Source organism: Crocuta crocuta, unplaced genomic scaffold, assembly GCF_008692635.1.
Source record: "Crocuta crocuta isolate KB4526 unplaced genomic scaffold, BGI_CrCroc_1.0 scaffold303, whole genome shotgun sequence".
Lineage (NCBI taxonomy): Eukaryota > Metazoa > Chordata > Mammalia > Carnivora > Hyaenidae > Crocuta > Crocuta crocuta.
The window spans coordinates 1052555-1117326 of NW_027528276.1; the positions used below are offsets into that span (position 1 = coordinate 1052555).

Consider the following 64772-nt stretch of genomic DNA (forward strand, 5'->3'; position numbering starts at 1 on the left):
TACAGATGTGCTGTTTCGAAGGGGCACACGCACCCCAATGTTTAAAGCAGTGCTATCGGCAATAGCCAAAGCATGGAAAGAGCCCAAATGTTCATTGACAGATAAATGGATAAAAAAGATGTGAGATATATATATGTATACACACACACACACACACACAATGGCGTATTACTGGACAATCAAAAAGGATGAAATCTTGCCATTTGCAACAATGTGGATGGAACTAGAAGGTATTATGCTAAGTGAAATAAGTCAGTCAGAGAAAGACAAATACCATATGACTTCACTCATATGTGGAATTTAAGATATAAAACAGATTGACATAAAGGAAGGGAAGCAAAAATAACATAAAAATAGGGAGGGGGACAAAACATAAGAGACTCTTAAATATAGAAAACAAACAGGGTTGTTGGAGGACTTGTGGGTGGGGGGATGGGCTAAATGGGCAAGGGGCATTCAGGAAGACACTTGTTGGGATAAGCACTTGGTGTTATATGTAGGGGATGAATCACTGGATTCTACTCCTGAAATCATTATTGCACTATATGCTAACTAACTTGGATGTAAAGTTTAAAAACATAAATAATAAAAAAGTCACCCCCCTCAAAAAAAAAAAAGACATTTTAAAAAAATGAGCAGAGAGTTGTGCCTGGCTGGCTCAGTCAGTAGAACATGTGACCCTTGATCTCCAGGTTGTGAGTTCCACCCCCACCTTGGGTAGAGAGATTACTTTAAAAATAAATTTTAATTTTAATTTTTTAAAAAGTGAGCAGAGAATCTCAACTGAAATTCTTCCAAAGAAGGCATACAGATGACCATCAACAGGTACATTAAAAGATACTCAAGATCACTACTCATCAGGAAAATGCCAAGCAAACCACAATCAGATAGCACGTCTCCCCTGTTAAAATGATTATTATCAAAAAGACAAAAAAGATTTCTTTTATGAAATAACAAGTGTTTGTGAAGATGTGGAGGAAAAAAGGGAAGCTTTGTGCACTGTTGTTGTAGCCACTTCCTCAAAAAATTAAAAATAGAACTACCATATGATCCAGTCATTCCACTTCTGAGTATTTATCTGAAGAAGATGAAAACACTAACTTGAAAAGATACGTGCACCCCCAGCAATGGGATATCATTTGGCCATAAAAAAGAATAAAATGTTGCCATCTGCAACAACATGGGTGGACCTTCAGGACATAATGCTAAGAAAAAAAAGTCAGACAGAGAAAAATAAACAAGATATGACCTCATTTTTATGGGAGGTCTAAATCTAAAAACGAAGTTCATAGATTTCATAGGTTCAGGAAACAGATGGGTATTTGCCCAACGTGGGGGAGGAAGAGTGGAGGGTGTTTGAAATGGGTGAAGGGAGTTAAAAGGCACAAACTTCCAGTTATAAAATAAATAAGTCTTGGGAATGTAATGTGCATCACAGTGAGTATAGTTGATAATACTGTATTGCATATAAGAAAGTTGTTGAGAGGATAGATCTATATTTGTAATATTTATTTTGGGGGGGGATTGTAAGCAGGGAAGCAGGGGAGGGGCAGAGAGAGGGGGACAGATCTGAAGCAGGCTCTGTGCTGACAGGCTGACAGTAGAGAGCCAATGTGGGACTCAAACTCACGAGATCATGACCTGAGCCGAAGTCAAATTCTCGACCGACTGAGCCACCCAGGTGCCCCAAGAGAGTAGCTCTTAAAAGTTCTCACCACAGAGGCAGCTGGGTGACTCAGTTAGTTAAGCATGGGTTTGAGCCCCATGTCGGGCTCTGTGCTGACAGCTAGCTCAGAGCCTGGAGCCTGTTTCAGATTCTGTACCTCCCCCTCTCTCTGACCCTCCACTGCTCACTCTGTGTGTGTCTCTCTCTCAGAAATAAATAAAACATTTAAAAAGTTAAAAAAAAAGAGAGAGAATCATAAGAGAGATACATCTACAGTACTTTACTGTAAAAAAATGTGCATATAGGTAGACCCACACAGTTCAAACTCATATTGTTCAAAGCTCAACAGCATACAAATATTGAATCATAACACTGTATACCTGAAACTAATATGTTATATGTCAATTATACCACAAATTTTTTAAAGTTTTTTTTTCTTTTTTTGAGAGAGACAAGGACAGCGACAGTGCAAGCTGGGGAGGAGCAGAGAGAGAGGGAGAGAGAGAATCCCAAGCAGACTTCACACTGTCAGCAGAGAGCCCTACACAGGGCTCAAAACCATGAAACCATGAGGTCATGACCTGAGCCAAAACCAAGAGCTGGACTCTTAACCAACTGAGCCACCCAGACACCCCTATACCACAAATTTTTTAAATATTTATTTTGAGAGGGAGAGAGAGAGAACATGAGTGGGGGCAGGAAGCGGGGGTTGGGGGAGGCAGAAAGAGAGGGAGGGAGAGAATCCCAAGCAGGTTTCTTGCTGTCAGCACAGAGGCTGACACGGGGCTCAATCCCATAAACCATGAGATTGTGACCTGAGCCAAAATCAAGAGTTGGACACTTAACCGACTGAGCCACCAAGGCACCACAACTATACCTCAATTTTAAAAAGCTTATTACTGGGTGAGGGGTGCAGTTTAAAGATGACAGGTGTGGGAGAGAGCTAAGGAGAAAAGCTTCAATTTTAGAAAAATAAATCCTTTGAAGGAAACATGACAATGTTCTAGAAAAGAGGTTTCATGATGATGACCCTCTACCAACTATCAATAAGTCTTTTCTTAATCCTAACCCAGATCCTTCCAACTGCATTAAATTCCATTTATAGAATCATAGAAGAAACTTTAGAAGTCAGTTCATCTTATCTCCTCATGTCAATAAAATGAACCCTAGAGAAGGTGTTANATTGAATCATATATTTTATATGTTATTTAATTTAATAATAAATTTATGTTATTTAACATAAAATATATTATATGTTAATAGGTGTTAAAATATTTCAGATTAGAAACTTTGATATGCATGTGTATTAACTAGTTTTAGGGTAAACCTTGGAAGCTATTAACAATGGAGTACCCTAATAAGAAATACACTTTAGGAGTGGTTAGTATCTGTGAAATTCTAATCAATAGTCTGCATTCCAATAGCAGTTATAAGAGGTCAACTATCTTTATCTCCAATCACCACTAGAAAGCTGTTAAATATGGTTAGATGTTAGATACAGTTTTTCATCAGTGAAATGTGTGGCATCAAGATATGTGATTTGGGCAATAGTATCATATTGTACAAGCATTCTCAACCTTCCCTAACCAAGATATAAGGATCTAGTGCCCCCAACAACTAGGTTCTTTTAGAGTGATGTTATGGCCTAGGACTTACTCAATTATTTTCTTCCCATTTGGTGGGGGATTCTGTTACCTGATTCTGACTAGCAGGTTTAGATAAACTCTGCTCCTAGAATATTGTCTTATTTACTTAAAGTAAACCTTTCATGCCAAGTGTTTGGCAGTGTGTCTATAAAGGTCAGGAGCTATGACTTCATTGAGCTAACAAGTTGTATGACTGGTTTTGCTTGCTTGTTAATAAATATTTGAGCAAGTAGCAGATTTCAGTCCAAGACTTGCTTTCATTATATCACACCAGTTGGTGGTAAGATTTGAGAAAGGAACATGTAGTCCATCTCTTACTGTGGGAGGCTACTGATTTCTGCCCCTCTACCTTTGCAATAACAACAACCAAAATATAAACCCACTCAATAATTAATAGTTTATTAATATAATGTAATTAATAAATGAGCAAATTGGCTTGGGTCAGTATGGAACGGAAGATGATTTGCCCAAGATCCCATAACATATTGATTCTTGCCACCATTAAATACCAAACAATTTGAACCCACATTACCAAAGAGAAGCCAACCAATGTTAAGTGAAGGTAGAAATGTGTTTCAGGAAGTTCATCTTGCTACATACAGTCTAGAGAATGAACTGAAAAGATAAATACTGGAGACAGGAACATCAATGACAAGATTATCGCTAAGGCCAAGGTGAGGCAGGAGTCAGAAGGAACAAATCTGGGTATGAGCATCAGAGAGATCCTCGTTCCAATGCTGGCTCTACCACTTATTAGCTGTGTAACTGCAAGAAAGTTACTTCCCTTTTCTCAGATTCAGTTTTCCCCAAATGAAGTCATGATTAAATGAAATGGTATATGTTCAGATCCCTAACTAACTGACTGGTATGCATTAGACACTTAAAATAAATGCTAATTCCTTTCACACCATTAAACAACAAAATGGAATCATGTAATGGATATAGAAAGACTAGTCTCAACCTAAGACCATATTTTGTGGGCAATAATATAAATTAAATTTGTGGCTCAGATTGCCACTACCCACTCCGTATACATACTCTCTGCCCTAAGTTTCCAAATATTTGCCCCATATAACTTGGAGAATCCTTTTTATGACTACCATCACTTTTAGGATTTAATATAGTTGTACATATATTTCTCACGTGTGGATATTATGGACATAGAAGTCTTGACAACATGGAGGAGTCAACCTGAGTTGGCGCCTTGGCAAGTAGTAAATGTCTCCACAGTCAGACAGTTGGCAAGTAGATGGATTGGCCAGGCAGAAATACTTCTGGAAAAAAAGAAAACAAGAGATACTCTAGGAGACCAGAGGCACCAAGAATTCTAAACAATGTGTCTTCTCCAGGGAAGAAGTCACATCTCTCCTAAAATTCTGGTCCCAGAGCTTAGAAAATTGCTATGCATTTGGTGATCTCAAAATACTGTTGTTGAGAAGGAGAACTGTTAGTTTGAACACATATGTTTATCTCTTCTCTTTCTTGGAGCTTCACAAAAATGACAGCAAGTGAATAAAACCAGAATAAACCCACAAGGATAAAGAGAGTGGGAGAGGAGGCATCAGAGGATAAAAAGATGGAAAGCCAAGTGGAAAAATTAGCAGGGCTGAGAAAGATACATACCAAGTGTCTGCAGAGGTGGTGCTAATGAGAAGCAAGGCACTTCCTGCCACAGAACGCCAGCTAAGCTCAGTACTAGAGGACCCAGAAACCTAGGAAGAAAGACCCAGGGAGAACAATGGGTTGAAGACAAGAGAACTGGATGAAAGTTTCTATGATCCACCAGCCCTTCAAGTCCATCTATAGTCTTGCACCTGTGAGATGACAGACCCTCCCTTGCAGGGGTCTAGAGGGTTAGTCTGCAGAGCAGTTGAACCAGAGAGGAGCCTTACTAGAAGAAAGGAAACTCATTATAGTATATACTGAAAAAGAGAAAACCTACTTCTCTGTCTACTCTGTCCCGATCCCCTAGTCTCCTTATTTGGCAGCTAGGCTCATCCCTCCCTAGGTATGAAAGTAGGGAAATTTTCTCTGGAGAGACTGAAAAGCCTCAGAGACCTAAGTTGTAGCTTCTACAAATGACAAATTCCCTACGTGGATACAGAATTCAAATCGACCTTTTAATACCTGATTCTTCAATGTGAATGGACAAAAAGGATCAGCAAACATTTGATGAAAGCCTCCAAAATAAATGAAGGAGACTAAAACAAAAATAAGGAACTAATACTTGTCTCCCTTCATTTCTGAGATTTCCCTTCTTTTCCTCCTACCTGTTGGCCACTTCTTCTCAATCTCCTTTGCTAAGTCTTGCTCATTTCCTTGACCTTTAAATGCGAGAGTGCCGGGGCACCTGGGTGGCTCAGTTGGTTAATCATCCCACTTCAGTGTAGTCATGATCTCACAGTTTGTGGGTTCGAGCCCCACATCAGGCTCTGTGCTGACAGTTAGCTCAGAGCCTGGAGGGTGTTTCAGATTCTGTATCTCCCATTCGCTCTGACCCTCTCCTGCTCATGCTGTCTCTTTCTCTCTCAGAAATAAATAAAACATTAAAAAAATGAAAATAAAATAAATAAATGTGAGAGTGCCTGGTCTCAGGATCTCTTTTCTTCTACATCTACACTCACTCCGTTAGTGATATTATCCAGCCTCATGGCTTTAAATAATGTCTATTTTCTGTTGATTCCCAAATGTATATCTCTAGACCGATCTCTACCCTGACTCCAGACAGTGTATCTATATCTACTCAACTTCTCCACTTGGTGACCTAATAGGCTCCTCAAAACTAATGTTTTCAAAATGTCTTCCTGGTGTTCCCCCTCAAGAATGTGCACCTGCCAAAGTCTTCCTCGTCTTAATTAATGTCAATTTATTAATAAATAAATATTAATAGGGATGCTTGGGTGGCTCAGTTGGTTAAGCGTCCAACTTCAGCTTAGGTCTTGATCACAGTTCAGGGTTGGAGCCTGGCATTGGGCTTTATGCTGACAGCTTGGAGTCTGGAGGGGGAGGGGCACAGAGAGAAAGGGAGACACAGAATCCAAAGCAGACTCCAGGCTCTGAGCTGTCAGCACAGAGCAAATTTTAATTATATAACACAGTGTTATTAATGATAATCATCATGTTTTACATTAGTTCATTAGACCTTAGTCATCTTATGGCTGAAAGTTTACAACCTCTCCAAATTTCCCTCATCCTCCAGTCCCTCTAGTTTGAAATGTCATCTTTTTCATGAACTAATTTCCAATAGATAGATAGATAAGGGGAGGGGGGTCTTGGATGCTTTATTCAGTAGTAAAAATATAAAGCAAAATTTTAACAAAAAATGTAATATAACTGTATTGGGAAAATGGAAGAAGAGATGGGGATATAGCTAATAGTATTAAAGTAACATCTTCCGCAATAGTCATTAGACAGGTTTAGTGATTAATTGAACACTGTTCTAAGCACATTACCTCAAAATATGGTGGTAAATATCCAAAGAAACACCCAAAAGAGCTGAAAATGATTGCCTTTGGGGTGCAAGACGCTTGAGATGTAGAGGTATGGAACATTTAAACAATGAGCATACACTACTTTAATAATATTTCCACTCTGATTTGATTTTTTTAAGCATTTATTCATTTTTGAAAGAGACAAAGCGTGAGCAGGGGAGGGGCAGAGAAAGAGGGAGACACAGAATCAGAAGCAGGCTCCAGGCTCTGAGCTGTCACCACAGAGCTGGACGTGGGGCTTGAACCCACGAATTGCAGAGATCACTACCTGAGCCGAAGTTGGACACCCAATCAACTGAGCCACCCAGGTGTCCCTGTTCCAAATTTTCTATAATTATCTTTCATTTTATTACTCTTTATTTTAGTGTTATGCAAATACTGTATGAATACATTACCTTTATTTTAAACATTCTATGAAAATAAGAGTATATATAGAATAAAATGTATAGTTCTCTTTACCTCTTAATTCCCTCATTAAATGTAATCACTATTAACATTTTATGTGTACATATAATCCCTGACCTGTGGAGTTATTTCCAGAGAGTGTATTGTAAGTCCTGGAGGGTAAATGGGTAATGGCTGAAATGTCAGCAATGTTCTGGTCTCTGGGCTGTTGAATGCGATAGCATTATGAGATACAGAGCCCCATGATCCCCTAAAGGAAAGTTTAGATACAACATCTGCTGTAACTCTCTGACATTCCTTGAAACCACATGCATTCCCTTCATGCCTTCACGTAGCCACCAGATGTATGTCTGGCTAATGTCTAAAGATCTTTTGTGTTCTCTCCTTCCTTTGATATTCTTTGATACTTCAGTCTAATAAAATATGAAATAAAGGCTATCCACAGGCTGCTGCTGCTGTTTGCTCTCTTGCAGAGGCAACTCTGCACATCCACTCAGTCAAATGTCTGAAAACTTTTTCTTCAATGCACAACTACACTGACCTTTTTCTATGCATTTATAGTTGTGGACTAATAGTTGTGTGTGTGTGTGTGTGTGTGTGTGTTAACAGGAGTGTGGGATTTTACTGAATGCTTTTTCAGCATCTATTGGGAGGGAAAATCATATGACTTTTCTCCTTTATTCTGGTCCATAGGGAATGAAATCAATATACACCTCTTAGTGTTGAATCAGAACCTCATGGAGTCCCCTAATCCATCAACATCATCACTTTTCACTAATTATCCCACTCTCCTCCTGTTCTTTTCACTCTAGATTCCATGGTACATCATTGCAATCACAATATTGTAAATACTCATAATTCTCTTGTCACATTCTCTTCATTACACTCGCTGACAGAACTCTAAATCCTCCTAAACCAAACCAACTGAGTAGTCCATGTCTGTACCTGAGCACCGGGACATGACTGCAGAAACTGGAATGTTTTCCAACTGAAATTTCTGACTACAAACCTTAAATGAGACTCAATACAGTCCAGCAATGTTGCTATACTCCCCTGATCGAGTTCTGCTTTCCACTGTCCAATGTGACCTTTTCTTCTCCCTTCAAACTTCCAACATACCTGGTCCCCCTTCAATTTCATGTGACTTTCATTTATAATTCATTGAGATTCATCTTCCTCCCACCTAATCTATCAGCTCTTCTTTTTTTTATAATGTTTATTTATTTATTCATTTTGAGAGAGTGTGTGTGTTAACATCTATGAATGCGGATGGGGAAGAGAGAATCCCTAGCAGGCTTTGCACAGTCAGTGTGGAGCCTGATGTGGGGCTCAAACTCACAAACTGCAAGACCATGAACTGAGCCAAAATCAAGAGTCGGAGGCTTACCCAGCTGAGCCACCCAGGCACTCCTCTACCAACTGTTCTGATCTGCATTACAACCCATATTCTTTGCTTTTTCACTTGGGCCTACATTCTTATATCACATCCTTCTGCTTTCCCAAGGATCAAATTCCTTCTCTCTGCTCTATCATCAATTTCTTCTTCTCTACTGAATCATTTCCATCACCAAATTCACATGCCTTAGGACCTCTCATCTTAAAATGCACCTAAATACAAGCGAAATTCTCCTTGACAGCATATCTCACTTTAGCTACCATTCCACTTACTCCTGCTTATAACAAAACTTATGGAAAGGTTGTCTATATTTGTTTTCTCTGCTTCTTAACCTTTAATAATAATCCAACCAACCTTTTAACCTCTGCACTCCACTGAAATTACTCTTGTCAAAGCTATCATTGACCTCTAGCTTGTCAAATTCACTTCTCTTTTGTTCTCATCGTAATTGACCTCTATGGAGCTTTCACCATGGTTAATCACTTCCTTCCTGAAACACCTTTTCTTAGCTTGGATAATATACCACTCTCCTCATTTTCTTCTACTTCATTGGCTGATGCTGCTCAGTCTCCTTTGCTTCTTTTTGTTAGGCCAACCTCTAAATCTTGGAGTGACTCAGGATGCCATTCTCTGCCTTCTTGTCTTCTCACTCCTTTGGTGATCTCATCCAGTTCCAGTGGTTTGGTTTTCTTTCTTTACTTTTATTTATTTATTTTTTTAAGTAAGCTCTATACCCAATGTGGAGCTTGAACTTACAACCCCAGACCAAGAGTCGAATGCTCTATCCACTGAGCCAGCCACTCCTCCAGGTGGTTTGGTTTTCAACACCTGATGGCTGAGGAAGATTCTCTCTTTGACTTAGCTTTAGATAGTCTCCTCTGAGTCCTCTTTTGACTAGGCCTCATCCTTGGGCCCTGTTCTCAGCCTGCATTCTTAGTTTTAGCAAGAATACAGTTAAATCAGTTTAGTGAAAATTCTCCCACCCCTGATACCTGGTCATATCACACTTTTTCTCATATCTCATATCCTTGGTTGTCTTTAAAAGGTAAGAATCCTGTTAAGCCAGTTTATCAAGAATCCCCCTTGATGTCTCCTCTTAGTAAAATTGACCCCCACACTCTCATTGGCTATAAGTCCCAGGCTGTCTTTGCTGTATTCAAAGTTGAGGTCAGACTCTCTCCCCTGTCTTGAGTAAAATCTGCCTTGCCATCTTTAACAAATGTCCAGTAATCCTCTTTACCTTGGCTTCCAACTTTATATCTTCAGCCCAGACCAGGACTCTAAACTCCAGACTTCAATATACTATTGCCTCTTTGATGGCCCCTCTCAAGTAGCTAATTGGAATTTCAAATTAAACAGATCCAAAATAGAACTTAGAATGTTCCCCTCTCACTTTCTTTTTTCTTAAGTAATCTCTATGCTCCACATGAGACGTGAACTCACAACCCCAAGATCCAGAGTCTCATGCTCTATGACTGAGCGAGCCAGGTCCTCCTTCCCCTCTCATTTTAGTAGAATATCTTCTTTCACCAGACTGGCTAACTAGAAGAGAAGCTAAGCACTAAAGAAGTCTCCAATCTCCTAGCATTCAGTTTTCTTCCTCTCCCTCCAAGCTACTTAACCATAGCTACTGTGATGATTTTAAAGTATAACAATAAATTCTTTGAGGTAGAGTCTACATGCCCTCCCCTTGAATATGAGTGGGTTTGTGACCACTTTGGCCAATAGAATATGGTGGAACTATACTACTTCTAAGGCCACTTAAGCGTCCACTCTGCTCACTGGAACACTGTGTGGGAGTTCTGAGCAGCTATGTCAGAAGTCTGATTATCCTGAGGCCACCATGTTGGAGAAGCTGTGTGTGGGTGCTCCAGTTAATTGTCCCAGGCTACAAGTACAAAGGTCTTGTGCCATGTGCCAAATATTAAGGATGAGGTCAGGGAAATACAAATCAAAACCACACTGAGATACTACCTCACACCAGTCAGAGTGGCTAAAATGAGCAAATCAGAGAACTCTAGATGCTGGNTTCTTTCCTTCAATATTTCCCACTGGCTACAGCTTCAAGAAGAGAATCTAAGTGTCTTCTCTCTACCATCATCCTCACCACACACATTGCTTCGATATTGTAGGGGCTTTTCTTTCTTCTATTCCTTTTCCTCTTCATGCTCTTCCTCTTCCTCCTTATGTTCTTCCTCATCTTCTTCCTCCACATTTTACATTTTCCCTTGATCTCTTTCTTTTTATTGCCTTCCTTTTCCTCCTTCTCTTTACAACCCTTAGGTCATGTCTTCACTCATCTTTACTTGTAGGAGTGAGATTCAGAACTGGGAAAGGAAAGGAAAACAGACTTATCTGTTGCTACTATAGTTATCTATTGTGGGTATCAAATCACCCCAAAAGTTAATGGCATAATGAAACAACCATTTCATAACAAATGTTGGTGAGGACTTTGTGCACTGTTGTGGGAATGCAAATTGGTGCAGCCACTGTGGAAAGCAGCAACGAGGTTCCTCAACAAATTAAAAATAGAAGTATCATATGATCCAGCAAACCCACTTTTGGATATTTATCTGAAGGAAATGAAATGCTAACTCAAAAAGATATATGCACAGATACCTAACATTCATTGCAGCATTATTTACCATCATCAAGACATGGAAGCAATCTAAGTGTCCACGATGGATGAATGAATAAAGAAAATGTGTTGTATATATATAGAGTGGAATATTATTCAGCCCATAAAAAATCTTGCTATTTGCGATAACATAGATGGACCTTGAGTACATTATGCTAAGTGAAATAAGTCAGAAAAACAAATACTGTATGATTTCACTTATATGTGCAATCTAAAACAGACAGACAAACAAAAACAAGAAACTCTAGATACAGAGAATAGATATACTGGTGTTTGCCAGAGGCAAGAGTTGGGAGAGGAGTGTGAAATGGGTAAAGGGGGTCAAAAGGATCAAACTTCCATTTATAAAATAAATAATTCCTGAGGATATAGTGTACAGCATGGCGATTACAGTTAATAATATTATACTGTGTATTTAGGGGCACCTGGGTGGCTCAGTCAGTTGAATGTCTGACTCTTGATTTCGGCTCAGGTCATGATCCCAGTGTCATGAGATCATGGAGCCTGCTTAAGATTCTCTCTCTCTCTCTCTCTCTCTCTCTCTCTCTTTGCTTGTGTGCATGTGCTCTCTCTCAAATAAAACAAACAAATAAATAACAAATAACATTATACTGCATATTTGAAAGTTGTTAAGACAGTAGATCTTAAAAGTTCTCACCACAAGAAAAAAAATTGTAACAATGTGTGGCCATAGATTTTAACTAGACTTATTGTGGTGATTATTTTGCAATATATACAAATATTTAAAAAAATTTTTTTTGTTTTATTTATTTTTGAGACAGAGAGCACAAGTTGGGGAGGGGCAGAGAGAGAGGGAGACACAGAATCTGAAACAGGCTCCAGGCTCTGAGCTGTCAGCACAGAACTCAATGTGGGGCTCAAACCATGAACCATGAGATCATGACCTGAGCCAAAGTCGGATGCTTAATTGACTGAGACACCTAGGTGACCCACAATATACACAAATATTAAAAGCATGTTGTAAACCTAAAACGAATATAATGTTCTATGTCAATTCTATCCCAATTAAAAAAAAAAAAGACAACCATTTTATTATGCTCATGAATTCTGTGGGTCAAGAATTCAGAAAAATAATAGTGGAGGGCCCCTGGCTGGCTCAGTCAGTATAGCATGCAACTCTTGATCTCAGAGTCATGAGTTCAAGCCCCACATTGGACACAAAATTTATTTTATGAAAAAAGATATAATAGTGGAAATAGCTGTCTCTATTCTGTAACATCTGGAGCCTCATCTATCAAGACTCAAATAGATAGGAGTGACTCAAATGGCTAGTAGCTGGAATCATCTGGAGGCTTTTTTACTTATATGTCTGGCACTTCAGCAGAAATAGCTGGAAAGCTGGTGTTAGCTGGGACAGTCAACTGGAACACCTATACATGGCCTCTCCAACATGATGGCCTCAGGGTAGTCAGACTTCTTGTATAGCAGCTCAAGGTACAAACTGCATGACCTCTTATGACCTAACTATGGAAGCCACATAGCATCAATTCTGCAATTCTCTGTTGGTCAAAGTGGTCACAAGCCCACTCATATTCAAAGGGAGGGGACACAGACTCCAACTCTTAATGGGTGAAAGGTCAAAGCATTTGTGGCCATGTTTTAAAACCACAAGTTCTCAGCTCAAATGTCACTATATCAGAGAGGCTATCATTTCCTCCTTTCTCCAAAATGATCCCCCCCATATCTCATTTTCTTTATTTATTCTACAACTCTCTTAATGATTTGTAATTATCTTATTCTTTTGGTTTATTTTCTTTTTATTGTTAGTCTCACTTCTAGACTATGAGCTGCATGAGGAGAGGAACCCCGCCATTCTGGCTCATCCTTGTGTCCCCATTACCTAGCCTACCTAGGGTTTGGCACGTGGCAAATAATAAATAGTTGCTGAAAAACTCAGTAACATGTAAGTTGGGGCACTTGGGTGGCTGAGTCAGTTAAGTGTCCAACTTCAGCTCAGGTCATGATCTCATAGTTCATGAGTTTGAGCCCTGCATCGGTCTCTGCACTGACAGTACAGAGCCTGCTTTGGATTCTCTTTCTCCCCCTCTCTCTCTGTGCTTCCCCAGACTCATGCTTTCTCTCTCTCTCAAAATAAATAAATAAGGAAGCTTAAAAAAAACCTCAGTAACGTATAAGTCAATGAATATTTTCATAGTAACTTAATAGACTCTAAAGAAACACAAAAGTCATCTGATCTTAACTTTTCATCATTTAAAACTTGCTTCAATACTCTCAGAGCCTGGAGCTCACTACTTCCTGAAAACCCCTCCCTTTGGATAAGTCTAGGCATTAGAAAAGTCTTTTTTAGAGTAACAATTTTTGGGGTGCCTGGATGGCTCAGTCAGTTGAGCGCCCAACTTCAGCTGGGGTTATGGTGTTGCAGTTTGGGGATTCCAGACCCACATCAGGCTCTGAGCTGATAACTCAGAGCCTGGAGACTGCTTCGGATTCTGTGTCTCCCTCTCTCTCAGCCCCTCCCCCACTCATGCTCTGCCTCTCTCTGTCTCAAAAATAAACTATAAAAAATTTTAAAAATAAAAATAAATAAAAAGGACAGAAGATTTGAATTAACATTTCTCCAAAGAAGTTATACAAATGGCCAATAAACACATAAGTAGATGCTCAATGCCATCACCCCTTAGGGAAATGCAAACCAAATACACAATGAGATACCACTTTCTACCCACAAGGATAGGTATAATTTTTTAAATATGAAAATAACAAATATTGGCAAGAATGTGGAGAAATTAGAGCTCTCACTTATTGCTGATGGGAATAGAAAATAGTGTAGCCACTGTGGAAAACATTTCCTCAAATAGTTAAATATACAGTTACCATATAACCCAGCAATTCTACTCCCAGAAGAATTGAAAACTTACATATTTACACAAAACTTATATGTATCCATATAAGAACTTGTAACAGGTGTTCACAGAAGCATTATTATAGCCAAAAAATGAAAACAATCCAAATGTCCCTCAACTGATGAATGGATCAACAAAATACGGTGCATACATACAATGGAATATTAATCAGCTTTAAAAGCAGTGAAGTATTTTTTAATGCCAAGATAAGAAACAATTTATTATAAAGAGAAGAAAAATTTCCCATCCAAAATACAGAAATCTTTCCAACTTTGCCACAATCAATATACATGAACTGTACAAATTTACACCACTTCATAATTTACCAAATAAAAGATGACTAACAGTTCACAAAGTAGATAGTGGTTTGTGGAAAAGACCATTACCCAATTAAGTACAAGGAAAGTTACAAACCTGACCTCCACTTTCTAAAAATAAGAAGTTTACTCAGTCTTAGAAAACTACAAGCTAGCAAATGTACAGAGAACTGGCTGGTGCTACACCACAGTCGAGACGGTGTCTTTTTAAGGGTCTTTTTAAAGCCTGCTGCCATGGCAGATTCTAGTCGCTTGTTACTCTCAAGGCCAAAAACACAATACAACTTCTGACCATTTCCCCAGGTCATGCTTACTAGGTTTGTCTTATGTACATTTATACACATCTAGGTACTGAGTAAAAGTCTTGCCAAAATTTCCAGTACGACCATGCTTACAATGTTGTTTTCGGATGCTCAGCATGAAGGTCAGTCCGATCCAGGGCTTCTCAGCCAAGTGGGACTGCTACAAGAACAGGTGGAAGAAACAGCCCACCATCCATGCACCTGAGCCTTGCCTCATTCTGCCACATCCATGCAGCTCAGCATATCTCTTGGAAGCTGTTATGCTGCAGTACCGATGGTAATAAGCGAGCAGTTTATGTGGGGAAAAAAAGTTGAACTTTCCTATTGAGCTGCCAAAAAAGCTAACAAAAAAGTTGAGCTGCCAATTTTCAAGTGTAATTGTGCAAAATCTGCTGCAGAGAAAGGTTCTTTGAAATACAGATTTGCCTTAAAAGCAATGAAGTACTGATACATGGATAAACCTTGAAAACACTATGGTATGTGAAAGAAACTAGATTCAAAAACGCACATATTGTGTGATTCCATTTATATGCAATGTCCAGAACAGGTAAATACATAGACAGGAAGTAAATTAGTGGTTTCCAGGGGCTGAGAAGAGGAAGGAAGGGGGAGTGACTCCTAACGGATACAGGGTTTCTTTTTGGATGATGAAAATGTGCTGGAATTAGTGGGGATGATTGCACAACCTTGTGAATACACTAAAAACCACTGAAATTTACACTGTAATATGGCAAATTTTATAGTATGTGAATTTTATTCCAGTAAAAAAAAAATGCAAAAGGCTGCCAGTGGAGTAGGAGCAGGTGGGCAGAAATTCCATTTGGACGCCAGGTGGTGTCTCTTGGCAAGCAGTGTCCGGTGCAGGGTCCTCTCCTCAGCCAAGTGGCTCCACTTCAGTCCCACTTGAGATTTTTGTTTGAATAAGGGGTTCCCCAGCTTAAAAAAAAAAAAAGAGTGAAAGCCCTTGATCAATTGCCAAGAAGCTCCTCCCCAACTTCTAAGTTCCAGACTTGCGGAGTGTTTCTGCGAGGAAAGCCAGGAATCAAAACATCAAAAGCGAGCAGGGGCCCAGACAAGGGTTGGAGTGTCAGAAACAGCGCTGTGGGCTGGGGTCCTGCCTTCTGGTACAGTGTCCACTAGGGAGGCTCCCTCTGGCTCTATGTGGTCTCAGGGGAGCATTGACACATTTGAGAGGTTTGGTTCCATTCATAAACCTTGAGTGAGCGTGTTCTGGCTCTCACCCCCGGATGGGTGAGCCAAGTCCCTGTCCTCTGGTGGCTCACATACAGGATGTGTTAACATACTATCAGTCCCTGACAGTTCTGCTCCCCTCTATTGGACTGAGCTGAGATCTTGGGTTCTCTGTCTCTCAAAGGATAGCAAGAGAGTGGCAGAGAAGCAGCTTTTAGCTGAGCAGGGGTTGGGGGCTAGGGAAGGAGGGAAGGGAGGAAAACATTGGTGACTACTGGGTACTTACTCTGTGCCAGACACACAGGAACATGCACATATATGATTTAACTTCTTCCTTACTGACTCCTTTAGCAGTAGGTGACGGGACTTGTCCCAGGTACTTGGAGCTAGTATGTTGTTGAACTGAGATTTGAACCCAGAGTCATCCGATTTGAAAATCTGTGCTCTGAAGAAGCTGGAAGGTCACTCAGAGTTTTTCATCGAGGCCCCTCCATTGGAATTTCTAGTTCCTGATGTTTATACATTACTTGATCATTCATTCATTCACCCCATAAATTTCCCTGAGCAGGCACTTGGTGCCAGATAATGTGTTAGGCAACAGAAACACAAACATGAATACCCAAATAAGGCATAAGCCCTGACTTCAAGGATTTATAATAATGGGAGCTAAGCCTGGACTGAACATAAGACCAGCGGCTCAATTAATTATACCACCAAGGGAGAGCCTGTGGTGGTTAGGCCAGATGGCAAGTTTCTTTGTTTTGTTTTTAAAATATTTATTTATTTACTATTTTACTTATTGAGAGAGAGAGAGAGAGAATCTGAAGCCCGACACGATCCCTTGAACCGTGAGACCATGACCTGAGCCAAAATCAAGAGTCAGACACTTAACTGACTGAGCCACCCAGGTGCCCCGCAAGTGGTTTTAATATAAGAATGAGAATTCAAGGTTTGGGGTAATGGGGGCAAATATATTACTAATTCTCTACCCACCCCCCACCGTGTCCTGTGTGGGGTGCGGGAGAATGAGCAACCACCATCAGAAAGAGCTGAGAGGGAAGTGGTATTTTGGGGCCTGGCTTCTTCTCAGCCACAGCAGGAAGTGGAGGAAGGGCTTGCTGAACAGGCCAAGGCTCAGGGGAGTTACTGACTACAGGCCTTTGGTGTGGGAGGGCTCAGTCAGAAGGGTCTTGGGAAAGGGGCCAGTGGGTGTTAGAGTGACTTTGCAAATGAGAATGTAGATGATCAGAGCGGTCAAGAATGACAGACTGAGACACAGGGATTGAGGTTCTGCAGTTCCAACCAAAACTACAGGGTCAATACATTTCATACTTAGGTTTCTAAGGCTATTTTCGGTACAGGAAACAAGCTATATTGTCTTTGCTCAGGGTACCAAATAGAATGTGGGGGAAATTTGTTAGGAAGTGCAAGAGGGAAAGTCAGCTTCAACTCAAGCTGGAAGCCACCACCACTGTTTAAACTGTGGGATGAATTTAGCCTGGAGTGGAGAAGGGAGGGAGGGAAGCTATTAGCTTTAACTCAAAGATTGACTGACCTCTAGTCGGCTTTTCTTACTCTCTTAGTTGTAAACCAGGCTGCTCATTTAGTGAATACTTCCTCCTTTTCAAACTTGCTGTCCCCTATTATTGTTTCCATTTAATATCTGGTTTAGCAGAGAGGTAGCATGGTGCTATGGAAAGAAACTGGAATGCGCACACTATCAGCTATTCAGCTATTGTAAAGTCCCACTTCCACAGCCTGTCAGGAATGGAACCAGCCAGAGCTGGAATGCAGAATTTAGAATTCCAATTTTTCCATCCATCACTGCCACATCATATAACGCAGAGACTGACTTCCTTAGCTTCCCTGAGCTTCAGTTTCCTCATCTGTACAACTACCTTCCTTAAAAATACCTACTTTAAAGGTGGTTGTGAAGATTAAATGATACGTGAAGTCCATAATACAGTGCCTGGCCATGGTGTGCCCCGAACATTTTTAATCATTACATGCAATGATTACCTGGTTGTCTGGCTGCACATGGTAGGTGCTCAAATGAATATCTCATTTTACATGTTATGGGCTGACTCAAGTTCCCCTCAAAATTCATATGTTGAAATCCTTGCCCCCACTATCTCAGAATGTGACTATTTGGAGAAAAGGTCTCTAAAGTGGTAATTAAGTTAAAACGAAGTCTTTAAATTGGACCCTTATCCAGCACAACTGGTGCCCTTATAGTAAGAAGGCATTTTGACATAGACACGTACAGAGGGAAGATCATGTGAAGACAACGAGAAAAGGCTTGTCCAACAAGCAAAAAAAGAGATCTCAGAAGAAACCAACCCTTGATCCTGGATGTCCAGCCTCCACAACTGGGAGAAAATTAATTTCTGTTGTTTAAACCACTCAGTCTGTGGTATTTTTTGATGGCAGCCCTAGCAAGCTAAGACGGCACATACGTTTTGCATCTCTTTACCAGGCAAGCAGAAGGCTCCCTCATTCCGCTGACGAGAAACTGCTTCTTGGCCTGTAGTGCTGTGCTCTCAAACTCCAAGTTCCAGCTAAAGGCCCCAAAGGCGCTGGTCCTGCCGGCCTGGCCATGTTGCCCCGGACTCGGTGTAGCTCCTTTGGCTCTTGGCTGCTAAGAGGAAATCAACGGAGAAAGCAAGACTTGCCTTTCTGAAGTGACTGGTGACTTGCTGACCAGAGGTGCTTGTGGTGGGGATTAGTAAGAGAATGAGAATGCATCATGCATCGTGGCCCATTCCCGGGTGCTTTCGGGCTGCATGGGGAGGGAAGGGCAACCGGGAGTGCGATTAGGATGAAGCAGTGGAGGAAAAGTACTGCATCTGTGTTGACCCTGGTGGTGTTCTCTGTCCCAGGACGGTGGAGAAAGAGGAGACAGAGGAGAAAGAAGGGGTCCGAGGGGAGAGGAAGGAGTAGAGGTGCCTGGCGTGACTCATAGGACACTTTCCACCCACAGAAGTGGAGAACTGTGTCTGTGTATCCGCGGGCTCTGGGATCCCGGTCTTTTGCGGGGCACTGTTTGCCGGGTGGCTCTGGGACCACCGCGCGAAGCCCCCCACAGCCTTTTGCCGGCCTCGCAGCGTGGACTACAGGGCAGTGCGGGCGGGCGCGCGCGCATCCGACACNCGCGTGTCCCCCATCGGCCCTTGCTTACCTGGGTTCGGGCCGTCAGGCGTGGGGGCAGGGGATCCGTGCCCCACAGCACAAGGCAGAGGGAGCTGACACGGGCCTCGGGGGGCGGAGGCCGCGCCCCAGCCTGGAGAGACGAGCCGAGGTCTAAGGGAGGCAGGCAGGCCCAGGATGGATATCCGGGTCCCCAGGTAGAGTGGAGACCTAACCCAACCTCGTGGGAGTGGTCTGCGCTCCAGGGTTGAGGCAGTCCAGTTTGGGCCTCAGAAGGAATGATCTGTGCCAGGTGCTCAGCTGAGGCCTGGCCTGAACTGGACCGGGAGGGACCCCCTTGAACTGCCAGGGGTATTCTTAGAATGGGGCCACACCCGTGGGTTTTTTTGCCCTGGTAGACAGTCCAGAGCCCTCAGATAAGGAAGAAGAACTTCGCCCAAACACTTCTTATGACCCCGAAAGGCCAAGGGGCAAAGTACCCTCTCTTTCTCCTAGGCTCTGAAGTCTTGGGAAATATGGTCTTATGCCTCTGTTACTCTGTGCGACAGTCCCGGAGTGATCAGGGCTAGCATTTTAGTGACAGGCGAGTTACCAGCGAGCCCGTTCTAGCACAAGCTTTAATGCCCTGAGTTCTCTTCTAACCGGGTTATAGGTGGTTGTGAGGCTCAAATGAAGGGGAAAGTACTTTGGAAACTGTAATTCCCCATCTTGATGAATGACCTCAGTTTATCTCCCCCAGTTGGCCCAAACTAAAGGAACCGTTCCAGGTTGTAACAAATGTGCTGCAGACTGGGAACCTGGTGCTCCCACCTCAAGCGACAACAGGTTTCTAATGCCGCGGATGAGTAGGGCAGGGTTTAGAGGCTGTGATAGAATTCACTTCAATATCAAACCCTATCTACATAGTAGATTTAATTGTAGGGAATTTCATTTTTTTTAGTGCATAGAAAATTCACTTTGCCTTTTGAGTTTGGAAACTTGGCAGGTTTGTTTACTTAGAACCTGTTTACATAGCTGAATGACTAACCCCTACCTTATTTGGCTGCTTACAGTATTTTTTTAAAGGCCCCCATAATCAAATTTCATATGCCTTTTAAAAATAAATTGGTTTTGTGGCATTAATATTATTTTGATAAACCTCAATCTGAGTATTACGCTGGGTTCCTTCAGCTATGTCCCCGGGCTAAAAGCATGATCATGTCTTTAGAAATGTAACAGACTTCTGTTCAAATCCAATCTAGTAACTTAATAGTTGTATAACCTTGGGCAAAATACTTAATTCCTTTGAACTTTCATTTCCTCATCTATAAAATGAGGGTAATAATAATTATGTGCTGCAAGATTGTTGTGAGAATGAAATGAGATAATGTATGTGAGCAGTCTTATTGTGGAGACTAATGCATTGTAGATATTCCACAAATGTTTCTTCTTCCCTCCAGGTTAGTAATTCATAATTGAAACAACTGTTGCATTTTATGAGCTGATGCTGGAAGAGCCTATGTAACTGTGTACAAACTGAATTTCATGGAAAAGATCAACCCAGTAGAGTTAGGAATGGTCTAGGGACTTTGTTTCTTTGCTTGGTTTTAGCTTTTGCAGATTTGAAGACCTAGTTCACTCAGGATTGTGGAAAGTTCTCAACAATCACATTTTAAAGAGAAAAATGAATACATTAAAATGTCACTTAGATCTTTCCTATTGACTGGAATATTTTCTTGTCTGCTGTCTAGCACACTCCTTTTCTGGTGTCACAGTATCTTGGAAACCCAATTAATAATAAGCTGCTTGCTAAGCATAGAATTGGAGCAAAGGGAGCTGATAATCTTGTGGGATATTTTATCCAGGCTCTTTTAGGACCAAGAGAAGCATTTCAGAGTTGTTGAAACACCCCAGTCTAGTGCTTTCTGCCCTCCTCACTTGAAAATCACTGAAGCATTCTTAATCTTACTGTGCTCTCCCTTGACCCCATTTTGGTTTCTGGCAATAATAACTTAGAAATATATTCAGTCAGATTACCATTTATTTTGGCTATAATAATAATGTTTATTTTTACAGTGCTTTACAGTTTGGAAGCTGCTTTCATAAGCTCTTTGCTCATTTTTGATCCTCTGAGAGGTAGGAGAGGCAGGCATTAGCCCCATTTTACAGATGAGTAAAGAGATTCAGAGAGCTTAAGTGACTTCATCAAGGTCTTAAGGCTGAGAGGTGAAATGCCGATGAGTCTGGGTCATCCGACTCCTAGTCTATTGCTCTCTTCTTCTTCATTTTAAAAAATATTTTTTAATGTTTATCAATTTTTGAGAGAGAAAGAGAGGCAGAGTGAGCAGAAGAGGTTAGAGAGAGAGGGAGACACAGAATCCAAAGCAGGCTCTAGGCTCTGAGCTGTCAGCACAGAGCCCGACATGAGGCTCGAACCCTCCGACTGTGAGATCATGACCTGAGTTGAAGTCCAACACTTAACCCACTGAGCCACTCAGGTGCCCTGCCCTCTTCTTCATTTAAGGCTGACTTCATCTAATCTGTGTTGAGTAATATTTGTTTCTTTTTCAGAAGATGTAATTTTCTGACTTTCTCACCAAACTTTGGAGATACTCCCATTATAAAGCCCAGGGACCTTTGAGCACTGACTATAGCAGTTATTCAAGTACAATCATAACAGCTAACACTTATTGAGCACTTACTATTCTTAGGTACAGTGTTAAGCCTTATGTATACATTATCTGATAGGATCCTCACAATTGCTTAATGAAATAGATGCTATTATTACCACACTTCCCATATTTTATAGATGAGGAAACTGAGGCACACAGTAACTAAAAAACTGGCCCAATGCAATTAGGGAGTGGTAAAACCAGGATTGAAACCTACACAATTTGGTTTTGCCATAGCCACCGTGCTTTATTCTCTTTGTAACTAGTTTGCTAAATTTAAAGAAATCAGCTTTCGGAAATTTTAGATTACAGTTTTCTAAATAAATCTCCTAAGCTGATTCAAAGAAATGACCACTCACCTCCTAGCTTTTCTCTCTTACCAATGAAAGGAACACACTATCTGTCTTTCTTCATTAACCCCACTTCTTTCATTTCCTCTGCCTTTGTCTATTTTGGTACCAAGTGTTTCAGAGAGGTATAGCTACCACAGGATTGTGAAGTACATTGAGGAAGAAAAAATGCTGGACTGGGAATTAGGAAACCTAAATTCTAGTCACAGTTTAAAAATCAAAGTCACATGTCCTTGGGCAAGTCATTTGCTCCAAAATTCTGTTTCTGAATTTCTATCATAAAGCTGGATTTATAATACAATGATTGCCTCGATGTACCTTGGAATATGCAGGGCTGACTTGTCCGTGATTTCATTGGGTTAATTCAGTATGACTATTGTTGTTTATTATTTATTATTTATCTCTTACCTTGTTTTTAAATGTCTTACCACACCTAGAGTATATCCCTTCTTTTTTTAAAAAACTTTATTTATTCATTTATTTATTTAAGGACTATTTTTTAAAATGTTTTATTTATTTCTAGGAGAGAGAGGGAGAGACAGCGTGAACAGGGGAGGGTCAGAGAGAGAGGGAGTCACAGACTGAAGCAGGCTCCAGGCTCTGAGCGGGCAGTCAGCACAGAGCCCGACGCAGGGAACGAACCCACGAACCGCGAGATCATGACCTAAGCGAAAGTCGGATGCTTAACCGACTAAGCCACCCAGGCGCCCCTATTTTTATTTATTTTTGAGAGAGAGACAGAGAGAGAGAGAAGGCATGAGAAGAGGAGAAGCAGAGAGAGAGGGAGACACAGAATCTGAAGCAGGTTCCAGGCGCTGAGCTGCCAGCACAGCTGGTAGGGCTTGAACTCACGAATCGTGAGATCATGACCTGAGCCTAAGTGAGATGCTTAACTAATTGAGCCACCCAGGTGCCCTAGAGTATTTCCCTTCTATGCCAGAAGTGGAACTCAACTCCAAGCAATATTTTTAGTATAAATTATGTACTGTATATGTTGCTTTAATGAAAAATAATAGTCAATTCCTGTGTTTTAGGAATGACTGGGTTTCTGTTTGGTTTCTATCTAGAGCTGCTACAAAGGTGATTGGTACAGGCATACTTTGGAGATATTACAGGTTCAGTTCCAGGCCACCACAATAAAGGAAGTCAAAAGATTTATTTGGTTTCCCAGTGCATATAAAAGTCATGTTTACACTACACTGTAGTCTAAGTGTGCAATAGCATTATGTCTTAAAAAAGTACATGCCTTAATTAAAAAATACTTTATTGCTAAAAAATACTAACCATCATCTGAGCTTGCAGTGAGTCGTTATCTTTTTGCTGGTGCGAGGTCTTGCCTTGATGTTGATGGCTGCTGACAGATAAGGGTGATGTTGCTGAAGTTAGGCGTGGCTATGGCAACTTCTTAAAATAAGACAATGATGAAGTTTGCCACATGAATTGACTCTTCACAAATGATTTCTCTGTAGCATGCAGTGATGTTTGATAGCAATTTACCTATAATAGAACTTCTTTCCAATTGGAGTCTATCAAATCCCGCCACTGCTTTATCAACTAAATTCATATATTCTAAATCCTTTGTTGTAATTTCAACAATCTTCACACTTTCACCAGGAGTAGATTTCATCTCAAGAAATCACTTTCTCTGTTCATCTAGTTTTTAAAAATATTTTTTTATTATTTTGAGAGAGAAAGAAGAGCCGGGGACAGGGGCAGAGAGGGAGAGAAAGAGAATCCCAAGCTGGCCTCAGGCTGTCAGCACAGAGCCCTACACAAGGCTCAAACTCACAAACTGCAAGATTATGACCTGAGCCAAAATCAAGAGTCCGATGCTTAACTGACCGAGCCACCCAGGCTCCCCTCTTTGTTCATCTATAGAAGCAACCCCTTCCTCATCCATTCAGGTTTTTTCATGAGATTGTAGCAATTTAACCACATCTGTGGATAAGCCACATCACCACTTCTCATTCTAGTTCTCTTGCTATTTCCACCACATCTGCAGCTACTTCCTTCAACTGAAGCCTTCAAACTGCTCAGAGTCATCCATGAGGGTTAGAATCAACTTCTTTCAAACTCCTGTTAGTGTTGATTTTTTGACCACTTCCATGAATCATGGATGTTCTTCATGATCAAGAATGGTAAATCCTTTCCTTTTTTTTTTTTTAATGTTTTTTTAAATTCATTTCTGAGAGAGACAGACAGACAGCATGAGCAGGGGAGGTTCAGAGAGAGAGGGAGATACATAATCTGAAACAAGCTCAGGCTCTGAGCTATTTATCAGCACAGAGCCCGACGCGGGGCTTGAACCCACGAACTGTGAGATCATGACCTGAGCCGAAGTCCGATGCTCAACCAACTGAGCCACCCAGGCACCCCATGAGAATGGTGAATCCTTTCCAGAGAGTTTTCAATTTACTTTGCCCAGATCTATCAGAGGAATCACTATCTATGACAACCATGGCTTTACAAAATGTGTTTCTCAAATAATAAATCTTGAAAGTCAAAATTACTCCTTGATTTATGGGCTGCAGAAAGGATGTTGTGTTAGGAGGCATGAAAGCAGCATTAATCCTGTTGTATATGGCTGTCAGAGCTCTTAGTGATCAGGTGCATTGTCAATGAGCAGTAATCTTTGGAAGAAAACTTTTTGTTTGAGTAGTAAATCTCAACAGTGGGCTTAAAATATTTAATAAGCCACATTATAAACAAATGTGTTGTCATCCAGGCTTTGTTGTTTCATTAATGAAACAGAGGCAGAGTAGTTCTTATCTTATCATTCTTAAGGGCCCTAGGATTTTTATATTGGTAAATGAGCATTGGCTTCAACTTAAAGTCATCAGCTGCATTAGCCATTAACAAGAATCCATCTGTCCTTTGAAGTTTCAAAGCCAGGTATTGACTTATTCTCTCTAGCTATGTAGGTCCTACATGGCATCTTTTTCCAGTATAAGGCTGTTTCATCTACACAGAAAATCTGTAGCCATCTTTATTTAATCTTCGCTGGATCTTCTGGATAACTGCTGCACCTTCTACATCAGCACTTGTTGCATCACCTTGCATATTTATGTTAAGGAGATGGTTTGGTTCCTTAAGCCTCATGAACCAACCTCTCCTAGCTTCAGACTTTTCTTCTGCAACTTCCTCCCCTCTCTCAGCCTTCACAGAATTGAATAGAGTTAGGGCCTTGCTCTGGATTAGGCTGTGGCTTAAGGAAATTTTGTGTCTGTTTTGATATATATATATTTTTAAGTTTATTTATTTATTTATTTTAAGAGAGAGAGCGCACATAGTTGGGGAGGGGCAGAGAGAGAGGATCCCAAGCATGCTCCACACTGTCAGTGCAGAGCCCCACACGGGGCTTGATCTCACAAATGGTGAGACCATGACCTGAACTGAAGTCAGACACCTAATAGATTGAACCACCCAGGCATCCCTGTTTTGATCTTCTATCCAGACCACTAAGACATTCTCCATATAAGCAATAAGGTTGTTTTGCTTTCTTGACATTTACATGTTCACTGAAGCAGCACTTTTAATTTCCTTCAGGAACTTTTCCATTGTATTCACAACTTGACTGACTGGCACAAGAGGCCTACTTTCGGCCTATCTTGGCTTTTGACCTGCCTTCCTCACTTAGCTTAATCATTTCTAGCTTTTGATTGAAAGTGAGAGATGTGGGACTCTTCCTTTCACTTGAACACTTAGAGGCCATTGTAGGGTTATTAATTGGTCTACTTTCAGTATTGTCTCAGGGAATAGGGAAGCTCAGGAAGAGAGAAGGGAATGGCCAGTGAGTGGAGCAGTCAGAACACATTTATGGATTAACTTTGCTATCTTATTTTTTAGTATATGTGCTGCCGAAGTGAGCACTAACTTTGCTATCGCATATGGGTAAAGTTTGTGGTACCTCAAAACCATTACAATATCAACTCAATGATCACTGATCACAGATCACCATAACAAATATAATAATAATGAAAAAGTTTCAAATGTTGTGAGAATGACCAAAATGTGACACAGAGACATGAAGTGATCAAGTGCTGTGGCTAGAAAAATAGCTCCAATAGCCTTGTTCAGTGCAGGGTTGCCACAAATCTTCAATTTGTGAAGGACGCAGTATCTGCAAAGCACAATAAAGTGCAATTAAATGAGCTATGCCTATACTGTTCAATTCAACATTTATTGAATTCTTACAATGTGCTGTAGTTACTAAGTTAGATATTGAGGAAGAAACAGTGAACTGGAGGTCCATTTCTTCTAAGAATTTACAGTCCAATGGCCAACACAGTAATTTAACACGTTCTTTCTATGTACTTGTGCTATGTACTCCCTTATACAGAGGGTCTTGTGTACACCAAGGATGCATCTTCCAGTCTGGAAGCCTTCCAGAAGGTCTTTCCAAAGGAAGTCACAACTAACCTGAGTTTTGAAAGAGTAGAATTTAGAGGAAGAATAAACCATAAATTTAACCTATGAGAAGATTTTCAATACTTTAAAATTTGGTATATGGAGATCTGTCAACACACATTTCTTTAAAAGGTTTGCTTTGATTTTCCTAAGTGATGTTGAACCAAAATTGCATCTTGCTTCAAAATTTTCTCTCCTTAGTGAGTTGTCTTTGTTCTTGGCAAAATGCCTTGGCAATAACAACCTGTTGTAATTTTCCATTGTAATCACAGCCCACTTTACTCAACACCTATTTGTAACTGAAAAGATGTTTATTTTTTAGGCCAGTGTCTACTTGACATTATCATCAAAAAGAAGTAAGGTTTTCTATAGACAAATATTACCCAGTCTGTGTTTCTTCAAATCCTTCTCTCCTGAATATTGATAAATATTTGATTTTAAAAACAGAGAGAGGGAGAGAGTTTGGGGGAAAAATAAGTTGGGTAAATGACTAAAGTTATTTATTATAAAACTCATTAGAGAATTAAATACAATAATATACATTAAACTTTTGAGAAGGGAAGAAAATATGCAATTTCTTTAGCTTATAGAATCTTTTCTATTTGTGGAATATTTTATAAACTGTCAATGGAATAATTTGGATTGACTGCTGTGTCTAGACCAGGGCTTCTCACGCTCAGCACTATTGATATTTTGGATGGATACTTCTTTGTTGTAGGGGCTGTTCTGTGCATTGTAGGATATTTAGCTATATCCCTACCCCCTGCCCTTTTTCCTAAATCTTCAGTGTATGTTGACATGTAATAAATTAATAAAGTAGACATTATGATCAAGCAATTAAACATTGTCCAGATTCTAAAAACACTAGGTTATAAAGTCTAACATAGTTAGTATTGTTTCAGTATCTAAATTACCAAGTGAATTAATAAATGTAGCTGTTGTTAATCTCCTCCTGTCTATAGAAACTATAAGAATAAAGGCTTTTGTGGAGGATGGATCATCTCCAGCCTGAACATGGTGACGGTCCCTAGAGTTTAGGGATGGTTTTATTTTAAAATGCATATAATTTTAAAATGCTGACTCAGTCTGTAGAGCATGCAACTCTTTTTTTTTAATAGTTTATTGTCAAGTTGGTTTCCATATAACACCCAGTGCTCATCCCCACAAGTGCCCTCCTCCATGCCCATCACCCTCCTTCCCCTCCCCCCCCCACTCCATCTGCCCTCAGTTTGTTCTCAGCATTCAAGAGTCTCTCATGGTTTGCCTCCCTCCCTCTCCCCCAGTATTTTACCCCTTCTCACCCATGGTCCTCCATTAAGTTCCTCCTAATCCTCCTATACGTGCAAATATAGAGCATGCAACTATTGATCTCAGGGTTGTAAAGTCAAACCCCACATTGGGTGCAGAGATTACTTAAAAATAAAATCTTTTTAAAAAAATACACATAATTCTGTAAGTATACCTATAGATCTACTGAAGTCCATAGGAGGTTTTATATAGTAGCCTACATCTGAGAGGAGTCCATCATACTGTCTATGTAATTTTGATGTCCCCCATATTCAAAATGATAGCAACATGGCAAAACATTTAGAAATCTAGAAACCTGAGGTTAATAGATACCACAATAGAGTATGTTCAGTGAATAATAATATCTCAATAATTATGTCTATTATTATCATCATCATCATGATCGTGAAGGGAATATTATCCTTTATGACCAAATAGCACATCAAACATCTTTCAATCTCTCCAGGACCTCCGTCCAGCCTGTTTCAGCCACCTCGTCGTCCTGGCCTTGGAACTGTTGGAAAACCAATTCGACTGCTGGCCAATCATTTTCAGGTTCAGATTCCTAAAATAGATGTGTATCACTATGATGTGGATATTAAACCAGAAAAACGGCCTCGTAGAGTCAACAGGTAAGGTTTAGAAAGAGTAGATTTTTATATTTAAATGTATATAATTTATTTATTATGTATCATGTTGTTCTCTAAATTCTGTCAACATGTAGGCTTTGTTTTTTTCTCTAAGATGGTAAGTTTCTTGATAGCAGCTTTGTTGTCTCATACTTGGTTATACTCCACAGAATCTAGCAGAGTGTGGATACATTATTGTCCAATCAGTAAATACTTACCAAATGAAGGAGAAAGTCACTCTCATTGTCCAATGGTAGCAGAAATTCAAATAATAAAATAAAGATAGGTGAAGCGTTAGTATGTATGGGAAATTAGAACTATCTGAAAGTTCAGGGGCATCTGGCTGGCACAGTTGGTAGAGCATACGACTCTTGATCTCAGGGTTCAAGATTAAGAGTCAAGACCAAGTTTGATCCTGACATTAGATATAGAGATTACTTAAAAATAAAATCTTAAAAAAATAACTATCTGAAAATTAATTTTATTATTAAGTATTGATATTGGACATGAGACAAATGTAAGTGTAAAGACAGAAGAATCATCTTGGAGTATTGAAAAAAGTAAATTCAGAGAGAAATTCTGTTTAATTCTAACATTACCCAAGAGGGGTCTGGATGAGATGATTTAAGCCTTTTGGTCTGTATGGCAGGAATTTACCAAGTGTGAAGACATAGTCCTATAGTAGATATCTTTAAAATGCTAAGAAAACCTACTTTTCTTTTTTCTGTTTTGATGCCATCATATTCAAGCAATCCTTCATGTTAAGATCCTTGCTTTCTAAGAATGCGCTTGGTGTCGAGTGCAATATTTTATGCTGCTGGATTTTTTTCTTTTTATACATAATAATATGGCTTTCTGGTACAGTTTAATCTCATGCAAGCCCACAATTGTTTGGCTATTATATAACCAAAATCAACTGTAATAGAAATGGTATTAATGGCTACCATTAATCCATTCAACGAATATTTTATTGAGTGCTTACTGTGTACCAGGTATTGTTCTATGCTCTGGGAATACAACATGAACAAAACAGGCAAAAGTTTCTACCCTTGAGGAGCTTATATTCTAATAGGGGAGAAGACCAAAAATAAATGAATAAGGAAACAAAACATACTATATGTTAGTTGGTGATAAGTGCTATGAGGAAAAATAAAACAGGGAAAGATAACAAAGAATTGGGGTGGGGTGAGCAACTAAGATATTTTTAATAAGTTTTTGGATTGAACATGGGATATGAGTGAAGACGTGAGTCATGACTGATCCCAGGGTTTTTGTCCTGTGCAAGTGGAAAGATGGAGTTGCCATTTGTTGGAATGGGAAAACTATGGGAGAAGTCAACAGGGCTAGCAGATCAGGAGACCTGTTTGGGGCATGTTAGGGCTGAGATGTCTAGTAGACATCCTAGTGGAGATGTTGAGTAGGAAGTCGAATAGATGAAGTTGGATTCAGGAGAGAGGTCCAGGCTGGTGACAGGTCCATCAGCATATTGCTGGTCATCAGCATATTGGTAGTAAAGCCATGAGCTGGGTAAGATTATATGGGAAGTGAATGTAGTTAGAGAAAAAAAAAAAGACTGTAAGAGAAAAGAAGACTCTAAGCACCCCAATATTTAAAAATTAGGGAGATGAGGAAGTATTAGCCAAGAGGCTGGCATGGAGAGGCCACTGGGATAGGTGAAAACCGGCGCAGAGCAAGGAGGCAAAGAAAGAAGGTGTTTTAAGTTGGAAGAATTTATCATCTAATGTTTAAGGAACACTGAATTTAGCATTGTGGAGCCCACTGGAGACCTTGATATGAGTAGTTTTGGTGGAGAAGTGGAGAAGGTTTAAGACAGACCGGGAAAGAGCAATTAGAGACCACTTCTTTAAGGGATTTTGACACAAAGGGGAACAGAGAAAATGGGATTTTCAAATGGGGAGGAAGTCAGGTCAAGGAAGTTTAATTTCTTTGAAGATGAGAGAAATTATAGCATATCTGTATGCTGAAGGAAATAATCCAGTAAAAAGGACAAATCTGATAATTCAGAAGAGAGGAAGATCCTTGGAGTCCTGTCCATGAGCACACCAGAGTAAGTTGGCTTATTGTGTGACAAGCACTGTGATAAATATTCTATGTATATTTATTTACTTAATACAGCAAACTTTTGAGGTAGGTATTATGATTCTCATAATTTTACAAATGAAAAGAAACAGATATGTTTCTTATAACTTGCCCAAGTTCATGCAGCTCTGCTACTTATTCACTGTGTGACCAGTGAGATCACTTGCCTATTCTGATTTTTTTCTATTTACTGTGAAGTGATATTTTTTTCTATTTACTATGAAGACAATAATCATTGGCCTACTTTTCTCACCAAATTGTTGCAAAGATTAAGTGAGAACAGAGGTGAAAATATCTCTTTACTGTAAAACTATGGTTATCATTTAAGCATATAAGATGAGAAATTACCCTTCTAATATGAAAATGTATTGTTCTAAAGTTAGCTTTTTAAAAAAATTTTCTTTAGTGTTTATTTATTTTTGAGACAGAGAGAGACAGAGCATGAGTGAGGGAGGAGCAGAGAGAGAGGGAGACAGAATCTGAGCAGGCTCCAGGCTCTGAGCTGTCAGCACAGAACTAAATGAGGGACTCGAACTCACGAACCGCAAGATCATGACCTGAGTAAAGTTGGATGCTTAACTAACTGAGCCACCCAGGTGCCCCTTAAGTTCACTTTTTTAATTGGTAATATATGATACTGCATTTCTCCATCAATTGTTTTCAGTTGCATGATTGAGTTTATGTCTTTTGCCACAGATTTTATTTGCAGAATATTAATGCCTTAGCTAGTTGTAATGTGTTTTGGCTTTTAAGATATAGTTACCACATGTAACATTCACTAGACATTGGTGAGATATAGAGCTTTCATTGACTCTAGCATTCCAAAAGCTCACACACTCATCTGTCCATCTCAAACCATATACTCTAGTTGCAAGGTAACTAGAACCTGCATGCAGAGTGGTCTGGCATATATACAAGAACACTGAAGTAAAGCTATGCTCGCTTGATTGAGGGAAAGGCTTTCATTCTAAAAAGAAAGAAACTACATTGGTAATCTTTATGGAATGAGGATATTTTACACTTCTCTACACTGCTCAGGAGCACTTTGGAATAAAGCAAGACAGTATACAGAATAAAAAATTACAAGCATTTGGCAAAGGGGTTGACTTACTCCTTGGAGTAGGATACATCTTAGATTTATTGGTCCTCAGATTTCTGAATTTCTGCCTACTCTCTTTCCTGAAACCATAATACTTGAATGAGGATGTTTAGTTGCTAACAAACTTATCGTGGTTCGGTTATGAATATTCCTGCCAAACTTAGATGCCAAAGATAGGTTATTCTCATAAGGCTATATTTATCATCAGAGAGGATTGTGAAAAGCAAGAGTTTGAGAGGATGCCATAAATTTTATGTTCCTTTTTTATTCCCTGCTTTTCTTATCATCTCATAGCTGCCTTTGCTCACTTGCTGCTACCTTTCTTTAGTTGACCATTGTTAACTATTTTTTAGTTACTGAAGTCAATTCTAACTTTGACTCTTACTTTTTCCAAATATTTTTGAACTCAATTAAAGTATGGTGATAGTTTCCTTACTGTTCACCGTTTCTCAAAGCTAACTGCCACTCTCTCCATTACTGTTAAGAGAGGTAGTAGACACAATGGTGCGGCACTTCAAGATGCAAATATTTGGTGACCGGCAGCCTGGCTATGATGGCAAAAGAAACATGTACACAGCACATCCACTGCCAATTGGACGGGATAGGGTAAGTGTTAACAGCCAGAAATGTATATTAGACTTAGGTCATTTACATAGGACAGGAATGTTTCCCTTTCTAATGGCAACTTATTTCTTTTCTTTTCTTTTTTTTAATGTTTATTTATGCTGAGACAGAGAGAGAGGAAGGGGCAGAGAGAGAGAGAGAGAGAGAGAGAGAGAATCCCAAGTGGGCTCCATGCTGTCAGTGCAGAGCCCTATGTGGAGCTTGAACTCATGAACCATGAGACCATGACCTGAGCTGAAACCAAGAGTCAGGTGCTTAACTAACTGAGCCACCCAGGCACCCCGTGACAACTTAATTCTTAGAGTTGTTTCACATAGTGTTGATAGGTTTGTTATTGGGTCCATATTCTCTTGTCCCTTAGTGAATCAATAATTGAAGATGAGATTAGCATTAGAATTTAGGTTGACTCTGTCATCTTTACATACATTCCAAGTTTTTCACGTTGCTAGAGTACTTGCTACCTGAATCTAAACGATGGAGTCTTTATCAATTTTAGAAAGTTATTTAAAAATTATCTAAATTATGAAAGTATTTGTAATACCATAATAACTTTTTTACAAATTTATTTTTTAAATTAGAAAAGCAGTATGTAAATATATACTCATTATGAGTTTACTTACACAATCTAGAAATACTGTGATTTCTACCCTCCTCACCTGCCTACACCCTTCATCCCATTTTCTTTTTTAGAAGAAACTATTCTAATAGTTTAGTATGTATTTTTTCAGATATTTTTATGTACATTAGCTATTTATGCATATGTTTATGTATAACCTTGTTTGTTTGCATATCATTCTATGATTTGCTTTATCATTTAACAATATGTTTGGGAGGGATACCTGGGTGGCTCAGTCACTTAAGTGTCCAACTCTTGATTTCAGTTCAGGTCATGATCTTGCAGTTTGTGGGATCGAGCCCTGTGCTGACAGTGTGGAGCCTGCTTGGAATTCTCTCTCCCTCTCTGCTCCTCCCCAACTCACGATCTCTCCAAATAAATAAACAAACAAACAGATATATAAATATTTTAAAAAAGCAATGTTTTGGAGATCCTTCCATTTTTTATATTTATATATTTTATTATTTTTTAAAATTCAAATTCTTTTTATTGTAGTGNCTGAGCTGACACCACAGAGCCCAACGCAGGGCTCGAACCCACGAACTTCGAGATCATGACCTGAACCGAAGTCAGATGCTCAACCAACTGAGCCACCCAGGCCCCCCTTAACCATTTTTTTTTTTTTTTGAGAGAGACAGAGATAGAAAGAGAGTGGAGGAGAGGGACAGAAGGAGAACAGAGAGAGAATCTTAAGTGGGCTCCACACTCAGCATAGAGCCCGATGTGGAGCTTGATCCCATGACTCTGGGATCATGACCTGAGCCAAAATCAAGAGTCGGATGCTCAACTGTCTGAGCCACCTAGGTGGCTCTAATTAACCATCTTTAGGTGTACAATTCAACGGCATTTAGCATATTCACATTGTTGTACAATCGTGACCACTATTGATCTCCAAAACTTTTTCATCATTCTATACTGGAAGTATGTACCCATTAAACATTAAGTTCCCCTCTCCTCTTCCTCTAGTTTCTGGTATCCACTATTCTATTTCCTGCCTCTACGAACTTCACTATTTTAGGTACCTCATACATATGAAATCATACATTATTTGTCCCTTTGTATCTGGCTTATTTCACTTAGCATAATGTTTTCAAAGTTCATCCGTGTTGTAGCATTACCCTTATTTTCAAACTATTACTTGGACAATAGTCAATATTAAATTATCCCCTATTTATGGAGACTTAGGTTGTTTCCAATGTTTTGCAATTACAGAAAATGTTAATGTTAAATCTCCTTATGCATACACTATACTGAGTATTCCTGGGATCTTTCTTTCAGCCTTTGTAAATAGGTACATGTAAATATGATTTTTTTTTTCCCTTAGGTTGATATGGAAGTGACACTTCCAGGTGAGGGTAAAGACCAAACCTTTAAAGTGTCTGTTCAGTGGGTATCAGTTGTGAGCCTTCAGTTGCTTTTAGAAGCTTTGGCTGGGCACTTGAATGAAGTCCCAGATGACTCAGTACAAGCACTTGATGTTATCACAAGACACCTTCCCTCCATGAGGTTAGTACCTTCATTTGAGTTCTTTCCCACAAATGTCAGGGGTTTTTTGGTAGGTTGCATCAGAACTACTGATAGGTTTCAGCATAAATCACAGTTCAAACTTGGTTTCAAGTTTCTTATAAAATTGAGAGAGAAATGAAAGACCTTTCACGTTTTTGATTGTGAAACACGCAAACTCATTTTTCCAGGTACACTCCAGTGGGTCGTTCTTTTTTCTCACCTCCTGAAGGTTACTACCACCCTCTGGGAGGGGGCAGAGAGGTTTGGTTTGGCTTTCATCAGTCTGTGAGACCTGCTATGTGGAACATGATGCTTAATATTGATGGTATGGTGGAATTCTCTTTTGACTCTGTCCTTTCGTCTGTTTTTTCTTTTTTTCTTTTTCTTTTCTTTTTTTTTTTTTTGTGGTGCTTTCCCTCTCCCCGAAGCTAAGTATCCTTCCTCTCTGTTTGTTAGTATCTGCGACTGCTTTCTACCGGGCTCAGCCTATCATTGAGTTCATGTGTGAGGTTTTAGACATTCAGAACATCAATGAACAGACCAAACCTCTAACAGATTCCCAACGTGTCAAGTTTACCAAAGAAATCAGAGGTAGGTATTTGCATTGTGGTAGTCATCTCAGAAATGCAGCTTGACACAGTGGAAGGAGTAGTCTTGGAGTCAGACACATTTGGGTTTCCAGGCCAGCCTTTTCTATCAGTGGGACCTTCGGCTAGATACTTAACCACCACGAGTCTTAATTTATTCATCTCTAAGGTAAAGATAATAATCTATCTCTTTAAGGTTGATGTGAAAATTAAAGGCAATTAAATGTATAAAGCTTCTTGCCCAGTAGCTGGCACATATCAGACACTCTAAGCCTTATCCACATAAAGCTTCCATTTTAATAAAATAACACAAGTTCATTTATTCTCCCTTTAGAATTTCTTTTCTTCTTGTTATCAGCTTTCTTCTCTCACTGGAACACAAGCTTCATTAGGGCTATCTCTAGATCTGATAATAAGTACCAGAGTAGTTGATGCTTAGTAAATATTTATTGAATGAATTAATAAATTTAAGTAGATTGCACATCTTAAGTCATCTGGATTCTGAGTTTTTCTTCTTAGCTGAGATTTTTTACCTGCACATGATGAAATTGTTCCCATTTCCTTGCAACTTTTGTCCTATACAATGCCATGCCTTTCCAAAGACAACATGTAAACCTGTTTTCATCACTGTGATTTTAGAAAACACCTGATGTTTTGACTTTTTTAAAAATTTCAGGTCTTAAAGTTGAGGTCACCCATTGTGGACAGATGAAACGAAAATATCGAGTTTGTAATGTGACTAGACGGCCAGCCAGTCATCAAACGTATGTTAACCACATATAAAATAATACTGTTAACATTTTTTGGTAACAGAGGAAAGCTGCTATAATCATTTGAGAAATTGGCATCCCATAGTGTAATCCTCAAAATCACTGAAATCCTCACTTTTAAGCACCAAAGCTTTAAAAACTGTTTTAAGTATTTTTGTTAGAGACATTTGGAAAACATATTTCTTGCGTTCGATTCATTTCACCTCTTAAACACAAGGTTGCCAAACACAGATCAACTTTTATAGAATGATGCCGAGTCATGATTAAAAGCATCATTTATTATACTGTTGTAATTCTCAATGCATGTCCCAAAGGGCTTGTCAAGGCCTATAAGTCATATAAGGCTGTCATAGGAAAATATTGCTTTGTGTTTTGTTTGGATTTTTCTCTCTTTGTAGTTAGCTGCTGCTTCTTCCAGCTGTCAGTATGTAGGGCATGCCTCTAGCAGCTCATTCATTTCCATTTTTCCAATCTTATTTTTTTTTTGTATATTTTAAAATGTTTATTTATATTTGAGAAAGAGACAGTGTGTGAGCGGGGGCGGGGTGGGGGGCGGTTGGTGGTGGTGGAGAGAGACAGAGACAGAATCTGAAACAGGCTCCAGCCTCTGAGCTGTAAGCACAGAGCCCGATGTGAGATCATGACCTGAAATGAAGTCAGATGCTTAACTGACTGAGCCACCCAGGCACCCCTCCAATCTCATTTTTCTAATCATCCAGCTTCTACTCCACTGGGAACTGTGCATAGTCAGAAAATATATATGCAAGTGCTTTTATTTTTTTAAGTTTACTCTACATGTAAGTTTTATTCTCGTAATCAAGATCTTTAAATTCATATCTGATATAAATAAATATTGGCTCCTCAAAGTAAGGGGCATGAACTTAAATATATAAACTATGTTATTTTGTTCAGTCAGTAGACTTTTGTTTGTTTATATTCTAGTCTGACTTATTTTATTTTTTAAACAATTTTTTAATGTTTATTTTTGAGAGAGAGAGAGAGCACACGCAAGTAGGGGTGGGGCAGGGAGAGAGGAGGGGACAGAAGATCTGAAGTGGGCTCCACTGACAGCAGACAGCCTGATGTGGGGCTTGAACTCACAAACCATGAGATCATTACCTAAGCTGAAGTGAGACGCTCAGCTGACTGAGCCACCTGGTCATCCTAGTATGACTTAATTTTGATCCATGGTTCTCAATGCTTAAACTTTAGTGTACATCGGGATGCCTATGTGACTTGGTTGGCATCTGGCTCTTGATTTCAGCTTGGGTCACAATGGTCTGTGAACTGGAGCCCTGTGTCAGGGTCCGTGAGACAGTGTGACAGCTGCTTGGGATTCTCTCTCTCTCTCTCTCTCTCTTCCTCTCTCTCTGTCCCTCCCCTGCTTGTGCTCTTTCTCTTTCTCAAAGTAAGTTTAAAAAATAATAAATTTAAAAAACCTTAAATTTTAGTGTACATCAAAATCACTAGGAGGGCTTTGTTCTAGATAGTAGAAGTTTTAGAGTGACCTATGGGTAAATGTGGTATATTAATTCAGTGTGATATGACTAAATTCTTCAGTAAGAACTCATATGCATCTGATGTGAATTTCTTAAGAGTTAGAAAATGATATTCCATGTATTCCTCATATTATACCATTGACTTCATTCTTTAGGAGAAAAAAATGTTATCCAAACTTTATGAAGTCACTATTGAGAAATGCAGCTTTTTTTTCAAGAACTGTATCTTTTTCATTAATTACCTCACATGACCCTATAAGAATAATTATACTTGTAGGCTTATATGATCTTTGCATGCAAATTAAAAGCACATAGTTTTAATATCACATAGATGATCCTCACTGCATTGTTACTTTGTATGGCTATAGCAGTTAAGAATGCAGATTAAAGTTATTACCAAGTACTGGTGCCAAATATTTGAGATAATTTGTCCCCTGGAAAAGCCAAAGAAAGGTAACCTCTTAAATCACACTCCCCAGTTTATATCAAATATCCTGACACAGCCTCATTTTCGTGTATTTAGTCTTGTTTCCTCCAAACCCACATATATTTGTCCTGGTTTGGGAATCTGGAAATTGGCCTCAATAACTATATTATATTCATGTTACGAAGTTCTCTTAAGCAAATAAAACTCTTGTGTGGGGGGTGCAGTCGGTTAAGAATCTGACTCTTTTTTTAAAAAAAAAATTTTTAAGTTTATTTATTTTGAGAAAGGGAGCATGAGCAGGAGAGGGGCAGAGAGATAGGGTGAGAGAGAATCCCAAGCAAGCTCCACCCTGCCAGCACAGAGCCCAATGTGGGGCTCAAACTCACAAACCATAAGATCATAACCTCAGCTAAAGTCAAGAATCAGATGCTCAACTGACTGAGTCACCCAGGTGTCCCAAGCACTTGACTCTTGATCTTAGCTCAGGTCTTGATCTCAGGGTTATGAGTTCAAGCACCACTTTGGGCGCCATGCTGGGTGTGAAATCTAAAAAAAATAATAAAATAAAATAAAATAATTGGCCTTTGTTTTTTAAGTGACTGATATCAAGGTAGAAAAAGTAGGCTTTTGTTTGTTTGTTTAAGAAAAAAATTGAAGAAATTTCTGAAAAGATATTCTCTCCTGTAGTTTTCCTTTACAGCTAGAAAATGGTCAAGCTATGGAATGTACAGTAGCCCAGTATTTTAAGCAGAAGTATAGTCTGCAGCTGAAATACCCCCATCTTCCATGTCTCCAAGTGGGACAAGAACAAAAACATACATACTTGCCACTTGAGGTAAGCTAAACTGAATTTTCTGTTGCCAAATCTGCCAATCTCTTTGTTAAAAAAAAAAAAAATCATGTTCTAGGCTAGTGGTAGAATTTAGTATTAGTTTCTAAAATGTTTTGGGCAAATAGCTTTACTAGGTAACAACATTTTCATGTTTTGGGGAATGGAAGATGTAAGATACAATTTAGCAAAGGCCTACAACATAGAAACCCATTACAGAAAACAAATCTCTCTTTGCCCCTTGGTAGGTCTGTAATATTGTGGCAGGACAGCGATGTATAAAGAAGCTCACAGACAATCAGACTTCCACAATGATCAAAGCGACAGCAAGATCTGCTCCTGACAGACAGGAAGAAATCAGTAGACTGGTCAGTAAGTCATGGTCTTCGAGATAAGCTAGCTTTAAGATGAGAAAAGAAGAAAATATAAAACTCCTGGTGGGGCACAGTTACTCTTTGCTTTTTATATATGCAGGCTTTCCTGTTTCTTAGGTGAAGAGTAACAGCATGGTGGGTGGACCGGATCCATACCTTAAAGAATTTGGTATTGTTGTCCACAATGAAATGACAGAGCTCACAGGCAGGGTACTTCCCGCACCAATGCTGCAGTACGGAGGCCGGGTAAGCTTTTCATTTTGTTCAGCAAGCTTCTTCCAACAACCAGTCAAAAAGAGAATAGCGCAGGGTTTCTCCACTACACCACACTGAATTTACCCATAGTTTTGCTCAGTATTGCTTTTTGTCTTTTGGCTAATACCAAATAGAGTTTTGTTTATCCCCTCATCAACATTAAAATGGCCTTAGATTGTAATGTCTTTTCTCTTTTCTTTTGTTTCTTTTTTGTTTTGTTTTTTTTTTAAAGAATAAAACGGTAGCCACACCCAACCAGGGTGTCTGGGACATGCGAGGAAAGCAGTTTTATGCTGGCATTGAAATTAAAGTTTGGGCAGTTGCTTGTTTTGCGCCTCAGAAACAATGTAGGGAAGATTTACTAAAGTGAGTATCTTCATATTTTCAGCTTAGTAATATCCCTTCCAGATATGAAAATACCATCTTTACATGAATGTGCTGTGTGCACTTGGCACTAAATCCCTGACTCCTATAGTGACACCATCTGGCTATAGGAAAAAGACCTTGTATTATAGTAAATTGCAAACTTGGGAATGCCATTAAGAATCTGAGTCAGCTTCCTTACATTTAGAGCAGAAATTTGTGACTAACAAGACCAAAGCAGTGACAGTTGGCAAACTCTTCTGAGTTCTTAGTGAAGCTTCCTTTGGTATTAATTGTATCTTTTCAGCTAAGATAAAAACTAGTCCATTTTTAATCATTATAATTTACTAGTGAGCTTGTTTTATTACAGGGTCACTGACTAAGATCATTGGTTCATGTCTTACAGATGCAGCTATCTATAGAAAGGAAGTTAGTAAGAAGGGTGGAAAACTCAAGGCAGGAAAAGGGAACTGGATGAAAGAAAGGAATCCTACAAATACTGGCAAATGCACAAAAGAAATTATTTGGAAAGCTTTATACATATATTAAAGTAACTTCGCAAATCTCAAATATAACACTTCGCAATGAATTTTACTTTTTTTTTAAAGCGATGATTTCTTTTGATATTGTTATTGAATCAAATCTATTACAAGTTTGAATGTAATCCTAAGTATACTGATTTGTGTTTCCATATTCTCAATTGAACACAAGCTTACCCACCTATTCTCGTGCCAGGCTTACCAAAATACACATGACCTGAAATTCTGACTTTGCTTTTCTTTAGTTCAGAATTATTGACTTGAATGTTTAAAAACACCTTTGAACAGAAATGCTGTCTAGTTCCTGGGGCCCAACTGAGGCATAATTGTTTAAGAATTCAAAATGATAATCTAATAGCTTAATATTAATAACACAGATTCTTTGTGGATTATAATTGCAGTGACATAATTGCCAGCCCATTTTTGGCAACCAGTTAAGGATTTTTTGTTTATTTGTTTTTAATTTTGGCTAAGAATGTGCAAAACTGAAAGAAGTATCTTAGAGGAAAATAAATGCTAGAAATGTACTCTGAAATGAAAGCACTGTACCACTGGTTCTATTTTAACAGGAGTTTCACTGACCAGCTACGTAAAATCTCTAAGGATGCAGGAATGCCCATCCAGGGTCAGCCATGTTTCTGCAAGTACGCACAGGGTGCGGACAGCGTGGAGCCCATGTTTAAACACCTGAAAATGACATATGTGGGCCTACAGCTCATAGTGGTTATCTTGCCTGGGAAGACACCAGTGTATGGTATGGATCCCTTTAATATTGAATGAGGGATGATTTCAAATAGTAGGTCAGGATAAGCTAGGTTATGCTGCAGTCACAAAAGATGCCAAACTCTCAGTGGCTCAAATTATCAAAGATTTATTTTTTTGCTTTTGCTGTGTATCCATTGAGGTAGACTGAGTCCTCTGTTCCATGTCATCATGTTATTTTCACTCTGGGACCCAGATTGGCACAGCAGTTGCTATTTGGAATGTTGTTGGCACCATGGCAAAGAGAAAAGAGGGCTCTGGAAGGCTCTTAACATCTGCAACTTCTTTTTTTTTTTTTAATTTTAAGTTTATTTATGTTGAGAGAGGAGAGAGAGAGAGAGAGAGAGAGAGAGAGAAAGAGAGAGAGAGAGAGAATGTGTAGCGGGGGCAAAGAGAGAAGGAGAGAAAGAATCCCAAGCAGGCTCCTCAAGGTTGGCACATGACCCGACACAGGGCTCGATCTCATGAACTGTGAGATCATGAGCTGAGCCAAAATCCAGATGCAGACACTTGACAGACTGAGCCGCCCAGGTGCACCAATATCTGCAACTTCTTGACCACAACCAGCCACATGGCTCTTCCCAAGCTTTTTGCAGGAAGAAAGAATGGGGTCCAGGAAGTACAGTGGGAAGAGCGTTGGGCATACAGTACAATTCCACCATAGTCCTCAAAGCAGGAAAAACTGTAATGTTTGATAAAAAGCATGTAGGAATATCAGAGTGGGGAAGAGTGGGAGAACCTACTATTTGCGGAAAAGTAGCTGTTTGTATCTATTAAAACAAGAATGATACAAAGTTCCTTTGACTATGATCTGAGTAAAGGATTTGGGAGCTACAGACCAACTGTTTGAACTTTACAAAATGTCTTCAACTCCCTCTGTAGTTGTGTCTTTTGTTACTTTCTGGTTATCTCTGTGCTTAGAGGGGAGGAGGGAGAGGATTGGAAAAAATACTTAAAATTCAAAAAGCTGGCATGTATACTGATAGGGAGGAGCTGGGAGATGGATTCCTTTGCCAGACCAGTCCTGTGGAAAAAGTAACCTCAGAGGACTGAGTTAGTAGTGGCAGGCAGCATCCAAGGGTAAAAGAAGTGGCCTAGCTTCAAGTGGCCTCCCTGCCGGAGGGAAGAAGAGGTAAAATTGCCCTGGGGGTTTAGCAAATGAAACAGCCACATCTAGCACAGGGTACAGTATATAGTAGGCACTCTGTAAATGTTTGTGTGGATTTTCCCCTCTATTCTTAGTAATTAGGAGAATATTTAAACATTGTTAAATTAATTAATGGATTTATTCTTGTAGCGGAGGTGAAACGTGTTGGAGATACCCTTCTGGGTATGGCCACACAGTGTGTCCAGGTAAAAAATGTGGTGAAGACCTCACCCCAAACCCTTTCCAACCTTTGCCTGAAGATAAATGCAAAGCTTGGAGGAATTAACAATGTGCTTGTACCTCATCAAAGGTAAGATTCTGAACTCTTTTTCCCTTCACTCTTTTATTACGTAAGATCGAATGTAACATAATACACAGTAAAGCACATAAATCTCATACATGCATCTCAATTACTTTTTCTTATGTATGTATGAATGCACCCATCTAACTGCTACTCAGGTGAAGATATAGAACATTTCCAGCACCTTGTCAGTCTTCCTTGTGGCCCCTTCCAACAGATAACCCCCAAAAGTAAACACTCTGACCATAGACTAGGTTTGCCTATTTTTGAACTTCATGTAAATGGAACCATACTACATGTCATATTTTATACCTATCTTCTTTTGCTTGTCATTATGTGTCTGGAATTCATTCATGTTACTGTATTAAGTAGTCATTTGGTTTATTTCACTGTTGTGTATTATTTCATTATATGAATACACCACAGAATTTTTATCTACTCTACCATTGACAGATATTCTTACACATTCATCATACAATTTTTCTATATTTTTGGTAGACTTTAAGTACTCTTTCTCTTGAGTATATATCCAAGAACAGAATTGTTAAGTTATTGAGAATACATGTATTTATCACTGATAGATGCTGTCTAGTAATTTTTCAGAGTGGTTGTAGCAGTTTACGTTTCCCCTGAGAGTTCTAAGTTCCTTCATATTCTCACCAACACTTGGTAGTATCAGTCCTTTTAACTTTAACCATTTTGTTTGGAGGTAATAGTATCTTATTATGGTTTTAATTTGCATCCCCCTAATGATTAATCATGTTGAGCACAATTTCATATGTTTGTTGGCTATTTGGATATCCTCTTTTGTGATGGGTTTGTTTAGTTCTTTGCCCATTTTTTAGTTGGGGTTATTAATCTTTTTATTAATTTGTAGTTTCTCTATCTATTGAAATAATATCTGACTTGTTAACTCTAAAATGTTTCCATGTGGGGGTGCCTGGATGACACAGTTGGTTAAGTGTCCAACTCTTGGTTTCGGCTCAGGTCATGATCTCATGGCTTTGTGGATCCGAGCCCTACATCGGGCTCCGCACTGCCAGTGCTTGGGATTCTCTCTCTCTCCCTTTCTCTTTGCCTCTCCCACCTTGTGCTGTCTCTGTCTCTCTGAATATAAATAAATAAACTTAAAAATATTTTTTCATGTAAAATTCAGTATGTGAAAGTGACCTGAAAAGATAAATTTAGGGCTGTGGTATTAGTCATCGCTATACTTAACAAGAATGTGAACTTGAGTGCCTTGCTATTGTACAATCATATTCCAATTCTTAATTTTCCCTTGGATGAAGTGTATAGGTAACAAAATCCTTCTTACAACATTGGTAGATAAGGTATGCAGGCCATATGAGAAGTTAACCTAAAATCTGAAATCATTTAATTTCACCTCAAACATTTGAGACAATATATCGTAGTAGCCTAGAGTGCATACTTTGGTGTCTGACTTCCTAAGGTTTGGATTCCAACTTTACTGCTTCCTAGTTATGTAAGCTTGGGCAATCTTACTCTCTTTGGTCTCATTTTTTAAATATAGAAAATTGAGATGATAATTGTGCTACCCTCATGGAATTTTTCTGAGGACTAAATGAGTCAATACAGGTAAAGTGCTTAGCACAGTGACTGGTACATAGTATACGTAAGCTGTTACTATGTTACACATATGTACATTATAGATATATGTTTGCTGTTGTACTGCTCTGTGCCAGACCCATGTTGCATAATGATACATACAGAGAAATATAGCACAGCCTCTGCCCTCATGGAGGTATCTATTCTTTAGTACCTATTATAGGAGATTTTAAGATTTGGGATGTCTCCTATATTATACTTAAAGAATTAGTACTCAATTCCAAGCCTTATCTTAAGGAATTTGCCAGAGAAGCATGCATGATATTTTTCTCCTTGACTTCTTAGAAAAATCATCGCCAAATAAATAAATTCTTTCAACAAATACTTGTTGAGTGCCAACCTTGAGCCAGGCAGTGTTTAGGCATTAGGAATACTGCAATGAACAAGACAAAACAAAACAAAATTCTTGCCCTTGTGGAACGTATATTTGTGTGTGTGAGTGTGTGTGTGTGTGTTTGTGCGTGCATGTGTGTAGACAATAAATAAAATAATTTAGTGGGGTGCCTGGCTGGCTCAGTTGATAGGGTGTGTGGCTTTTGATCTCAGGGTTATGAGTTCAAGCCCCACAGTGGGGGTAGAGATTACTTAAAAATAAAATCTTAAAAAAAATAATTGAGTAAAATATATGGTATAAGTGATGAATACTACAGATTAAAATAGGGAAGTAGATAGACTCAATTCTCTAAGCCTCACATCTTAAAGAGCATTGAGGTCTCTCTCTCAAAATAAATAACTAAACAAGTAAGTAAGTAAAAATTCTTAAAAATGGGGTGCCTGAGTTGCTCAGTTGGTTAAGTGTCCAACTCTTGGTTTCAGCTCAGGTCATGGTCTCGCAGTTTACAAGTTTGAGCCTTACATGGGGCTCCATGCTTATAGCTCAGAACTTGCTTGGGATTCTTTCTCTCTCCCTCTCTCTTTGCCCCTCCCCTGCTTGCATGCACTCATGTTCTCTCTCTCCCTCTTTTTCTCTCTCTCTCTCAAAATAAATAAATAAACCAAATTTAAAGAGCACTGGGGGATTCTGTTCCAGTTCCATGTACATTCTGCATTTCTGTATCTGCTATAGGAATACTAGGATCCCAAAAGAGCTTGTTCTGGAAAAGTCTTCACTTTACACAGAGTGATTTTATTCAATTCAGCTCAGGTCTTCTTACCTTCCTGCTATTATAGAAGAGCAATGTTGACTTCTTTTTAAAAAAGTTTTTAATTTAAACCACGAGACCGTGACCTGAGCTGAAGTCAGATGCCTAACCAGCTGAGAGACCCAGGTGTCCCTCAACCATGTTGACTTCTTAAGTCAATTCAGATTCATTGCAGGAGAGGCACAGACGCTCCATGGCCCTTAGAGTTCTCACCTAATGGTCACAGGTCTTTGTTCTCTTTTGTAAGATTATATCTGTGATTGTGTCTGGTAAGCTTGCTAAACACAGACGTGTTCATCTGTGCATTTCCTTCAATCTGAGCAGGCCCTCGGTGTTCCAGCAGCCTGTCATCTTCCTGGGAGCCGATGTCACGCACCCCCCAGCAGGGGATGGGAAGAAGCCTTCCATTGCTGCTGTCGTTGGCAGTATGGATGGGCACCCCAGCCGGTACTGTGCCACCGTTCGGGTGCAGACCTCCCGCCAGGAGACCTCCCAGGAGCTCCTCTATAGTCAGGAGGTCATTCAGGACCTTACTAACATGGTTCGGGAGCTGCTGATCCAGTTCTACAAATCCACACGCTTCAAACCCACTCGGATCATCTATTACCGTGGAGGGGTATCCGAGGGACAAATGAAACAGGTACTCTGACTACCCATAGCTGCCTTTCGGGGTTTCTAGGTGTCTGATGGAGCTTCCTCCCATCTGCCACTCTGGGTAAATCAGATCTGAGAGATTTTAGGTGAGTTCTCAATTAAACACCATTCTATTTGTAACTCCTAGGTAGCGTGGCCAGAGCTAATAGCAATTCGGAAAGCATGTATTAGCTTGGAAGAAGATTATCGGCCAGGAATAACCTACATTGTGGTGCAGAAACGACATCACACACGACTCTTCTGTGCAGATAAGACAGAAAGGGTAAGAGACCATGGTATAAGCTTCATTATCTGACACAAGTGAATATGTTTTCAAATGGGCATACATACATTTTTTCCCTAAAAGCAGAACTGCAATAATAAGTTAATAAACATTAATTCCAGTTGAACTTAGATGAAATTCTGAATGATACATGTTTTAAGACTGAGTATTTCTCTTGTGTGACAGAAGTGCTGGCTTTGAGAGTTGTTAAGTGGGGGTCAAAAACATACCAGCCATGCTCCGGTGATACAGGCAACCTCCAAAGGGATGTTTTATCTATTTGGATTAAAAAAAATTTTTTTTAAATGTTTATGTTTGAGAGAGAGAGAGTGCAAGCAGGGGAAGGGCAGAGAGAGACACACACACAAAGAATTGAAGCAGGCTCCAGGCTCCAAGCTGTCAGCACAGAGCCCAACATGGGGCTCGAACCCACTGTCTGTGAGATCATGACTTGAGCCAAAATCAGACGCTTAACCAACTAAGCCACCCAGGCGCCCCTCTCTGGACTTTATTATCATATTGCTCCTTTTTGTTACCAATGCCTAAGGCATGGTTCTAAGATATAAAGTAGAATTTCTCTTCCATGTGATTTTGTATCAGTGCATGGGATTCTTGGGATACACACTTTGAATGCTCATGATGTCGTACTTACTAACCATGGGAAAGTTAACTTCTCTAAGCCATAATGTTCTCAACTGTAAATGTAATGAGAAGAATACCTATCTCACAGGGTTGTTATAAGGATTAAATTAATAAATGAATATTAATTTGGGGTACAATTCCTAGCACTTGGTAAGAGGTATTTAGTATAATGTATTTATAATCTGTTATTTATTGTGTAAACTAGCCAAATTATGGGTATTTAATAATGGGTGACTCTGCCTCTATGATATTTTCTATGACATTTCTTCATCTTTTCCAGGCCTTCCCTGATCTACCCCAGAGACCAGTTCTCTCTGTTGCTTAATCTTACAATCTTGTGGGTCACTCCCATTATTTTCTAGTACGCCCTTAGTTTTTGTCCCTAATCCAAGGCTAAGCTGTTTCTTTCCGTTTTCAGAATCATTGGAAAACAAGGTTTTCTCCTTGGGCTCCAGTTCCACCAATCAGCTCCGATTCTAAGTGTTGTCTTCTGAATTGCCCAAACCCTGACTCAAGAGTGCTTCTTAGACCCCTTCTAATACAGATTCTCCAAACTTTTGCCTGAGCCTTGGTCACAGAATACCCTGCCACCCCCATCACCTTTCCATCCCTTTGTTAGCTTGCTGTCCACGTAGCTCTAGGACCTGAATTATCTTCCTAAAACCCGAGCTATCTCATCATTTTGTTCTTTACCATCCCATGTCATTCCTAACTTTCCAATAACTGATAACCCTGATCCTTGGTCCACCCTGCTCCCTTGACACTTACCAACATATTCAGTTTTCTAAACATGCCTTTTGCCAGTCTCCAACTCTAGATCAGTCCATTTACCCATTTCCTTTGCTTCAATTCTCAGGCCAATAGAGAGATTGCTGAGAAGAAAGTCATTTGTTTAATGATGAATGATATTTCAGATTGGTGGTATCAAATCTCAGCCAGCCCTTGAGGCTGCAGTTTCTCTGTTCCTCCAGTTCCCCACAGCATGTATTCCAAACCTCCTCAACTCTCTGTCCCAATCTGTAATGCCTTCCCTGGCAACACTTTACCTCGTCAGCAGTAGGATTATCCTCTATTTCCCCAGGAAACAAAATCTAGAAGGCAGGAGTTTTCTCAGCTTCTTCTCCTCTACTTTCAAATGTACTGAAATCTGTTTTCTTCTCTCCGTGCTCTCACATCTCAGAGGCTGATCTCTCCACCCGGGCTTTTGTTCCTAAAGGAACACTCTATTAATTAGCATTGTTTTTCAAAACTCTGATTCCTTTGCCTCACTCTCTAAAGTTCCTCAACTCTTCCTAGGTTCCCCCCCCACTAAGCTTTCCTTTACTCTGCTTATCTTTCTTTTATTTCATGACCAAACTTCTAGAGGAAAACTGACTTTCTATCTGTACCTTCTTACATATTAAATCAATTCCCTGTAGCCTGACTTCAGTTTCAGTGATTCTCCTGAAGCTGTTTGCTCAGTGACTTGCTTGTTTCGAATCTAGTGATATCTTGTCAGGTTCTTACACTAACCTCTTTGCCTTAGCAATAGTATGACTTTCCAGATTCACCGTCCTCCTGTATAACCAGGCTTTCTTAGACCCCTCTTCCTCTGTCCATCAAACACTGGTGTTTCCAGGCATTTCACACTTTTCTCCCTCTTCTCTTCTGAATTTGAAATCTCTTTAGTCTCACCCACTTTTCTGCACTCATTGATTTGCTTAGAGACTCCTAAATTTGTATTCCCAGCCACAAACATCTCTATGCAGTTCCTGACCTTCACCTCCAATTGTCTACCAGACGCATTTATTTAGATGCTCTGTATACATTGTATCGGCAAGATAGGCTAGGCTGTTGTAACGAAAAAACTCCAAAGTCTTTGTGGCTTACAAAGATGTATTTCTTGCTCATATTACACACATGCTGTGTCTCTGCTGCAGCTGTGACCCTGATGTCCTCCGTTTGGAACCTAGGCTGACAGAGAAGAATCTATCTTGAACGTCACCAGTCATTACATCAGAGGGGGGGAAAGATACACATGAGCCATATGCTGGCTCTTTTTTTTTTTTTTTTTTTTTTTAATAGTTTATTGTCAAATTNGCCATATGCTGGCTCTTAAGGCTTCTGCCCAGAAGTTACACATTTCAGGCCACATTTTACAGCCAAAGCAAGTTACATGGCCACTCCTGAGTTAATTGGGTGGGGATGTATAATCCTCCCCCAGGGAAGAGCATGGGAATATTTGGCACTAGTGATACAATCTACCACAGGCATTTCAAGTAAAACACGTCTCAACCTTCTACTTATTGTTTTATCCTCATCCAAAGCCTATTCCACCCCCAATTTTCCTTTTCTTCTGTGACTTGGCATCACTGTCCATTAATTCAGCCAAGCTAGAAACTTAAGATTTGCCTTTAAACTCTGCTTCTTTCCTATCACCCCATATTCAGTTGCTCAAATAGTCTTGTATTCTGCCCTGAAATCTCTTATCTCAATTCTTCACCTTGTGTGTTCCCTCTGGCCTAAGCAGAACCTTCTGTATTGCAGGAGACTCCTAGTGGTCTCCCCATCTGCATTTCTCCTTCACAGATTCACCATCCACCTGCCATCAGGGCTATGTTTAAATAATACAGATCTCAGGGCGCCTGGCTGTCTCAGTCAGTAGAGCATGTGACTCTTGATCTTGGGGACACAAGTTCAAGCCCCACATTGGGCGAAGAGCTTTCTTAAAAAAATACATATCTTACCTTGCCATTCTACTATTCAGAAACCTTTATTTATCCCTCATTGCCTGCCAAATACTTCCCTTTGGTGTTCTTGCTTTCCTAAGGTAGCCAAAACATAACATTTTAGTTTCATCTTTCCACCATACCCTCCTACACCATCCATTTCCCACACTGTGTGTTTGAATCCATGGGATGACCACATCCATCCCACTCTTTACTTCCCCTTCTATTTTTATTAAGGTATAACATAGATACTGCAAAACCCACCCTTTTTATTTTGCAAGTTGTGACAAATGCATATAATTGTGTAACCACCATGTCTATGAAGGTATAAACAGTACATCACACACACACATTCTTCCAAGCCCTCTGCAGTCAACCCTTTCCCTCACCTACAGCCCCTAGCAATCATTGACAGACATTCTGTCTTACTGTTTTGGTTTTTTTCCAGAATAACATATATGTGGGATACCATAGCCTGTGTTCTGGTTTCTTTTACTTAGCATAATGCATTTGATATTCATCCAAGTTTATCATGTATATCAGCAGTTTATTCCTTTTTATTCCTTAGTATTCATCGTATGGCTGAACCAGTTTATCTATTTCTGACTTTAGGGGCTGTTTGGAGTGTTTCCTGTTTTCATCCCATTCCCCTTTTCAACTCCTGCTTATCCTATAAAGGATGGCTCAACTATTTCCTCCCACCAGCTTTTTCCAGTGCCTTCTTTAATGCCCTTATCACACTGCATTACAGTTCATTGCAGATGGTGTTGATGAAGGGCAGGAGTGCAAGTTTATTAGTTCTCTCCGTGCCTCCGTCTCTCATCCCCAACATCTGCTGCAGAGCCTTGCACGTGGGTGCTTAAGCAGTAATTATTGAATTAAACATGCCTGGATCCCTTTTTCCTGAGGGCATCACCTCCTTAGATTCTCATCTGTTGATTCCAAGAGAGTTGCTTCAAAAAGGATTCGAAGGTCAAATAAGTTTGGGAAATACTATATCCACCATCTCCCTCTTAAAGATTATACATTGCTGAATAAAGCTTCTGAGAAATCCTACAATAGAAAAACCATTTTAACTTGGGTTCAACCCAGTATTTCTCAAATCTGTTTGACCATAAAATACCTAAACACATCCTGCAGAACTAATATTCCTCAAGAAGACACTTTGGAAAACAATGCAAGAACTATTATAACTCAGTTACATTTCCTTTTGTCCAGCTAGGTCCCCGAGTCCATAATTGAATTTGATAGAATGAGACTCTTCTATACTCATTAATGTTCTTGTATACATTGGTATACAATTCAATTGAAGGTCACGGTAGTTAGAATAGAACCAAATAAACTCCAATAAAACTCATGCCTCTATGCAAAATAAACTTCCTCATATGGACCCCTGCTGTATATCACAAGAGGATGAAAATTGACCAAGTAGCAAAGTTTAATTCCTTTACTTGCAAATACATTTTTGAAGTTCTCCCCTCTGCTTTCCTAGAAGTTTGATTTTAGAACTTTGGCTGTAATTGAACCTTACAGTTTAGAATTTTAGAAGTGTTTTATAGATGCTTTTATAGCTGATTTGATTAAAACCCAAAGGTGTTAGGCTTTGTTCCAGGTATGTAGTTGCAAGACTAGGCTTGGAATTGAAACCCTGTTTTTTCTAATTCTCATTTCAGTGCCCTCTTACTGGTAATGCCAGTAAGTCACAGTGCCAGTGACTTCTTTTATTGCTACTGTCAAAGCATTACTTTTTCTTTCTTTAATTTTTTTTTTTAGTGTTTATTATTTTTGTGAGAGAGCACGAATGGGGAAGGGGCAGAAACAGAAGCACACTCCAGGCTCTGAGCCGTCAGCCACAAAGCCTGACATGGGGCTCAAACCCACAAACTATGAGATCATGACCTGAGCTGAAGTCAGAATCTTAACCGACTAAGCCACCCAGGCGCCCCAAAAGCATTACTTTTGTTGAGCCTGGTGTACCAGTACAAATATTTCTTCATCTTAACTTTTGTTTAAAGTTTTCTTTTTTTTAATGGTTATTTACATTTGAGAGAGAGAGAGAAAGAGAGACAGAGCTTAAGCAGGGAACGTGCAGAGAGAGGGGGAGACACAGAATCTGAAGCAGGCTCTAGGCTGCAAGCTGTCAGCCCAGAACCCAATGTGGGGCTTGAACTCACAAACCATGAAATCATGACCTGAGCCAAAGTCAGACACTTAACTGACTGAGCCACCTAACCACCCCTCTTCACCTTAACTTTTAATGAAAGTTGAGCATATTTTTTTACTTCAAGTAAGAAATAAAGTTGCTTTTTTTTTTTTTTTCGGGGCACCTCCCCTGCTCATTCTCTTTCCCTCTCTCTCTTAAAATAAATAATTTTTTTTTAAAAAGTTGAATTTTTTCCACAGGAAGCTTATCCATTGCAAATGTCTTTTCACCCCTTCTGTGAACAATGCCAATAGGTCAATATTCCAATATAGCATCTGTAAATAGATGACAATAATGCAACCCAAAGTCATAGATAAAATAATTCTTTCTCTGGATTCCCCTAGAGAAACAATGGAGTATATTTGTTTGGGAAAATACGTAAGGATAAAGTGGTTGGGCTAAGGAGAGTTACAGAAAATTCAACATGTTGAATTAAACTGATTTTCAAAAGTTCACTTAAGAACAGTTTGCCAACTTGTTACCAATTAACACATAAAAGGAAAATATGGCCTGAGCTCAGTTTGGCATTTTGATGACTAATTATACCTCCTCCCCATATCTCTCTCTCTCTCTCTCTCTCTCTCTCTCTCTCTCTTTTTTTTTGATAGGTGGGGAAAAGTGGCAATGTACCAGCAGGCACTACAGTGGATAGCACCATCACACATCCCTCGGAGTTTGACTTTTATCTCTGTAGTCATGCAGGAATTCAGGTAATTTGGAAGCTGGTTCAGATCTTTGACTTGATAAGGAGATGTTTGCAAATCAAGCAACCAGCTTGAGTAGACTTGTTGTTCAACACTATGCATCAGTTTGTCAATGCTTGTATTCTAGAACTGTTACCTTTCGGTCTGGGAATCTGCTGGTAGGTGTGCTAGGCAGGAATACTTCTGAATTTAAGGAGTGGATTTCAATTCTTCTCTCCTCTCAGGTAATTAACCCATGTCAGAAATGTATTAATCATACAAGTCTCTCTCCAGGGAACCAGCCGTCCTTCACATTACCAGGTCTTATGGGATGACAACTGCTTCACCGCAGATGAGCTCCAGCTACTAACTTACCAGCTGTGTCACACCTATGTGCGGTGCACACGCTCCGTCTCCATTCCAGCTCCTGCATATTATGCCCGGCTTGTAGCATTCCGGGCAAGGTATCATCTGGTGGATAAGGATCATGACAGGCAAGTTTCTCAGGCACCATGAAATCTCTTTTTATCTGAGTCAGCAACATGTTAAAAAAAAAAAAAAAGAGAGAGAGAGCTACTACAGAAAACTTTTGGAAGAGCTAAACTTCCTTTTAGGGTTTAAATTTCAAGAAGCAAATAAAATCGCATGTGCCTTTGAGAGCTTCTAATGTGACTTGTGGTCCAAGAAGTGCTCAGGCTTGCTCATACTTGCATGGTGTGTCTAGAGTCTGCCCAAGGGAAAAGTCTAATTTGGAGCTGCCTGTGGTTTTCCCTTAGAACAAAATGCATTCAGTGCTGTTTAGGTCCTGATCAGCCTCAAAGGTGGCTGGCACAGTGTCCTGGCTCCAGTCCGAGCAGTCACAGGCCTGTGGATTCCACTTCATGCGAGAAGAAATCCTGAACATTTCACTTTGCTTTCAGTACAATCTGAAAGAACGCACTAGAGTGAATCTCGGCAAGTGTGTGGGAGAGGAGGGGTGCCAGACCATTTTTACCCCCAAACAGGGATCTCAGTAAGAATCAGACATTTTGACCTGTTACTGAGGACTATTAAATAGCTGAACAAGCTATCTGCATTAATTTTCTTTTCCAAATGACCATCTGTGAAGTGTAGCAGTTTCTGGGCTCTTCCCCAAGTCTGAATTCAGCTGCTAAATAGTAGACATTCCATTGCAAGTCTATTTCTGTAAGAGTTGAAAATACACTATTATGGAAAATGCCCAGCTGTGGCTTTATACCTTCCATTCTGTAATATATATTCATTCATTTAACACATTTATTAGATATTGACTGTGTGCCCAGCACTGTGCTAGGTACTAAAAATAAAAATACTAAGATGAGGAAGACCTGCTTCCTGGGATTTTCTGTTTCAGTATGGCAAACAAAACAGGCAAACACAAAACTGACAATTAGCCTGAGGCAGTATAGGTGAGGGACATCAGAAGAAAGTTTGTTAGAGAAGATTTCATAGCTGGATGGGTGGGATTTGGCTCTGGAAAGAAAAGGATCTTCCAGGCAGAGGGAACAATGGACACAAAGAGAAACCAAGTGACATGTTTAGACAATAGCAAGTTTTTTTTGGCTAGAGCATGTGAAGCTAGGAAAGTATATTAGAGCAAGGTTGTCACTGTTAGATGTAAAAAGCTACTTTAGGGATCAAATAGATCATCCTTAACCATTAATTTGGCTTACATGGGAGAGAAGATGAAGTAAGAGATGACTAAGATTAGGAGTTTAGATGACAAGGGCACTAATAATTTAAGTAGTAAAGTAATTAAGTGGCAAAATTAATAAATTTAAAAAATTTTTAATGTTTTATTTATTTCTGAGAGAGAGAGAGAGAGCGTGAGCAAGGGAGGGTCAGAGAGAGAGGGAGACACAGAATCCAAAACAGACTCCAGGCTCTGAGCTGACTGTCAGCACAAAGCTCGATGCGGGGCTCGAACCCACAAACTGTGAGATCATGTCCTGAGCCGAAGTCAGACACTTAACCAACTGAGCCACCCAGGTGCTCCTAAAATTAATAAATTAAGTCAGAAGAGGGATGGTGTTTTTTACAGTTTACTAAGCCCTTTATAATACATGGCACCCTTAAGAGGCATGTTCAGAAGTTGTTATTGTTATCCTCAAAGACCAAAGTTCAAAGGAATTGTTACTTCTCCAAGATCATATAGCTAGTGAGGGGAGGATGAGAAGAGACTCATGGCATAGTAACATTTGCACAGTCGCATGGTATGTTCCAGCACTATTCCAGGCACAGAAATTCTTTCATCAAGTGGTTATTGAGGATATACCATGTGCCAGGCACCAGAGATTCAGTAGTGAGTAAGTTAGACAAAGCCACTGCTTTCTTGGAGTTTACATTTACTGCGGGAAACATTTAACTATCCAATTAATAATTTAATTTCAATTGTGTTTAATACTATGAAAGAAAAATAGAGGATTCTGTGGAAGTATGTCTCAGGTGGCTCTAATCTGAACTTTGGAATCAGGTAAGACTTCTTTGAGGGAAAAGACATCTGGCTGAAGCCTGAAGGACATGTAGGCTTTGACCAGACGTGGGAGACAGTGGAAGTCCTAATGTAAGCACTGTTAAGGATTTGGGTCTTTGTAGACATTATTCTATTTAATTATTATAACAGCCTATTTAATAAGTTGTATTGCATTTTTCAGTTGCGCAAACTTATGTTTAGAGAGATATAACAAATTATTTAAGGAACCACAGCTTGAGCCTAAGATCTTCTTTAACCTAGTACTATTTGTGCTATTTGAAACATGTGAAGTTTGAAGTAGTCTTTTTGCATTATTCTCTTTGCAGCGCGGAAGGCAGTCATGTGTCAGGACAGAGCAATGGCCGGGATCCTCAGGCCTTGGCCAAGGCTGTGCAGATTCACCACGATACCCAGCACACAATGTATTTTGCCTGAGAGTCTCAGAAAAAGAACTCAATCAGTTTGACACCCCATGCAGCCTCAAACTGTTTCAAATGCCTACCGCCTCTAGAGAGAGCCAAGTTGACTTCAGGTGGTCTTCTACCAGCAGCTCGGAATAGTTGCACTGAATCTATACTTCGCAGCACTGTCTGATGCATCAACAAAATTGAGCCATTTTTTAAAAGTAATAGATACTCATAGATTATCTTTTCTGATGCACTGGACTGAATTTTTACCTCATCATGCAAAGGCTGATCAGCCTGAACTTCCTTAAGGACTTTACAAGAAAGGTTTCTATGGAATATTTTGCTAGCTGTGATGTTCCCTGCATCCCTCTAGTCTTATAAGGGAAGATTATTCCTTGTTTTCTGTATTCATTGAGTGGAGTGTACTCATAGGTGGGAGAGAAAAACCAAACAATCTACTTCAGTTCAGCGTAACTGTTTTAATTGTGGGGAGTCCATAGACTTTTTAATGGAGATTTCTGACTTCACCACTGTAAATGCCTTTAACGAGCATTAATTTTTGAAAGTTTTACAGAGTTTTATTAGTTTTCCTACTTTATCTTGTTGATCTCTACAGACTTGTGCTGTGCAAGTACAGGCTGCCAGGCAATTGCACTATGTTTGGCTGCAGATGCGGACAGGCAGCTCTCTTATTTGGTTGACTTTTGTGAATGTGTAACACAAACAGATGTAATGCATGTCACAGTGACAGACAACACTGCCATGGTAAGAGTACTCCTGTTTCCCCCCTCTTTGAAAAAAAAAATTAGCTTTTAGTATTTTTCAAAGTTTTCAAAAGTGCCCATTTTATGCTGCTGTGTGGTTTGTTAGATCTAAATGATTTTTAAACTTTTCTCATAGAAAATTAACTTTGGCAATAAACATTTTTTAAGGTCCCTTTTCTTCCTCCCCCTGACAATGTAGTTTTCTAGATGAGATTTCGGTATGATTTTATCAGCTTTTTCTTATAGGTCATAATCTGGCAACTTCTGAAACTGGTCAGACAAGACATATATTTCCATGACTTTTTAAAGAATTATTTTTAATCTGTTTTATAGTCACAGTTGGTGTCCTGTCACTTTGTTTTAAAATAAACTAGAACCAGGACACTTCCTTATTGGATGGGCTTTGCCAGTCCTTAAGGTACATTGAGCGATGCTGCAACTTGCACAGATGTACCAGCATTTAAAACTGTTTATCCCGGGAATCAAGGTTACTCACACAGTTATGTGCAGTGCAAATTATTTTTTTTGCTTCTTTTTCAACCTGAAATGTATTTGGTGGGGTTTCCCTCCTCTCACTAAACTAAAACTGCATTTATAGAAAAAGTTGATTTTTCTTAATAGAGTCTAAATTCCTATCACAAGGAGATGGGTTCCTTTCTTGGTCCAGACAGAGGGAGCTGAACTAAAGCAAGCATCAGTGAACACGTAGGGGAAAGTGTATTTTGTATGTAGTGTAGATAACACTTTGTGAATGGACAACAGTTACATAGATTCTTGGTAGTTACGGCCAGTGTTTCCCAGCCCAAATTTTACTGACTTGTGATTCTCTCTCCGGGAACCTCAGAAGTGAAAGCTGGAGAAGGGGATAGAAGCCCTAGAACCACACTCCGTATGGCTGAGGAAGGAGCTGGGGGGAAGAGACAGACACAACGTGGTAAAACGATTTTGCCACCTCTGTCTGGAAACTGCTGGTGGGGAAACACTGGATCTGATGGTGAAGGGTGTTGGCTTGAACTCATTAGCCGGTCCAAATCTCTTAAACTAGCCTTCTCAAAATCCCAGCAATACAAAGCACTGTTTTTCTTCAGTCTTTTAAAGAAGCTTGTAAATACATTGAAGTTTACATTTCCATGTGCTGTCGATCAGTGGCGCCACCAGTGTTTGCTGAGACTGGTCTCTGAGAGTTTTATAACATATATTGAGTCCTGTAGCTCATTAAGATGATGCAGACATCTTTATTCTCTGCATATAGTGGGATGAAAGCAAGCTCTGTAACTGAGGCACAACATAGGCAGGAGTGAAGAGATGGCAGATGTTAATTTCTTAAGATTTTCCTTTTCTGCAAATACCTCACTTGGATACTACAAATCAGGACATGGTGAGGGGCTGGCTGCTGCTTTTATTCACACTTGTTCAGGGAGAGCTCAGAAAATACCCTTCAGCATGGCTACCCTGGACCCAAGAGGAGGAAAAACAGAAGCTTCTTTAGGAGAAGGAGGACTTACTGGCGTCCAGGATGTAAAAGACTCTTGGTGGCTGGCTGGCTGGCCAGCAGGCACCACACCTGCACTTGAGTGCCTCCGGCTTGCTTGTTAATAATGCACAAAAGTGTCACTTCTCACCATCTCCTGACACGTATGGAGCAGGGAGTGAGGCAGAATGCCGGGAAGCCCTGATTTACTTGCCGGCAGTTGGGCTATGTGCTTGACCTTGAACTATACAGTTTGTACAACCTCAGTCAGTCCTGTAACACTGGGGCAAATCAGTGTGGTGGTGGAGGAAATGCCGGGAGGCCTATTTTTATAGGAAACAGTACCTTTAAGGGGGCAAATGCTGTAGTTTTGGATGAAAGGAAAGAAATATGGAAGAACTAGGATTATTGGAAAAAACTTGCTGGGGGAGGCGGTGAATCTTTAAGAGGTAATCACTGCAAAATCAGAGTTGCCGCAATACTATTGTAAGCAAGTCTGAATACACAGTTTCAATTTGGCTTGACAATTTGAATACGATTACCCCTTGGGACTGACTGAATCGTTATGCATGTGTCAATCAATGGGAGGTGTGCATTCTCTAGAAGTAGACTTAGGCTGTTTGGTTTTTTAAAATGCAGCCTGTTTAGGCACTGTCATGTGGTATGAAAGACTGAAATGTAGCAATGCTAAAGAGTAACAATTAGGGGATAAGGCGGGGGGATATTAAGAGAATGGTGAAGATCCAAATGTTGAACCTATTATGTTTTGTTGTTACTGTTGTTAGCTGTTGAACCCTGAGTGGTTGATAAAGTGAACTAGCTGGCTTAATGCAGCCAGCAGTCTGGGCAGGCAGAACATACTCATTCTTACTGTAAATTCTATTTGCTGCTTCCAAAGGTGATGATTTACAAGCAGACATGTTCTATATGGTCTGTATTTTAGGATCTGACGCCCAGCCTATATCAGAGCTTACATACTTGGCTCAGCTATCTACCCTTCCTGCGGGAAAAGGCAATCCACTGTTTAAGAAGTCTCACTCTCTCTGCCCTGCCCTAGCAACCCTTTGTGGATGTGCTGTAAGATTTTCTTGCTCAATAGCAAGGTGGTAGCTCTGCTTTCATTTTAAGAAAGTAGAGGCTGAGGGCATTGTATCAATACTGCTTCAACTCCAAGGATTTTTCCTTGTAAAATTAAAGGGAAGATCTTGCTATTGATTAACCATTTTCTTATCCCTTGCTATTGACATTCATGCTCTTTCTATGTCTGGTGGCTGAAAATGTTTGCATTTGTTCATTTGACTAATGGTGTAATTTTGGTTTCTATACTGTGAGACCTGTAATGTTTTAAAATGTATTTTATTAACTCTGGACTGGATGTATGTCTCTAGCAATACGAGGTACTTTCTAAACTATTAAGGGAGGGGTGGTATCCCCATGTTGAGACAAGATGATGGTTGTTTAAATTTTGCAATTTTTTTTTGGCCTGCAGGGATATTTTGTGTTCATGTGTCCAAAAGAGAATAAATTGGCATTCTTGTGCCAAAAGTTGTTTTTTGTTGTCAAATCTCTAATACATATGGAGTATACTGTAATGGGAACATACATGGTTGCTTTTTAAAAACAATTTCCTCCATTTAAGAAGTTTGAGAAAGAATAGAAGGGAAACTTTGTGTTTTTAACTCCTGCGTCTCCCTATCTTTAGAAATTGATACTTGGGGATTTTGGAAAAACTTCTCAGCAGAATTTCACATGTGAAAACTTTTACAAGATTCATCAGGGTTCTTAGTATAGCTCTTAACAGGAAGATCTATTTAAGTAAAGTTTTGAGAAAAATCTACCGTCTCCAGAGGGCAGTACGGCCACATAGTTTAAGACTGACTTCTTCAGAGGAAGAGCTGCCGAAATTCCCCCAACCTGGGGCCATCCAGTCTCAAGTCTCTAAAAAATTCTCACTACATCTGGGTGAGTCACAGCAGGGATAATGCAGAGATTTCCACAATATGGTACTTATCCTCAAGGAATTTATGGTTTACGGAGGAGCAGGTCTATACACAGCACACTTTACTACAGGTAGTTGTTTTTTCCATCAGCACAATATCCCCCCTACCTATTTATCCATTGTCAAACATTTATCACAAACTCAGTACATGCCAAGCTCTCTCTGCCTAAATGCTGGGAACATAGAAAAGTAAAAACTTAATCCTTCAAAGAGTTCATTCCAATATAGCATGGGGTAAGAGAGTCAGTGAGATTAACGTTATCTGAGTGCCTAGTATAACCAGTCAATTTATAGTGACTTTCCTCCCAGTGACAGTCCTTTGAGGTTGATAACAGTCTCCCCTTTATAAAGATGAGGAGTCCGCTTCAAAGAGGATAAATAACACACAGTTCCTGGATGGCACAGGCCTGTCTAATTATTATCCCTGCGGTCGAGCACAAAATGACAGGAACTTAGAAGGAGAAACAACTTTTGCTATGGGGAGTCAGGAAAGACTTTACAGTGGTGGTGAATTTGGGGATAGGTGAGTAGGAGTTTACCAGCTGAACAAGGAGAGGATGAGGATATTCTAAACACACTATTCCCTTACATAGATTGTGGTAGCTGTGATTTTTGTCTATCCAAATGCTTTCCTTTACTCCTCCTTTGGGTGATGGAATACCTCTCATGGGAATTTCATTACTTAGGTGTGTTTCAGGTAAGTTTAAATGACCTTCCTACCTTGTCCCCCACTGTATGTGTCACGTTCATGTCCATTCTTGAATCAGTCACTGGTGGATGTGCACCAGTTAAGGATGACTAGTGTGTCCACTCTTGTGTATGTGTGTGTTTATGTGTGTGCATGGGTGTTAGTGGGTATGACCAGCAAGGAGGGGAGGCACAGACTGATCATTACAAGCCATGTGTCTCTCTCTCTCTCCATCTTTTGGCTCTGATTTCCTCTATGTTGACTTTATTCTCCAGAGCCTAGTGACAAATATGTAAGGAGAAGAGGGACAAAAGCAGATAAGGAAAGTAGCATCTATATTGCAAATTGGAGAAGAAAAGAAAAGAAATAAGTTTAACAAACATTTCTGGAGATCCTATTATGCAGTAGGAAATATGAAAGACACGAGTTCTGGCCATGGAAAGGTTCATTTGTAAACTTGGGGCCATACATGTAACAAAGTAGCTTTGAAAGTTACATGCTTTGAGAAATGTATATATGGAACCACGGGATCACTTGGAGAGGTTCCTCACCCAGCTGGGAGATGATAAAGGAAAGCTTCTTAGAGGAAGTGATAAATGAGCTGTCTCATAATGAATAAATACAAGTTTTATAAATGAACAAGGTGGAGGAACGCATTCCAAGAATTCTCATCATGGGCAATGTTACAAAGAGAAAAAAAAAGATCATGAATTATTTGGATGAATTACAAGTAATTTCAGTACTCTTAGATTATAAGGGGTGAGGGAGGAAGAGATGACAAGTTTGGATAACAAGAGGCAAGCACTAGTTTCTGACAGGACAGGACTTGAATGGCATGCTAAGAGGGTTAGAGTTTATCCATAGGTGCAGGGGAATAGCACAGTCTTATCTGTATATCAGTTATGCCACCAGTAGTGTTGTGGGTGGGTTGAAGCTGAAGTTTTGCTGAAGGGAAGCTGGAGTTTTATTGTAATAGCCCAAGCAAAAGATGATGAGGCTGGAATTTGAGCAGTGATAGTGCAGTTGGAGAGAAGGGATGAACACAAGAGTTATTCAGAAAGTAGAAAAAGCAGAACTTGAAAGTGGACATAGAGAGTGTGGGGAAGAAGGCAGACTAATCAGGACTCCCGGGTTTCTGCCACTGAGAGAATGAACACAGATGAAAAAGAAAATTTGTAATTTATGGGAAGGTGGAAGGTGGTAAGTTCAGTTTTGGACAAATTGGATTTGAAGGTGGTACATGTGGACTGGAGAAAGAATTTGGGAGTTATCAATAAACAGGTGGTGATTAAAACCATTCATACGTGTGTGCAGGAAGATTATTCAGGGCAAGAAGAAATAAGAAATATGGATTCCCAGGGGAGACAAATCTTTAAAAGGTAGACACAGAAGAGGCACATCTAGTTGAGCAACTGACTCTTGATTTTGGCTCAGGTCATAATCTCATGGTTCATGAGTGCGACCCCTGCATCCAGCTCTGCTCTGATGTTGTGGAGCCTGCTTGGGATTCTCTTTTTCCCTCTCTCTCTCTCTGTTCCTCCTGTTTGTGCTCTCTCTCTCAAAAATAAGAATTTTTAAAANTACCATCATATATAATTATATAAATATAATTCCTATTATATATAAAATTCCTATTTTATATATATATATCTTCCATTAGTTCTAGTTCTCTGGAGATTCCTGATTAATACAGAAGGTAACTGCACTTTTTCTTCTGGCTGCTTTTAGTATCCTCTCTTTCTTTTTGATTTTCAACACTTTACTATAAAAGGCCTAGGTATCTTTATATGAACCTGCTTGAGACTTCGTCTTATTCGTTTTTGTGAAATTGGCACTTAGTGTCTGGCATATAGTTGGTGCTCTTTTATTTTTTATTTTTTTAATGCTTATTTCTAGGAGAGAGAGAGAGACAGCGTGAGCAGGGGAGGGTCAGAGAGAGAGGGAGTCACAGACTGAAACAGGCTCCAGGCTCTGAGCTGGCAGTCAGCACAGAGCCCGACGCGGGGCTCGAACCCACAAACCGCGAGATCATGACCCAAGCGAAAGTCGGACGGTCAACCGACCGAGCCACCCAGGCGCCCCAAGAGTTTTAAAATTCTTCTTACAAAAGATACCACACGTAGGGGTGCCAAGGTGGCTCAATCAGTTAAGTGTCTGACTTCAGCTCTGATCTCGCAGTTTGTGGGTTCATGCCTGGTGTCGGGCTCTGTGCTGATAGTGCAGAGCCTGGAACCTGCTTCAGATTCTGTGTCTCCTTCTTTCTCTGCTCCTCCCCCACTTGTGCTCTGTCTCTTTCAAAAATAAATAAGTACTTTTTAAAATTAAAAAAAAAAGTACAACACACAATGGCAGTTTATTTCAAACACTACCTTTCAGTGCATACACATTCTGTATAGTTGTAATCTTAATGCATGTAAGATTTTGTATTTCTATTATTTCATTATTACATAATGAATAGTTATCCTTTTTCAAGACTGAGTCATGTCATTTTGCAGTCATAATAATTCATTGGGCAACATTTATTGAATCCCAACTTCCTGCATGACATTGTGTTAGGCACTGGGGCTACAAAGATAAATAAAGCTTGGTTATTCTTCATGTTTCTGAGACTTTTACATGTTTAGAGGAGGAGGAGGTGGATGAGGAGGAGGAAAGGGAAGGCTACATTGACAAACGAGAGCCGCTAAGTGTTGCCACATGAATCACAGGAAGTTCAAGCAGGGACACATGGGAGGGAATATCGGAGGCTATCGTGAAGGCAGGAAGCCTTGAGCTGAGTTTTGAAATACAAGTAGGTTTCATCAGTGAGATGGAGGAGATGTTGAGGTTTTAGGGGGGTTAATATATCACATGCTCTTCTTTATACCAGTTCAGAACCAACTGAAAAATGGACATAGATATCACATAGTTGGACAAGGAGCAAGATGTCAGCTTTATTGCTGGTAAGACATGGATAAGAGGACTTTCTTAGAAGTGACAGCAAATGGGAGTGCTAAAATGTCCCTTTATTTAACATGCTTACCTTCACAGCAAGCACAGGACAACATTGGTTTTCCACACAAGGCAAGAGTCTTCTTTTCCAAGTTTAGTGATTAAAACTTTAGAATAAAATCGAATTACAAAAAAAATCCCATTTGGGGCGCCTGGGAAGCTCAGTTGGTTAAGCGTCCAACTTCAGCTCAGGTCATGATCTCACAGTTTGTGAGTTCGAGCCTCACGTTGGGGCTCTGTGCTGACAGCTCAGACCTGGAGCTTGTTTTGGATTCTGTGTCTCACTCTTTCTCTGCCCGTTCCTCACTTGCGCTCCGTTTTTCTCTGTCTCTCAAAAATAAATAAATGTTAAAAAAGGGACACCTGAGTGGCTCAGTTGGTTGAGATCTGACTTTGGCTCAGGTCATGATGTCACAGTTGGTGGGTTTGAGCCCCATGTTGGACTCTGTGCTAATGGCTCAGAGCCTAGAGCCTGCCTTGGATTCTCTCTCTTTGCCCCTCCCCTGCTTGCACTCTGTCTCTCTTGCTCTCAAAAAGAAACATTTAAAAAAATGTTAAAACAATGTTTAAAAGTCCCATGTATTTTTTTTTAAGTTTATTTCTTTTGAGAGAGAGAGAGAGAGAGAGAGAGAGAGAGAGAACAAGCACGGTCGTGGTGGGAGGAGAGAGAGAATTCCAAGAAGGCTCCACATTGTCAGTGCAGAGCCCAACACAGGGCTTGAACCCATGAACTGCCAGATCATGACCCAAGATGAAACCAAGAGTTGGAGGTTTAACCAACTGAGCCACCCAGCATCTCCAAAAATCCGATTTAAACAACATCTAAAATATAAAATGCTTAGGGATAAATTTGAACAAAGATGAAGAGATGTATAAGATCTGTATATTGAAAACTAGAATAAACATTGCTGATGGAAATTAAAGGCCTTCATAGAGAGAGATACATTATGATCATGGATCAGAAAACTTAAAAGCATTAGGTGTTATGTGTACCCAAATTGATCTATAGCTCTACCACAATCCCAATCAAAACTCAGCAGGCTTTTGGTAGAAATTTACAGCTGGCTANCCATGTAGTATTCCATGGTAAGCTGGCTATTTATTTATTTATTTATAAGTAGACTCCACACCCAACATGGGGCTTGAACTCATGATATGAGATCAAGAGTTGCATGCTCTACCAACTGAGCCAGTCAGGCACCCTAGAAATTTATAGCTGATTTTTAAAAATATATATTGAAATGCAAAGGACCTCAAATAGCCAAAAACAAAATTTGAAAAGAAAACCGTAGCTGGAGAACTTATGCTACCTGTGGAGGATGGATTTTAAGATGGTCCCATGATCCCCACTTCTTGGTGCTCAGATCTTTGTATAATCCCCTCCCCTTGAGTGTGGACAAGACCTATGGCGTGCTTCAAACCAATAGAACATGGTGACAGGATATTATTTGTGATTATATTAAGTTATATAAGACTCTGTCTTGCTAGCCGACTCACTCTAAAGTGACTCTCTATCTCCACCCCCCTTCCCACTGCTTTAAAAAAAATTTTTTTTAATGTTTTATTTATTCCTGAGAGAGACAGCGTGAGCAGGGAGGGTCAGAGAGAGAAGGAGACACAGAATCTGAAACAGGCTCCAGGCTCTGAGCTGGCTGCCAGCACAGAGTCCGACACAGGGCTTAAACCCACGAATCATGAGATCATGACCTGAGCCGAAGTTGGACGACCAACTGACTGAGCCACCCAGACACCCCATTCCCACTGCTTTTAAACATGTTGTGTGGCAAGGAATTTTGAGGGGTCTCTGGAGCCTCTCCCTGGCCTCCAGCTGCTAG

General features: G+C 39.8%; 2 protein-coding genes across 2 annotated transcripts; one reads left to right on the forward strand and one right to left on the reverse strand.

Annotated features, from left to right (window-relative positions):
• Positions 1-14316: 14316 nt before the first annotated feature.
• On the reverse strand, positions 14317-21216 carry LOC144222659 (uncharacterized). Its single transcript, XM_077753189.1, has 4 exons — positions 21138-21216; positions 19116-19495; positions 18411-18575; positions 14317-15682 (listed from the first exon to the last, which is right to left on the reverse strand). The coding sequence occupies exons 1-4, from the start codon at positions 21214-21216 to the stop codon at positions 15500-15502; spliced, it is 807 nt and encodes a 268-aa protein (XP_077609315.1). The 3' UTR covers positions 14317-15499.
• A 7031-nt stretch (positions 21217-28247) lies between these two features.
• LOC144222590 (protein argonaute-4) lies at positions 28248-58810 on the forward strand. Its single transcript, XM_077753108.1, has 17 exons — positions 28248-28411; positions 32093-32213; positions 34172-34353; positions 34542-34678; positions 34810-34944; positions 35617-35704; positions 38324-38471; positions 38714-38833; positions 38957-39085; positions 39327-39460; positions 40566-40750; positions 42056-42215; positions 45299-45614; positions 45756-45890; positions 52052-52153; positions 52421-52620; positions 54944-58810. Exons 2-17 carry the CDS (start codon positions 32109-32111, stop codon positions 55050-55052), a joined length of 2385 nt encoding a protein of 794 aa, XP_077609234.1. The 5' UTR covers positions 28248-28411; positions 32093-32108; the 3' UTR covers positions 55053-58810.
• The last annotated feature ends 5962 nt before the right edge of the window (positions 58811-64772 follow it).

Excerpts from the sequence above, each read along its gene's own strand:
- LOC144222659 (XM_077753189.1), bottom strand. The coding sequence starts at position 21,216 with ATGCCTGCCTCTCCTACCTCTCAGAGGATCAAAAATGAGCAAAGAGCT. Across the intron at positions 19,496-21,137 it reads CTTCCAAACTGTAAAGCACT|GGCTCTGGACTGTCTACCAG; the intron begins GTAAAAATAAAC and ends TCCTTATCTGAG. Across the intron at positions 18,576-19,115 it reads GCCTGACGGCCCGAACCCAG|CAGCCAAGAGCCAAAGGAGC; the intron begins GTAAGCAAGGGC and ends ATTTCCTCTTAG.
- LOC144222590 (XM_077753108.1), top strand. The coding sequence starts at position 32,109 with ATGGTGCGGCACTTCAAGATGCAAATATTTGGTGACCGGCAGCCTGGC. Across the intron at positions 38,834-38,956 it reads AGGAAGAAATCAGTAGACTG|GTGAAGAGTAACAGCATGGT; the intron begins GTCAGTAAGTCA and ends CCTGTTTCTTAG. Across the intron at positions 45,891-52,051 it reads GTGCAGATAAGACAGAAAGG|GTGGGGAAAAGTGGCAATGT; the intron begins GTAAGAGACCAT and ends TTTTTTTGATAG.